We start from the raw sequence: 70,749 nt of genomic DNA, 5'->3' as shown, positions 1-70,749 counted from the left end.
TAATTTTGGATTAACAAACGTAATTTGAAAATTAGTAAGTAATTCTCTCGATTTTCTTAATCAAGTAAGCCCTGGAAGAACTCGAAAAATGAAAGATTAACACACGCAAAAAAGAAATTAAAAAATAAAATATGGTGCGAGGTGTATAAGTTTTTCATCATTTCTTTTTCAAATTTTTATTTCCGAATCCGAATAAGTAGACCCAAGCTAACGAACTAGTTTTTTTCTTAGAAAAATCCCCGAACAAATGCGCCTTAAAATAACATTTTGAAAACCGAGATTAACCCGTTTGACGATAATGTTTCATTTTCTTTTGGGCGAAGAAGTGGGCTAAGATTTACTTAGGGTGCGCATGAATACCATTCTGCGTCTTGGGACTATTTCCAATGAAATGATTTTTTTTTATTCTGTACCCGGAAACAATTTCGAGTATTTGAAGGCGTTTGATAAACCTGTCCAAAATTTCTATTCCTAGAGTAGAAAAGAACAAAATGCGTTTGGTAACTACACAAAATTTCTGTTCCCAAATAATATTTTAATAATATTTTAAATTGTTTAATTTTTTTCTTTTTATCCATTTTCTTCTTTGGCCATGGCCGGTCGCCGGCGACCGGCCACGCCCGAGGCGACGAGGCGTCACGGCTCTTGCCGGCCGGCAGCGGAGGCGAGGTCGCCTCGCCGGCGAGGTCGCCCGCCGCGAGGGCGAGGCGGACCCTCGCCGTCGCGGCCAACGCGAGGCTCGGCCTCGCTCGATCCGGGTGAGGCCGCCTCGCCCGGGCGAGGGCGACCCTCGCCTCCGCTGCGGCGGCGGCGAGGGCCGTGACGCCTCGCCGGCCTTCGGGCTTGGCCGTCGCCGGCCGGCCGGCCACGGGGAAGAACAACACCACAAAATAAGAAAAGAAAAAAAAGAAAAAAAATGATTCTCAAAATTGTGAGAAACAAGAAGCAACTTTTTTCTTCTTGTTTCTCTTCCAAAATGTTTCTCGGCACAAATTTTTTCAAAAATGTGCCAGAACAAAAAGTTTACAAACACATTTACGTTCCCAAACTATTTCTAGGAACAAAAGAACGAAATTTTATTATTTGGCACGTTACCAAACGGCCCTTATTCTTAGGCAATGAAGAGTATTTCAAGGCCAGAGGCGGACCTAAAGGGTGGGCCAACGAGTGTCATCGTCTCCTCTAACCGCTTCGTCTTTAGCACATAATTCCCGTACTTTTTCTAAAGTGTTTCATGAAATTTCTCGTAACATTTATTATCTCGAAAACTATGTATACTACTCATCTTTCTGCTCATGGACATCTTTTGTACTTCTTTTGCGATATATCTCGAAAACTATGTATACTACGATCAAATTCAATAAATAACCTCGCTTTTTAGAAATTTTATGTGCAACCGTTTGAAAAAAGAGGGGCCCCGTGATTCTTCCAAAGGCCCGACCAACTCAGCTAACTGATAAATGTCGTTTGGGTGCTTTTGCGCAACCCTCCTCTACCTTTTGCCACTATTGCAAATTTAACACGAATTTTCAAATGCTCCCAAGAAAAAAACGCATGACTTTTTACCATCGTTTTAACATTCAAATTCAACATGATCTTTTAAACGTCCTAAAAAAAGGCACAAATTTTTTGCCATTGTTTTAGCATCCGTTGGTATGCTGTTTGTTCTCGCCGTAATCTCCTCACGTGTTAGACAACGTTGCTCTTATTGTGTTGATTTTCAAAAGCAACGATGTGAACCCCTTCAATATCTATAGGAAGATATGCCTAAGATAGGGCAGAATTGTTCAGATTATAATTGATACATTTAATCAATCCGGGATTGTAACTGATTGATAGAATCAATCTATGATTAGAATCAATATATTCTTTCCTTTTGTTACTCACATTTTGTACTATATATTGAATATTGTAAATGGAGAATATACAAGCAGAAGTGCAAAGTATACAAGATTTTTATTCAGTTTCCTCTTCTTCAATTTGTGTTATGGTATCAGAGTAACTATTCCTGGCCTAGCTTCCACATATTTTTTATTGCCATCTAGATAATTTTGCACCTTCATTGTTGTGAGAAACACTAGCCTACAATACAAGGTTAGCACTCCGGCGTTGGAATCAATATTTGAACATCCTCAAGCAAAGGAAGTCAATTTTTTTTCTTACCAATACCATACCTAAAAACCACTCATTAGCTTATGAGGAATGGACTCCAGAGGAGACAACCCTGCGGGAAAATACATCAGTCCAAGAACCTACCTTGGACCCACTTGCTGAAGTCGTGAATCGGGAGCAACATGTCCAAGCCCAGCCAAATCAGGGGCAGCCCATCCCGGGTCAGCCCATTTTAGGCCAGCCCGCTGCGAGCTAGTACATCCAGTGGCTGCCTGTCCAGGTACCACCCAACCCATGATTCTATATGCCAGCACAAACCGCTCCATGGCCAGCAAATTAAGGCCACGGAGAACAACCCAACCCAATGGAGGCCCACCAACCATATTTGGGGCAAGCATAGCCACTGGGCCGAGATTTTTCCATGCGGGTCAAGCACCCGATCCTGGTACTTCGGGTTTGGGAGCAAATCCTTACTCAGTTCCCCAACCTGGGTTTCTACCATACCATATCGTTGTCGTCAATGGTTGCCTGGAGCCTAGCAAACCACTATACACATCGACGGCCGACGGGTCAGAGCTACAGCTCATTACCCAACATTTATCTGGCCTCGACAACTACTCAACTTGGTTGCAGGAGTTCCGGCGGCTACTGGTCACCAAGGATAAAAATGGATTTCTTGACGAGACTATTCCGATTCCATCCGACGAGCGTCTGACACAACATTTGAGAAAATGCAATCAACTTGTTTGAACGTGGATCGGAAATTGCATCACTCTCAAAGTCACGACCGGACTTCCCCCGAAGGAGGACTCAAGAAAAATGTGAGAAAATATCAAGAAAATGTATGGGAAACTCGATAGGGTCAGATTTTTTCACTAACTCAAGCACTCTCGAAGTTAAAACAAGGAAACATGACCATCGCCACATGTTTCAACAAACTCTCAACCCTCTCAAACGAACTAGAGGTGGCCAAGGAGAAACTTGAAGGGCAAGAATCAACTCTAGAGCAGTATCGGACCATAAAGAAGAGTGAAAAGGTAATGAGATTCCTCCTAATTTTGAACGAATTATACTTGTGTTTCGGTCCCAGATCTTGGCCATGAATCCCATGCCAATGCATGGCCGGATCTACTGGCTCGTCGTCTAGGAGGAGAGCCAATGCCTCGCCTCGTCGAGATACATCAAGGTCAAGGATGTGATTGTGCTTGCAGCTCAGGCAAACGCTCTATAGAAAGGAGCAATGGGCAGAGAACGGAGAGAGGTGAGGGGCGACACTAAGGTTTCTAGAGGAGGACTCGCGAGGCTTCAAGAAAGGTGAAATGGACAGCCCGAATGTGATGATGCGATAGGACAACTTGTGAGCAATTTTTTCATCATCTGGATCGGATAGCTCTCACGAAGCCATGGCGGGCCCCGTCTTCAAGCCATCCAATGGCTCATCTTCTACCATGTCATCAAAGAACAATGGGCAAAATTATAAAGGGAAAGGAAAATTATATTGCAATTATTGCCAACGTTTGCACCACACGATTGAAACTTGCTGGAAATTGCATGGCAAGCTCTGAGAAAAAGGAAAAAAGGAATTTTTGGTGGCTTATCAGGTCACTGGTCAAAACTGTCACGCCCTGGACCCCAACAGGCTCGCGACACCCCTTCAACGGTCGTATTGAACGCGACGTCCCAGACGCGCGCCACCCAAACGAAACACCCAACGATAAAGGCAAGCGGAGCGAATTTGAAACAACCTGCATAATAAAATATGACAAAGGGATAGCACAAGCACAAATCAACAAGTGCATGTTATAAACCGATATACTTACAACATTAAATCTAGGTTACTAGCTTCAAGGCCACATTTAACAAAAAGAGGGCGACGGTTGGGTGGCCTACTTCACTATACACAAAAGGGGGTATCCAAAGATGAACGGGCATCAAATGCCCAAGTACTCTGGTCTCCGGACCGCACGCGACGACTAACCGTCATTTCCAAAACCTGAAAATGTTTAACAACGGGAATGAGATAAATCTCAATAAGCATTCCCTAAATCCCGCATAGGCCAAAGCGTACCAGACGAGTTCGAATGCAATCTACCCGATTACATATATATAATTCACATAAATGGACTTACCTCGCCATCCAATCACATGCCCACACCGCACCTTAGTCAAATCATAATAATGCAATAATAGTCAATGAACACATCAAAATCATTCGAGCGCCATACACACGTTCGTTCATCCAATTCAACCCAAACACATTTCACATGCGCATCCATCAAACTTTCACACGACCCGGTCAACACCCCACAGTCGCCCTCCGATCAATCCGGCTCTGTCCCGGTCAACACCCCACAGGACCTTTCACAAACAAACTTTCACACGACCCGGTCAACACCCAGTGCCGCCCTCCGATCAATCCGGCTCGTCCCGGTCAACACCCCACGGGACCTTTCAAAAACAAACTTTCACACGACCGGTCAACACTCCACGTCGCCCTCCGATCAATCCGGCTCGTCCCGGTCAACACCCCACGGGACCTTTCACAAACAAACTTTCACACGACCCGGTCAACACCCCACAGTCGCCCTCCGATCAATCCGGCTCGTCCCGAGTCAACACCCCACGGACCTTTCACAAACAAACTTTCACACGACCCGGTCAACACCCCACAGTCCTTTCTCACAACCCGGTCAACACCCTCGGGGCGACCCTCCGATCGATCCGGCTTGGTCAAGTAAATACATACGCCACATAATTCAATCAATTACCATGTCAATCACATATTCAAATATCGTTATATTATGCTCAATCGTCACTCATTCTAGTCACATCAAGCCACAGTTCACATAATAGGCGTCAATCTAACCACGAACAAACAACACGAATCGTCGCCAAGCGGACGTTAAATCATACAAGAACATCCAATGAACTTAACATAATTTCCAGCATTAATGACCACCAATCCAGCCATGATTTCAACAATAAACCACCTCATTTCGGCCCACAATCCGACCCCTTCACTCGCCCCGAAATCCGCCACCAATTTAGCATCAACCGACACAAAAATCAGCATTAAACCGTCATAAAATCAGCACCAAACAGCCGCACAATTAGCCTCACTAACACGCCATTCCGATATAACATAGCTAATATTTCGTTCCATAGATTACCCAACATCGGCTCATCGAACCGCCATTCCTCGAGCCAAAAATCAATCATAAATCTCGCAATGACCAACCACTAAACAGTCAAGATTCCGCCCGCACATCGCTCCACTCGACTCATAAAACAACCTATCACGATCACCATTCGAAAATCGCCGCACCACCATCGAATCCTCCCCTCAATTCAGCCACAAATAAACAGCCAACAATCGCCAATCGAGCATTGAATCACACACAAACAACTAATAAACTCGACATAATTTTCCAGCTTTATGCGACCTTCAAACCAGCCATAAAATCAGCGATAAACCACCTCGATTCAGCCCATACTCCGGTCCATTCGTTCACCTCGAGCCAGCCCACAATTCAGCCACCAAGTCGCACTAAACGGCCATTAAATCAGCCCCGAACAGCCTTAATCAGCCGCCAATCTCACCCTAAACGACCCCTAAACAAGTCTAATAATACGCAAGGTCCTAGACAAGGTTTAGGGTGTCGCTACCTCGACTTGAGCAAGAAAACGAGGCCGGACAGCCGGGAAATCGTCTGGACAGCCGCAGCCGGCGATTGGCGAGGCTCGGCCACGGCCGGCGACAATGACGGCAAGGGAGCTCCGGGCTCGAGGCGGCTAATGGCTCGGCGATGGGGCGGCGAGCAGGGCCTCACCGGAATAGGCAAGAGCCCCGGCAGACGCGCAGCGACTCACTTGTAGGCGCGACAGCCTGGGTGGCCGGAACAGGGCGGGAAGGAGCTCGGGCGAACCAGGGGGAGGAGGAGGGAGAGAGAAGCAGGGCTGTGGTGGGGTGTGAACGGCGAGCCGACGCCGAGCGGCCCAAGCACGGTGGCTGGACGGCGGCGGCTATTTCGGCTGGCAAATGCATGAGCCGCGGATCTCGGCCCGTCTGGCCCTGCTAAGCACACCCCAAGGCCGTGCGAACAGGGGGAAGAAAAGGAAGAGGAGGGCGACGGCAATGACCCGGCCACGTGGGGACGAGCACCACGGCGCGAGCGACGGCGAGTTGGGCGTGAAGGGCAACACGGCGAGCCTGCCGCGGCGCGAGGAGGAGAAGGCGACGGTCTGGGCGGCGGGCCGACGGAGGGCGCGACGCGGCCGAGCTTGCCGCGTAGCGGCGATCGGTGGGGCGGCGTCGGGCGGAGGCGGAGGGCGGCCGAGCGGCGGCGCTGCGGAGACGGGAAGGAGTGCGGTGGACGGAGTCGGGGGGGAGAGTGACTGGTGTGACGGGCGGCCGACGGGATCTACAGGCGGGCCGATCGCGGCGCGGCGCCGCGAGCCGGGCGACAGCGACACGTGACGGCTAGGCGACGGGCGACCGGGCGGTGGTTGCGTCAGCGAGCGTAAGGGGAATGGAACCAGTCGGGCCGAAGACGAAGAAGGAAGAAGGAGAAAAGGAAGAAGAAAGAAGGAAAAGAAAAGAGAAAGAAGGAGAGAGGAGAGAGAGAGTGTCGGGGGGTTGGTCTGCATGGGCATGGGCAGATGGGACGCAAGCAGGGGGAAACGTGCGCGGTAAGTGGGCTGCGCAGAGGGGAGAGAGAGAGAGAGAGAGAGAGAGAGAGAGAGAGAGAGAGAGAGAGAGAGAGAGAGAGAGAGAGAAAAGGGGGAGAGGGCAGGCGCCCGAGGGGAGAGGAAAACGTGCGGGCAGGGGTGTTCGGCACGGCAGATAGAGAGAGAGGGGATAAATTTAAATGTTCAATCAAATAAATAATGCAATTCAACGGCTCATAATTAAAACCGACAACGTTCCGACGGTTCAAAATAAACCTCGAATATAATAAGGGACAAATGCCAAATTAATTAAACCAAACTATAACGAGAGAGGTCTACTAGCCCAAATTGTACCCGGGCCGAAAATTCACTTTTCCACTATTCCCGACAATCTCGACGCCCACAACAATATCGACACCGTCCAATTTATTTCGTCCCGAAACTCCCAAAATCGATCGCCAAGTTTAGGGTCTAAATAACGGCCAAATTCGATCGAGTGCGATTCTAGCGAAATCTCAATTTTAAAAACAATAACCGAGAGTGATCAGTTCCCGGGCGAGATTTTTACTATAAGCACACTGACGAATTTCACGTTTTATAAATCCCAAAAATGGGCCAAAATTCGGAATGTCACAAAAACACTGATAAGATTAATCAACCAATTATCCATGATCAATATCAGCAACTTATGCAGGCCTTGAAGAAATTGGATGCATCTGACAAAATAGGGAGTTTTTCGGATTATTGCCTGATGATTTCCATTTTACAATGATGCATGGATAATTGATTAAGGTGCTAATGACCACATTATCTGTGCTAAAAGTTTTTTCTCTAATATCTATAGCTTTTCCCGTTTTAGTACAACTTCCAAATGGAAATGTCACGTATATCATGATGACTAGCACAGTAAATCTTAACACCTTAATTACACTTTGGAACATCCTTTTTGTTTGAGACTTCCACTTTAATCTCATTTCCGTTTCTAGAGTTTGTGAGGAAAATTATTGTCGTGTCTTCTTCAATTATGTTGATTGTTTCTTTCAGGCTCTTTCGACTAGCAAATTGAGAGACTTGGGTAGTATCTCACAAGGGTTATACTTTTGGATAAGTTTTCCGAGCATTTTTTATTTATCTACTATTCGATTGAATAAACAATCATTGTGTGACGCTGCTACAAAATGATAAAATTTTCCTTTGTCATAGGTCATAGTGCTTCCTTTCCTTATCCACATTACTATATTTGTACTCTATCAAAGTAATCATGTGCACCTTTTCCAGCTAGAAATACTTGTGCTAACAATGTTTTCTCATTGATTCTTGCTAATGTTTGGGGACCACATCACACCCCATGTCGTGATGGCTCTCGATTTTTTCTTACGATTGTAAATGATTACTCCCGTCCCACATGGGTCTTTCTCATGCAATCAAAGAGTTGAGTTCTCTTTCATCTGAAAATGTTTTTTTCTCTATAAAGAAATCAGTTTGGGAAATCTATTCAACGCATTCGAACTGATGATGGAAGGGAATTCTTCAATAGTGAATGTACATCTTCCCATTGAATCCTACATGCGAGCTCATGCACTTATATCCCACAGCAAAATAGAATTGTTAAGCGAAAACATCGCCATCTCTTAGAAGTTGCACGTGCTCTTAAATTCTAAGCTTTTATTCATGAAACTTTTTAGGAAGATTGTGTGGTCATAGCAGCTTACCTGATCAATCACATGCCAACTCATATTCTTGATGGACGAACTCCATTTTAATTACTTTATGGGAAGAAACTAGAACTTTATCACCTGAGAGTCTTTGGTTGCTTATGCTACTTCACCATGGTGGACCCTCGGGACAAAATGGGTCCCCGCGCTCGTCGATGCGTAATCATGGGATATCGGAGTCTCCAAAAAGGATATCTTGTTTTTGAACCATCCAAGAGTGATTTCTTTGTGAGTAGGGAGCTAGGGATGTTATTTTCCATGAGAACATATTTCCTTTTCATGATGAAGTATCCTCATCTAAACATTTTGGCATGATGACAACTTCTCATCGATTCTTATCTGATGAGGAGTTATCTTGTGGTCAACCATATATTTTCGTTGCACCTCCTAAACATCCGGCACCGGCATCACCTCCAATGTCCGATGAGATTTCTACATCCACATCAGCATCGGACCATTCGATTTGAGCATCCTACCATGCCAACCGAAGAGATTTCCAATCTTTCTTCAATGGCGCCTCCTTCAACACCCATGACTACTGACGGGTCATCTTCTATGGCTCAGCATAATCCACCATGACGCTCTAGCCGACTTACTCATCCACCCACCTGGATTAAAGGTTATGTCTGTGCTGCTTTGAATTCATTAGGTACTCATTATCCTATTACCTTCTATATTTCCTTTCATCGGCTATCATAACAACATATGTGTTGTATTGGCCGCATATCCGAGGAACAAGAATCTTCTTGTTATAATTGTTGGAAATTTGTTAGGTAACATGAAAAAAATAGAAGAATTGAAAATCTATTGAAAAAGATGAAAAAATAATATCAATGTCTGAGGTGTGCTAGTTACCGTCCTTAAGGATAATTTTGCCCATCGGAGTACGAAATTTGGTGCATAAGACTCTAGTGACTATCCTCCCAAGATACAATAGACCTTCTTTTATATTCAACACTGAATATTAAATGGAACAGGAACAATGTTATGTGTATAACCCAGTAAAAAAAGAAAATAAGAAGGTAAGGAAATTCTCTTTTCTAAGTTGGTGTCTTCAAGAGTTTTGGTTTGAAATTTATATTCAAATGAAAGAAAGAGCCGTTAAAATCGTTGTTAATAGATGATCGTTATGTGGCCGTTACAAATGATGGAAGGTTTATAATGAAATAAAACATACGTTACAAAGCCGTTCCACCGCTGTTATAAAATGTTACAAAACCTTATTAGACAAAAAACCGTTACAACTTTATGACGGTAAAAAACGCGTTACAAAATTAATAACTTTTAATAATTCAAAACTTTTGAAATATCTAACAATCCTCACATATTTCAAAAGGTTTTGAAATGAAAACATAAAATAATGCTGGGTTATTGGAGCATAATGCATCGGAACTGGTGCTTGTTAAGCTATGAACCAGTCTTAAAAGAAATGAAATATAATTCACGAAATCATTGGTGAAGTTTGAAATTTCTATGAACCAAGAATTTCTTTTGTGAATCATAATTTTCACCGATCACATTACACCCCACAAGGTTTGTTGTTCAACGCAGTTTTGCACTAATAGACCATGTGCGTTTTTGGTTTATTCATAAGTGTTCTAGAGATTATCGCCAATAATTCTCATAGGAGCGGCCCCACTCCACACTTATATAGATGATTCCATCAAGTGTATTGTGCAGTTTAATACACCACCAATAATGGCTATGGAATTACATTAAGGGCTTAGCTCAGTCTCTTTTTCCTTGCAGTCTTGCACTATTCTCACCTTAGGAAGGACAGAAAATTTTAATAGTGCATCACATATCAACAAGTGTTGTTATTGCCCATATGAATCTAATTCATGGGATCGCCAATCACATAGGTTGGGTTACCATCACTGTTGATTTTCTTCAACTGGCTTGTCCCATTCCCCTCGATGTATAATAAATTACTCTGACTTTACATTATTAACGGACACTATTCCATCTTTAAGCAATTGCTATACCACATCACGTTTCGATTGGATGTGTCTTTTTTTTTACCATTGAAAGTTTCAATCTTTGCAATTGATATTGCCTCTTGGCAATCACAATGTCTAGACATAGAAGGTGTCGTTTCATTCCCAAAGAATCTCCTAAGAAGTTTTTCAACTATTCAACCTCATTTAAAATGTGAGTTTTTGAGAAGAATTTTTCTTTCCCAAGAACTTGAGCAATTCTCAAATCACCAATATAAATTTTTTCTTCTCCTTCCCCTACTAAAGTATAGGAGGATAAAGCATTATGTTTTCACATATTTGCCTAGTAGCAACTGAGTCTACCACTCATTGTTTCACGTTGGCCACAAAATTGGCTTGGGAAATAACCGCATCAATTGTGTCAGCGTATCATTTGCCAAATTCGCATGATTGTTTTTTCCCCCACAATTTTTGATTGGCTAATTTCCAAGCTACGGCATCTACACCAAGGGTGAATACATTTTTTATAGTGGAGTTTGTCTCATCTGAATTCAAGATCCAGTTAACGTCACTGTATCTTTCCAATACAGCGGGAAATCCACTATGTAATTGCCATCGTTTTATATTCACGTGGCTGTAAAATTACAATCTGAAGTTTATGATTGACCCTCATATCTTTCTTTTTGGTCCACACTTTTTGCTCATTCAATCTCACATTCACACACATAAAACAGCACACTCATTTCCTAGAGAACATTTTACATGAAAGCACATTTCACAAGTTATATATTCACATGTCAGTAGCATCAATTGCACATCACGCTAACATTTTCACGCTTTCCATCCGCAATTACATTCTGTTCACTCTCAACATTATAAACATGCATAATGAATCATAATTTGCAATTTAGCGTATTAACGCGAACACATACACAGTGAATACGCTAAACGACACTATGCAAAATACATGTAATTCTTCGCTTCGATATATGCTCCTAATTAATTAATTTATAGCAAAAACAATATATGGAGATCCCTACCACAAAGGCACAAACTTTGGGATAAGGACACTAGGAGTATCATAACTTTTGTACGGCGCTTACTTGAGTGTCATAACTTTTTTTTGGCTTACTTAAGTGCCACTTCCGGTAAAAAGTGATCACTTGAGTGCCATCAGCCATTTGGCAGCCGGAAAATCCGATGAGGACGCCGGTCGTCCTACGTGGCTTCACCGAAGCTGACGTGGACAATATTTTAATATATATTTTTAATTTTTCCTTTTTTTCCTTTTTTTTTTCATTGCCGGCGAGGGTCACTGATGACTTTCGTTGGTTGCGAAGGCCTCACCCAAATTGGGCGAGGGCCGCCTTGACCTCGGCTGCGAAGGCCCTGGGTGAGGTTGTCGCTAGATCTGGGCGGCCACGAGCGAAGTTGCCTCGCTAGATCTGGCGAGAGCCTTCGCCGCCTCGCTCGTGGCCACGAAGGCCTTGGGTGAGGCCATCGCGGCCTCGCCAGCGGCGAGCGAGGCTGCGAAGGCCGTCACCAGATCTGGGCGGCCGCGAGCGAGGCGGCCTCGCCAGATCTGGTGATGACCTTCGCCGCCTCACCCGCGATGGCCTCGCCAAGGGCCTTTGTGGCCACAAGCAAGGCGGCGAAGGCTCTCACTAGATCTAGCGAGGCCACCTCGCTCGCGGCTGCCCAAATCTAGCGACAGCCTTCGCGGCCTCGCCCACCGCCGGCGAGGCCGCGACGGCCTTGCCTAGGGCCTTCGCAGCCGAGGGTAAGGCAGCCTTCATCCAATCTAGGCGAGGTCTTCACAGCCGGCGAGGGTCGCCGGTGACCCTCGCCGACATTGAAAAAAAAAAAAGGGAAAAAAAGGAAAAGAAAAATTCAAAATAATTTAAAAAATAAAATAAAAAATATTTAAAAAATCCATGTTGGATGGAAAATTAATAAAAAAATCCACGTAGGATGGTTTGCCGGAAATGACACTCAAATAATCTTTTTTTTTTTTTTTCCGGAAGTGGCACTCAAGAGATCTTTTTTCGCCGGAAGTGGCACTTAAGTGAGCGAAAAAAAAGTTATGGCACTCAAGTGAGTGCCGTACGAAAGTTATGGCACTCCTAGTGTCTTTATCCCCACAAAATTTTCATTGAGATCTAGAGAAGATTGAATTACACAGATTAGGCACGTCTTGATTCATTGAAATAGCCTTCCGATATTCTTTAATAGCTTCTCTAAACCCATCTACAACATCTCAAAAAATTAAACTAGCATCCAGGAGTACAAGAAAAGAACCATGATCAATGTGGTCCTGAAAGTATATTCTTTTTTTATTTATTTATTAATATATAGATATCACCAAAAACGTCCTAACAATGCGTACTCAACGCAAAACATGTAACCGATTTAATTATGCAATAAAAAGTTGTTTCATAACTCTGTCGAAATTTATGTGTGGAAAAATCAATCATTGCATAAGTGACAATACACTTTTTAAACCATGAATTTCGAGGTTATTACAAAATATAAACTTCTTTAACTATTTTAAACATAGGTTAAGTAGGATTCTAATAAATTCAGGAATAGGCTCATGATAGTTTTGACAAGAAAACGTTTGGACTAAAACTTTGGTAATCATAAATATAAGGCGAACAATGTTTCAGAAAAACATTGTTCATGCAAAACTCTAAGCAGACTTTTATTCTTTAAGCAACGTCTAGTGATGACTGACAACAGAAAACATGGAAGATACATATATAGAGAATACCACAAAAGGCAGTATGCTATGCAATGATCAATATCTATTATGCTAATCCAGCCAGAAAGGTTATTAATGGCAATTCAGAGATATACCACTTTAGCAAGCACAGGCTGGGAGAATATGGCAACAATTATTCAATTAACTAATGATACACCCCAGTATTTGCCAATTCTGACTGACAAAGATCATCAATCAGTTATTCCCCTTTTGTTCTGTCAAGCGTAATTCCGTGTCATCAAGAATACAAGAATCTGCTTCCATTCCCGTCCCAGAGAAATTCTATATATATTTTTTTCGTGTTCTATTTTCATGAGCTTTTGTAATGAAAATACGGAACATTTATTTCCACATGGCATACACACGACAGTAAATGCAAAAGGCAACCACAAATAGAATTTACCACAACATTAACATAGCTTCAAATATTTTGCTGAGAAAAGCACCTACGTGGATGATGGATGGTGCTTCAGACTGATCTTAGCGGCCAATGCCTCTGCCAATAAAAAATCGACGGTAGGTGTAAACTGAAAATATACACATATAAGAATACTGAAAATCAAAAGAACAAAATGTTGGACTTAGCTTATTCGTTGGAGAAGAAATTCTGTAAATGAGATGAACTCATTCCCACAATCCTCGATAGGAGAATCAAATTGGTTGTCTTGAACTCAATTAAGCAAGACCTCGGAATTCGTCACCCACATGTCGTTGCTCAGCCTCACCTCCACCTCACATGGATTGACGTTCAGGCTCACCGCATCACTTCCCCAATTCTGATGTCACCAAATCATGTCGGAGCTCATGTCGTATTGCACAAGAGAAGCATTATCCTTAAGATTGTTGGCAATTTGTTAGGTAACATGAAAAAATAAGAAGAATTGAAAATCTATTGAAGAAGATGAAAAAATAATATCAATGTGTGAGGCATGCTAGTAACTGTCCTTAAGAATAATTCCGCCCCTTGGAGTACGAAATTTGATGCATAAGTTTCTAGCGGCTATCCTCCCAAAATACAACAGACCTTCTTCTATACTCTGCACTGAATATTAGGAGAGAAGAACACTAGAAGTACCAAAACTTATGCACGGTGCTCATTTAGTGTTAAAAATTTTCGCCGGCTCACTTAAGTATCAAATTGAAGGAAAAATGATAACTTAAGTGCCAACGATGAGAAATTCCGGCCAAATTAATACGTGGCTTTTATAATTAAAATTTTAATCTGAGTTGAAATTTTTTTTAAAAAAAAAAACAGTTTACGTGGCATTTCCATGTGTATATTTCGATTTTTTAAATATTTTTTCTGATTTTTTTTCTTTCTTTTCTTTTTTTCGTTTCTTTCTTCTTCTTCTTCTACTTTGGCCGGTGACTGGACACCGGCCATGGCCGGCCTCGCCCAGGCGAGGCGGCCTCGTTTGGGACGAGGCCGCCGTTGCCCGCCACAAGCGAGGCCCACCCTGGCGACGACGCGTGAGCCCCAGCGAAGGTCGGCTTCACCTCGCCTGGGCAAGGGCGAGCCCCAGCGAGGGCTCCCCTTGCCAGATCAGGCGAGACTAGCCCTTGCCCAGGCCACGGCGGCCTCGCTGAGGCTCGCCCTTGCCTAGGCGAGGGTCGGCCTTACCTCGCCAGGGCTCGCCCGCCCTCGCTAGGCAGGGCCTCGCCTGTGGCGGGTAACGGTGGCCAGCCATGGCCGGAGGCCAGTGTCCGGTCACCGGCCAAAGGTAGAAGAAGAAGAAAGAAAAGAAAAAAAAAGAAAAGAAGGACAAAAAGAAAAGAAGGAAATAAAGAAAAAAAATCAGAAAAAATATTTAAAAAATCGAAAAAATATTAAAATATTATTAAATATATTGTCCCCGTCAGTGCCGATGTGCCACATAGGACTGAGAAATTACTAAAATATGGCTACGTCAGATTTTCGGCGATCCAAATCGGAATTGACACTTAAGTGATTGTTTTTTTTTTTAAAAAGTGGCACTTAAGTGATCCGAAAAAATCTTTTGGCACTAAAGTGAGCGTCATACGTAAGTTTTGGCACTTCTAGTGTTCTTCTCTCGAATATTAAAAGGAATAGGAATAACGTTATGTGTATAACCCAGTAAAAAAAGAAAATAATAAGGTAAGGAAATTCTCTTTTCTAAGTTAGTGTCTTCAAGAGTTGTGGTTTGAAATTTATGTTCAAAAGAAAGAAAGAGCTGCTAAAATCGTTGTTAATAGATGACCATTATATGGCCGTTACAAATGATGGAGGGTTTATAATGAAATAAAACAGATGTTACCAAGCCATTACACGGCCGTTATCAAACGTTACAAAACCTTATTATATTAATAGCGGACAAAAAACCGTTACAATTTTATGACGGTAAAAAACCCGTTACAAAATTTATAACTTTTAATAATTCAAAACTATTGAAATATCCAACAATAATGTGGCAGTTACTGCCCAAGTTGGCAAATGGCTATGGAAGCAGAGTTGCTTGCCTTGATAGAACATCAAACGTGGGACATTGTACCACTATCCTCTCATCGCAAAATCGATTGGCTGCAAGTGGGTATAAAAGATTAAATATAAGGTAGATGGCTTCGTTGAGCGATACAAGGCTCGGTTAGTGGCTAAAGATTTCACGCAACGAGAAGGTTTTGATTATTGCGAGACCTTCTCTCTAGTGGCAAAGGACCTTACAGTTCGCTCCTTCTTAGCAATTGCCACCTTTCATAATTGGCCACTACATTAAATGGATATTCACAATGTCTTCCTCCATCGTGATTTTGACGAAGAAATTTATATGGATCTCTTGCAGGGTTTACGGAGATAGGGGGAGTCTAAGGTATGTTATCTCTATAAATCCCTTTTTGGTCTTAAACAGGTTTCTCGACAGTGGTACGCGAAGTTTACCAATGCATTTACAGGTGCATGATTTAAACAGTCCAAACATGATTACACTTTGTTTGCATGGACGAAAGGTATGCCATCCATCTATTTAACGATATATGTTGATGACATATGTATTATGGGAAGTGATCAATTTGCTGTTAATAATCTTAAAGAATACTTGCATTCCACTTTTCATATTAAAGACTTGAGATCACCCAAATATTTTCTTGGAATTGAGATTGCCTGATCAGAGCAAGGAATCTCTCTTAGCCAATTGAAATTATACTGAAAATTTTATTAGAAACAGGTCTATCAGGATGCAAACCAGCTATTACTCCCATCAAGCAGAATGCCAAATTGACCACAATTGATTATGACACGGATTTATTGTCTCTAGATAATGATCCATTACTCAAAGACCCGTCAAGCTATCAAAGACTCGTTAAGAAGCTTATCTACCTCACTATGACTAGATTGAATAAATGTTATGCAGTACAGACACCTAGTCAATTCATGCATAGTCCGAAACAAACCCATATGAATGCCGCTCAGAAGGTTGTGAAGTACTTGAAGAAATGCCCAGGACTAGGGATACTTCTTTCTCAAAGATGTAACATGGAGATGGCAGCTTACTGTGACACGAATTATGCTACTTGTCCTATGAGCCGAAGGTCTATCACTGGTTTCTGCATTAAACTTGGGGAATCGTCGCTTTGATGGAAGACAAAGAAGCAGTCCACTGTGTCCTTGTCATCATCTGAATTTGAGTATCGAGCCATGGCTAAAACTGTTTGTGAAATAGTATGGTTATAAGGCCTACTTCTGGACCGTGAGGTACAAGTTAAAGGATCGGCCCTGCTATTTTGTGACAACCATGCGGCACTAAAACTTGCGGCAAATCCCATAGTACATGAAAAAATGAAGCATATAGAAGTTGATTGCCACTTCACTCAAGATAAGATCCAAGAAGGGATAATCGAGACAAGAGGAATTGGAACCACAGAACAGCCTACATATCTCTTTACCGAACCCCTATGTCAAAGACAATATGCATATCTATTAAGTAAGCTGGGCGTCTTGAACATATATAAGCCACAAGCTTGGAGTGTTAGAATATATGCCTAAGATATGACAAATATATCCGGATTATAATCGGTACATTTAATCAATCCGGGATTGTAATTAATTGATATAATCAATCTACAATTAGAATCGATATAGTCTTTCCTTTTATGACTCACATTTTGTACTATATATTGAATTTTGTATATGGAGAATATACAAGCAGAAGTGCACAGAACCCAAGATTCATATTCGGTTTCCTCTCCTTCAATTTGTGTCACTTCTTCAATTTGTGTCGATATCACATCGTTTTAGCTCCTAAACCCCACCAAAGATCACTCTAAGCTCGAGTTAACTCTGTGCTCAGCTCAAACTTAACCTCAAAATCAATTTTAAGAGTCTTTGCCCATGCAAATAAAAGCATTAGTCTGCTTCATATGTGCATGGCAATTTGTGAAAAAATTTGAGTACCGACAAGTCAGAACTCGAATTCATTTCATACTTGAGCAGCACCTTCACTAAATGAGAATAGACTTGAGTCCAAATATTTAATAATACCCTTCCCGCAACTTCCAAAATTCAATGTCAAATGGGATACAAAGAAATCGAAATTTAGCTCCGATGCGATGCCGTGATCGAATGTTCACTCCAAAAGTTTGAATTATTAGGCGGAGAAGAGTTGCGTGTGTATAACAACTTAGACAAACTTCAAAGACAAACGACTCCTGATCATTTAACTGGAATTCTCTTTCACGTTGATGACTTTTCTCTCCATGATGAGAACCTTTCGAGGGTGGTTTTCTTTAGCAAGGAAGGAATCTATTTCAAAATAAAGGAAAAGGAGAAGAAAAAAAGAGACCTTCGTGGGATAAAATGTTCACTTTCTCTCCAAAAACAATATTTTGAATTCCCTATTGCCTTCCTCGAAGACGTTGAAGCCATGTCCTTTTATATATATAAGGAAAATCTATTTAGATACTACTGCTTATATCATAAACATTGAATCATCTTTCAAAATTATGTCTTACAATCGCGTACAAATTATCGGCGAATATGCCAGGTTGGGACGGAATCCTATCACAAGGTCTTATAACTTACCGTGTGCTCGACCAATCGCAACGTTCACGAATCGAGTTCTTGTCGACATCTTTCTCATTTTATTCGATGAGTGAAAAAACAACCTGAAAATGGTAATGACTAATGAGGTTTAGGTCCACGTTTGGTGTTTTGGCCAGGTTTAGCTCACCAAGGACGGGTGTTTTCACCTGTGCAGGCTATGCCTTATTTTTATGACCTGACAGCCGATTTACCTACACATCCCCCCGTCCCTCCCCATGTTGTTTTTCTTTCGGGAGACTTCTAGAGTAACCCCATATGTTAACGTTCCGAGATTCGGATGGAACCTTTTACTGAGTTACTTGAGGTCCGAGCTTGCCCTAACGTGCATGTGAGAAAAAGAAGAGATTGACAGAAAGAGAAGGCGTGTTCAAGTGCAAGTGCAACCAGCTTTGACAGTAGGTTTTGACTCGCATGTATCTAGTAATCAGCAAAGCAACTGTGGGTCCTCTTTCTCCTGAAATATATGTGAAGACAAACATTTTTCCCGCCCGCCCGACGCAAATGAAAGTTTTTCTCCTCTTTTCCATGAAATTAAATCGCATCAAAGATTCTGTTTTTGAACAAAAGTGAAATGAGCTTTACTTTTGAATTATAGCATTTTTTTTTCCCACAAGATTAAGGCGAAAAAGAAGAAAATAAATATATATTTTTTCCACCGTGATTGTCGTTATCATTGAATAGTTTCAAGATAAGACTACCTTGATCTGAGAACCCTTCTTTCTTACCTTGGTTTATTTTCTCTGTTTTATATCTACTTTTGTTCCCAAAGTGTGTAAGACCACCCTTTTTGACCTAATGGATTGGTAAATGCCAATGAATTGTGACCCCTCAGTTTGGCCCACATGTCCAATGATATGATTTTTTGTCCAATTTTATTACAATCTTTTGAACCTTATCTTATGGGTAACGAGGTAACACTCTTCAAGAACCATGTCCTAAAGTTAAAGTCACGCTGTCATTATCTGCTGATGATCAATGTGCACTCGGTGGGAAAAGAAGAGAAAAGGGTCATTTTTCCGATAAAGAACGTCAAGCCCTTAACTTTATCCAACCTAAGAATTCACTTTACTATACAAATTCGGCGGCCATCTCTGTACATCACACATGTAGAATGTTAGGTAAACCTTTTTGTTTACCTATAAAAGCTCAAAACCCATGGAGGAATCCCCCACAAGGTCCAAAGATTGATCCTCAGTTTGAAAAACGTGGAGAGGGAGGGAGAGATGGTTTCGGAGTCTGAGAACGAGGATCCTCGAAGATCTACTCCGAAACTCTCCTTATTGTCGCTCCCGAACCACCGGCGTGACCCCTCGGACATGCCCGACCCACCGCTCCAAACCTCGATTTCGATACCGTTTGAGTGGGAGGAAGTGCCGGGCAAGCCTAAACGGCCCAATGACTGGTCCAAGCCCCGTGTGATCGCGAGCCCACCGTGTCTTGAGCCGCCTCCAAGGCTGTGGGACGAGGACAAGTTTACCAATACGCCCTCCCCGACAAGCGTGCTCGATGGGCCTTGCATGGGTCGGCGCTCGGCTCAGACGTTCTCGTTCAGGAAGATAGGAGGGTCTTTCAGGAGCCCGGAGAAAAGGGGAAAGAGAGAGGCGAAGGAGAGGGTGTCGATTTTTGGGTCAATGAGATGGGGAATTCTAAGGGAGAAAGTAGACGCTGTTGAGGGTATTTCTGAGTTTTCATCTTCATTCCGTGGAGCTAGGAGTGGTGGCGACGGCGACGGGGACGGCAATGGCGGGGATTGTTATTCACATGCCGACACAAGGAGGAGGAGAGGGGGCTTCATAGGTCGATCTCAATCAAAGTCACATTTGTGGGTAAGCAAAATTAATTTGTTTAGTTTTATTAAAAGAATTAATTATTTTTATCATATGCTCTTTCACTTTGGTTAAATTTGTTTCTACTCATTTAATTTATTGATCTATCTTTTATATTCTGCCTCTAACTCGAGGTTAGAACCATTAGCACATCTGCACAGCAGATGGAGTGCAATATGCAATGGGGAAACTCGAAAAGGAAGCAGAAGTGTAAAGGGAGTGATAAGATCTTGTTCTATATATGTTGTTGAAAATATGTTCTGTCCTGCGCTTTTGAGGTGCAAAGTCTATGTTATGTTGCGCCTAAGAGAAGATCATGAACTCACGCATGTCCTCAACTTAAGGCACAAAATTTTAGTCGTTTCACAACTATGTTTATTACACTCTTACTATGGTAGGAGAAAAAAATTGTTGATTTTCATCTTTATAAAATTTTATGGGACATTGCCAACTTATAAGCTTTTAAATCAGCACAAGGTTTACTAGTCAAATTTTTTTGAAATTCTCCTCACACTTTGAAATTCGGCATATATTCAAAGAAAAAAATGACCAATATGATAAATGAGAGAACAAGAAAAATCGAAGTCGGACCCACGACATTTACGAATCAACGGGCTTAAAATTTTTAGGTTTTACAAGCACGTGGATTGACATTGAAATACTCTAGACTAGTAATATCTTTTTTGATAAATCTATCTATTATCTAATTCATACAACTTTCTTCTTCTATTAAGTCCCGTCACGAGTTACATATTTCTTTAAGATGATTGTTTATTGCCTCGAAAGCATTTAATCTAAGCATGTATTTACGCAGTTGTACTTTTTTTTTTGGCGCAGGCAACACTCTGTGAAAACTTTAAGCAGGTGGTTCCATGGAGGCGGAAGCAAGAGACTTACGAGAAAGTGTAAAATGTCAAACCATTCTCATCTTTCCGCTCAACCGGATTGGGATGGTCATCTTTTCGTGGCAACGCTTTGTTCTTTCTAGACCATCAGGGAACTTGTATAGATATAAATTCTTATGTTACAATATGGGATGGTTGAAAGATAAGTAGTGAATCTTTCTTTCTTTTCTTTATGCCCAAAATTAACAATCATTGCAATTTACAAATATTGCAAATATCAACCGAAGATATATGACTATTCAGCCACATCCCGATTGAAAGACATGATTAACCGAGCAACATTACCGCAATATTGCATGTCCGTTATTGTCTCATTCGTATTGGTGTCTTGCGTATTAACTTCTAATTATAAGTTATACCCCGCTCTCTCTCTCTTTCTTTACCATTTTTGGCCCGCTGATGTGAATTGGACGTGAATCAGAAGCGCATAGGAAGGTTACATCTCTCTCTAGTATGAGCACATGAGTGCTGCATCCAATCGGAAAAATTGTCCAAAAAATCCTAAATCTATCGCACTTTTGCTAATTCAATTCTAAACTTTTCAATTTTGATAATTGAGTCCTAAACCTTTACAAGTTTTGCCAATTGAGTCCATTCGGCCAATTTTGGCTAGAAACTGCTGACGTAATTGCCAGCCATCCTACATGGCACGACTGGCGTTGACGTGGACAGTTTTTAATAATATTTTTATATTTTTAATATTAATATTAATATTATTATTATTAATTTTTCCTTTTTTTCTTTTTTTCTCTTTTCTATTTTTTTTGTTATCCCCTTTTTCCCTCCGTCGGCCATTGAACTGCCGGCCACCATTGGACCTCATGGATGGCCAGCGACCTCCGCTGGCCTCAGGTGAGGGTCGACCTTGCTTGGTCGGGCGAGGGCCACCCTTGTCTAAGTTGGCAATGGCCGCCCTCGCATGGAGCTGACAACCTCCGCCGGCCATCAACGAGGCCCGACGGTGGCTGGCAGAGGGAAAAAGGGAAAAAGAAAAAAGAAAAAAGAAAATAAAGGAAAAAAAGAAAAAATAAATAAATAATTCAAAATACTATTAAAGATTTTCACGTCAGCGCTGGCTGTGCCATGCAGGATGGTTGGAGTTCACATCTGAGATTTTCGGCCAAAGTTGGCTGGATGGACTAAATTGGCAAAACGTGAAAATGTTTATGACTCAATTTGCAAAATTGAAAAGTTTAAGACTGAATTGGCAAAAGTGCAATAGATTTAGGATTTTTTTGGACAATTTAGAATCGGGTAGCTCATGGGTGGCCTAATATTCAAAATTTCTGGCACTCTGAGGTAAGTTTCACCAAGTCTCGCCTCCTTTTAGATTCCTTCGCGGGTTTTCTTTTGCAGGGTTTCACTAAATTAGTGGAAATGGTTGTTTGATGACATGTTTTGAAGCGGGATTTCGTGTTGGCCCTTTGACGTAAAGTGGACAGAAGTGAAAGGGGAGATTGAGCATCTTTTCCTCTAATTTCGAAGCTTGGATAGAGTGGGGTAGTCACTCAACTTATGGTCCTATGTGTTACTAAAATGATTAGGGCATGTTTAACTCTAAAAAATGTGTTTAGGTCGAAGCAATCGTTAGATGTGTGATCCGAAATTGTGGAGGCAAGATTAGCAACCTTCGAGCTTTTTGAATGGGGTGCTAGGAAAGAGTTGGTTCTTGCTATCCAGATTCATCCTCGCTCTTTGGGCTCTAGACAAGTGAAATTTCTTAGTTTAAAGCAAGGTTGGTCACCTTAATAGCCTGTACAAGTGAATGGCGTAAGAATATGTTATGTTCCAAATCATTCGGACGATGTGCCATGGCAATTTTGTCGTGGCTTTTATTTGGTTTCAAGGTATGATGTATTCAGATTTAGTTCTTGGAATGGTTTAACAAGAATGAAATAAGTTGGGGTTTATTATTCTTGTGTTCTGATATGCGCGAGTTGATTCCAAGTGACCTGTTTATCTATTTCCCTCAGTTGGCTTTCAAATAATGTAACAAAAATTAGAAAATAATTAGTTCCTATAACTGTAACTACCCGGTCCTGCGAAGGATAGGAGTGCAGCTCCGCCTCGAGGATGGCAAATGGGGTAGGAATGAACCGAATCCCACATCGTCTGGGAAAGGCGAAGTGTTGTTCTGTATAAGGTGGAAAATTACCAAAACAGTCATGAACCTATTGCAATTGTACTAATTCAGTTCTAAATCTTTTGCATTTGTGCCAATTCAATCCATTTGACCAATTTTAACCTAGTGACGCTAACGTGGCAATTTTAAAAAAAAAAAATTTAGAATTTTTTTTCCTTCTTTATTTATATTTTCCTTTCCTTCTTCCCTCTGGCCGGTACCTAGCTGGCCACTAGTGAGGCTCGCCCTTGCCGGCACTAGCGAGGGCAAGCCTTGTCGTCGCGAGCGAGGTCGAGATCGTCCAGCCATGGCAAGGCTCGCCCTCGCCGTCGCTAGGCGAGCTCGACCTCGCCCAAATCTGGCGAGCCTCGCCATGGATGTGGGCGAGGTCAAGCTCGCCTAGATCTGGCTAGCCTCACCATGGCTGTGGGTGAGGTCGAGCTCGCCCAGCGACACCTTGCCCACATCCATGGCGAGGCTCGCCAGATCTGTGCAAGGTCGAGCTTGCCTAGCCATGGTGAGCTAGAGCTCACCTAGCGTCGGTGAGGCTTGCCCTCACTAGTACCTGCGAAGGAGAGCCTCACTAGTGCTCGCTGTGACTGGTCGCCGGATAGACCAGAGGGAAGAAGGAAAGGAAAAAAAAAAGAGAAAGGAAAAAAATAAAAATAAAATTGAAAAAAAAATATTTAAAAATTGCCACGTCAGTGTCGCCTGGAAGGCCGGCGCCGGTCGACATCCACGTTAGTGCCGGCTAGCCAAAATTAGCCGAATGGACTGAATTGGAACAAATATAAAAGGTTTATGATTAAATTGACAAAAAAAAATTAGGACTGAATTCAATAGGTTTATGACTGTTTTGGTAATTTTCTTTATGTGAGGTATAGAACTGGTCTTAACTACCAACGAGGCCTTTTCTAGGCTCAAAACTGTGAGGGCTGCGGCTCAAAGCAAACAATATCGTTAGAAAGTGGGGCTAGAGTTTGGCCCTTACAATAATCGTGTTATATGGAAGTAGTTGCAATATCTTATATAATGCATGAATTGCTTTATCTTAATTATAACATAATCGATGTTTTAATATGTTTTCGAGCCATAAAACGTAAAAGCATGATGTTGTTTTATGTTCAAAAAAATTGTAGGACTATTCAAGTGCCAAAGTGAATTAGCACACCTAACCGTCGTAATGTGTACGATTTTGTTGAGTATGTAGCTCTAAATCAAATCTTGCCTTTTGATCTACGATTTTCTATTGATCCAAATTTCCCCATGCAGAATGTAATCCCTTTCCTATAATTGTGACTTTTAATTCATTTGTGCCATTATAAAGGTCATATATTTTTATGGTTCCTTCAAACATTTGAGATATAAAAATTAAATAAAAGCCACTGAAATGCTTAAAAAGCATGAAGTGTTCTCAATATAATCTATTACACAGTACCAACGTATTATAACCAGCTTTAAATGGTGTACTATATAAATTATTATTTGTAAATTCAGTATCTATGATATAACTTCATGATTATTCTAACACAAGTATTAAATTGTTATGTTATCACTAGATTATTTAATTAATCATTGCCCTTATTCTAGTTGTGAAGGCAGTTGCCTCGTTTTGGAATACGGAACGTTTGAAAGTCTTACGTAATTAGACAAATTAAATTTAATAATTATGAAAATTTAATCTCAATATTTTTAATTCCACCTTATAGTTCATAAATTAATTTAACTATACCACAAAAATTTATTTAATCATGCCATGGCCCTAGCGTCACTCTCCGCTTCAATCTCCCGTAGCTCCTCTCGACGGTTTCTCCGCATGCATCGCTCAGCTAAGCAGAGAAGCCGAGGAAGGGTAGCCATTTCCCTCCGTCGCATTGCTCAATTCTCTCTATTTTAGATAAGGAAAAATGAAACTAGGACATTAACATGTACATCATTATTTGATGATGCGAATAATTATATCCTGATTTGAGATGGATATCTTACACAGTTAATCAGCGTGTAACTCTAATTTTTTTGGTCCATCTTTAAGTTTAACTGATTGGTGGCAGATTTCATTAACTTGAATTAATGGAAGGACCACATTGAATATTCTTCATATAGTTTAGGGTTAGATTGAATATTGAAATATAGTTCAGGAAATACATTGAACAAATTAAAAGCTTAGGGATAACAGTGCACATTAGATTAAAGTTGATAGACTATTGTTCAATCTTTACTTAGCCAAGTTACTATGAAGAGATAAAATTGCAACTTCAAAACAGTTTCAAGAACAAGGTCTTTCTATAGTCCCGTTAGAGAAAAAGCACGATTGGAACTCCCATAATTAATCGTAACCTTTTTTCCACCTTCGCAATGTACCTATTACATAGCATTTTGCAACTTTTTTTTAAAGGACGTAATTTTTCTTTTGTCGTTGTAAGTTATGTGGATCCTAAGTTTGCGAATTTCCACCAAAAAAATATTAATTTATTTATGCTAATAGTAAAATTCTTTTTATTATTGTTGGGAAATTACTAGGAAAATTACCAAAAAAAACATATGCATATTGCAATTGTGCTGATTCAATTTTAAACTTTTTTTTTACCAATTGAGTCCTTAATCTTTTGCATTTATGCCAATTCAGTTCATCAGGTCAATTTTGGCTGGAAATTGCTGACATGGCACCAAACGTCCTATGTGGCGCTGCCGGTGTTAACGTGGACACTTTTCAAATATATTTTAATAATCTTTTGAAATTATTTATTTATTGTTTATTTTAATTTCTTTTTCTTTTTCTTTTCTTCCTTTGCAGCTAGAGGAAGAAGGGAAGAAAATAAAAAGAGAAAGAAAAGAAAAAAAAAGAGAAAGAAAAGAAAAGAAAAATCGAAAAAATATTAAAATATTATTAAAAGTTATTTAAGTCAGCACTAGCCATGTTACATAGGACGGCGTTCATGTTAGCGATTTTTAGTCAAAATTGGCCGAATGAACTGAATCGACACAAATACAAAAGATTTATGATTCAATTAGAAAAAAAGATAGTTTTCAACTGATTAGTACATTTGCAATAGATTTAGGACTTTTCTGGTAATTCTGTCGAAAATTACCTAATGGATCATAAAGTTTCCTTTGGCGTACACAATTGTCCTCATTAATAGTAATATATCTATAACATATCCTTTTGTAACTTTTCTTTAAAGGGAGTAATTTACCTTCAGTGGTTATAACTTTTGGATCCTATGGTTTGTAATTTTCCGCAAGAATAATTTACTTAAGTTAATAGTAACTTTCTTCTGTGCTATTGATAGACAAATATCTAATTAATTGTAACTTTCCTTTACACTTCGTAAAGTTTTGCAACTTGGGTATTAGTAAGTTTCTTTACTCATTGTAACTTTTATTAATCAAATGTAAGTTTAATCACTCTCGCGGTTATACTTTCCTTTAACGACAGTATGTTACTATAGAAAACCGATTTTACAAAGCAAATCTGACGGACCCCGTTTTTCTTTTCCTTTTATGCAACGATCCACGTTGATTATGGGAATGGTCCCATTGAAACACTTGCGAGATGGTAGAAATTCCCTTCAAGAACTAAAACGCAAACCTAGAACGACCAGAACCGCAGGATTTGAAGAGCAAAACTAGGTAGACCTTAGAGAAAATATTTTGTCTCCAACTCTGATATAAGTAACAACGAGCGCAAATATAGCTTATTCTAAAAGAATACTTAAGTTCGATTCCACGAGAGAAGCGGATCTAAGGAGCAATCACATCGAGAAGTTATTGCATAGTTTATAGACAATGTAGACTAATATCATTTCAATCATTAGTTATAAGCGTCCAATTGTGGGGCTCACATGATTAATGGTTGAGTTGTATTTAGATTACATGATATATAGACCATACAATATTTTCTTTTTCAATGTCTTTAGCTGCTCGTGGTTTTCAAGAAGTCACTTTGAAAAAACAACTGTGCTTAGATTTGTCAGTCGAACAAGTATTAGGAGATGAGCATACGAGGCAAATATTCTATCTAAACGAGAAAGGACTCTTGCCATTATCGTGATGATGAAGTATGAGTTCAAAAGGAGACGCAGACAAAAACAACAAAAAACAAGAAGCTAGGTTGATTCGAATAATCGGCGGCAAAACTTATAATGTCTTCTTTGGAAGTGGCCTCAACATTAAAGAAAACATATGAATATCACAGTTCACCACCTATACATAAAGCAAATCAACTAATTGGATCTCTAATCACCAAAGTGAGTCTGAACTAGCAGAATAAAAACGAAAAGGATCGATGGCCACGCTCCAGAGAGCTGCGGTAGTTATTTTAATCGTTCTTCTGTACGTTCTCGATGTTGTGAGAGCTGATCTAGACACGACCCTGATATACTCATTGTGCAATGGAAATTCCTATAATCCCGGTGATGATTTCGGGTCTGTCTGCAATACGGCTCTGGACAATGTATGTACAGACACACAGAGGTATGGTTATGATTTCTATGCGACAACTACGCACCTCGGTACGATATGTTACGCCCACGGAGCTTGCAATCGGGCGCTCTCAGGTGGGGATTGCACTTCTTGCTTGGATTCGGCTAGAAATGAGTTGTCTCTCGTTTGTAACATGAGAATCGGGGGACAAGTGCAGCTCCAAGATTGTAGAATTAGGTATGAGAATTATTCTTTCACCGAGTGATTGTTTTCTTGCCACCTTGAAAAATCAAGTACTGGGTATGGACCTATTGAATCCGTATGCTTACTTGCGTCTGTACTGATTGAGTCTGCTTAAAGTACATTTCATGATATATGTTTTTAAATGGATGGGCTAACGGACTTCTAAGCCATTGTGCCTCCTCTAGCCATTTAGCCTCTCTCTTGCACTCTCTCGTTGCCGTTCTCGGCGGCAACTCCATCGCCATTGAGATCTCGACTTCATCATCGAGTCTTGAGGCCACGGAGGAGCCGTCCCTCTAAATCTGGCTATTAAAATAGCAACACCTATAAGGAACAAGAAATTTATATGTATACCACCCAAATTGGATATCTACGAAGCAAAGTAGCTAAGAAAAAGAATATAAAGAGATGGCTACTACATTCTTGGGAGTTATTGCAGTGATTGAACTTGGTTGTTCCATGTTTGCGTCGATGCTCAGGTCATCCGGACCTTACTGCGATCGATCCATCGTGCAATGAACAATCTTACAAGATGAACAATGATTTCAGTCACAGTCTTGATGCGGCTTTCCATGATGTGATTAGTTCAACGCCAGACTCTAGTTATAACTACTAGACATCCTTAGCGACCAACAGCGCATGCTACTCCCATGGAGCTTGTAATGGAAAGCTTTCACGATGGGAGTGCACCATTTGCCTGGAAAGCGATGGAGCGGTGATTGACGATTTCTGAAAGATGATAATCGGGTCGGAATTGCAGATGCTAGTTTGTAGAATAAGTTATGAGTAGTATTTTATGAAATAATAGTCAATTATCTTGTCATTGTCATCAAATTAGGTTTGGTCTTTCCATTAGTAGGAAGTACATCTCGTGCAGCTTTAAATGACTTAATAATCCTGATAAACTCATGAACCACTCTCTGTTTGTGGTGGTGTGGGTTAGATTACAATGCATTGAAATAATATGCATTCGTGCATCATAATGAAGATAGATCAATTTTTTTAGATTGAGTCAATCAGAGGTCGTTGATTTTTTTCTAGCTGAGCTCCTGTTTCAGTTAGCTAACATAAGGTTTCAATCATCATTGGCCATTCTACGTGGCACACTGCCACATCAACGATTTCTGGCGAAAATTGATTAGAAGGACCACATTGGAATTTTGCACAAAAATTTAGAACTAAATTGGAGCATCTGTACAATAGGTTTAAGACTAATTGAATAATTTTCCCCGAATTTTTATTTGTTATACCATCAGCTCTAGCTACATGGGCTAAATGGAACCATGAATATGAAAAACGATTATTGTTCTCCCTATTTTACAGTCAATCGAGTTTACTAACCTGCGAATCTTGTTGGTTCTCCCGTTCAGTACTCAGCAATGACCATCATACGTACCTTTCTTATGCAATGAATGAACCTTAGATCCTCTCGTTTCCCCGATAAAAGGGGCCAGGACCCTAGCGATGCACCGACCATCCTCGGTGAAGGTCGCAACGCGTATTTGCATAAGGTGGCAACGTCCTCTCAAGCCCTCCCATCTTTGTGGTTAGGTGCATGTATGAATATTTTTCTCTTTGCTTTTTTATTCTTGTTATTTTAGTGTTGCATCAATTTTACGTGTCAAATATAGAATGTCTCGAGGAGAAAGACCAACAAAAGGAACTTATAAAACTAGTTCGAACTCTTGAATGGTTATGAGGCTAAAAGGACTAACTTTCACTTGATGTGGTTGTCTATTACTCAATTCGAGAATTAGGAGCAGTACATTATCGTATATAAAATAGAGAGTTTAAGAAAAACATTCAATATAGAAAGGACCAAAGAAGAAGCTCAAGAGTGGCGCACCACGAAGAGAACTTGGCAATGAAACTAGACAAATGCGATCGCCAACCTTGACTAAATCAAACAACGCGACCAGGCAGGCGAGTCAACTTGAATACTTCATTTCCTAAATTGAAATTGAATTGGAAGAATTTTCGAATATCGAAAACCCTAATTGTGAGGCACTTGGCTCGACGACATTCGAAGTTGAATCAGTAGTTGAATAGGCAAATTTAGAATACCACTGCATGATAGAAGCCATAGAGAGTCTTTCTCTAAGTAAATTCTAGTCTTGGTGTACAAACCAAGAGGTCTTGTCTCCTAAAAAACGTAACAATAGTCGATGATAAGGAAAGAAAACATTTCATTTAGAGCTGCCATATAAGCAACTTGACGATATAAGTAATAATGAGGTTCTTGTTACCCTCTCGGTACTCGTACTTCGAGACATTATCAGCGTTAAATCAAATCAAAATAAATCACATCCATTGAACGTAAATTTTTTTATAAGTTTTTGTGAGTACTGTGATGTTACATAGGAGTAACAATTAAACATACGCGACCACAACAGGTTAGAGAACCATCGAAGCTCCCTTAGAAATAATAATTGATTGAAGGGCTTGATTGCAAAAATGTGAAAGTTAGAGTACTCCATTGAAAGAAAACAAGCGAGAGATAATTGTTTCACGATTGTTATTTTTTTGTTGGGTTTATACCACGAAAAACTCCAAACTAGTACACTTGTGACAATTTTACCCTAAACTAATTTTTTGATCATCAAAATTCCCAAACTGGTACACCTGTGACAAATTTATCCTTAGTTTATTTTCATTAAATTTTATTGTCAAATTCCTTTGTTAAATGACACGCGATAGTTGACTAATGTGTCAATTTTATATTTTACCCTCCGCCCAATTTGTGATTGTTTGTGATATTAATCCAATTTAACGGAAACTAACGAAGAGTAAATTTATCACAAATGTATCAGTTTGGAGATTTTTAGTGGCAAAAATATTAATTTGAGATAAAATTATCATAGATATATTAATTTCGGAGTTTTCGTGGTATTAACTTTTTTTTTTTTTACTCTGTTTCCTCCCTCGCTGGCCTTACACGTGGCAGTTCCCCAATCAATCCAAAGTACCCTCCTCCTTCTTCGCTTTTACCTAGGGTTTCTCGTTGGTTGTCGGAATCGGGTTCATTACTACAAGTGCGGTCCCTTTTGCTTCGTTGTCCCGCTCTTCTTTGAATTGAGTCCCAGGACCGCTCCAGCTTAGCAGCAATTCGACTGTCGAGTGGGGTGCTTCTGGTGCGTGTGTTTTCGTCTTGAGGGACTCCAGAAATGAGATGACCGCGTCTCGGAGTTTCACTGCCATGAAGGTCGCGCGCGTGTCGGAATTCAGACCGCGGGTATGAAGATTTTTGGCTTTAAGACAAGTGGGCTTGTGTGGAATTGTCGAGATAGCGTCGGCAATTTGTGTGTTGGTCTGCATTTTGAGCCGTTCCTTAACTGCATAAATACTGGGCTTATATCGTATCTTTGCAGCCAAAGTTTTGGAATTGGATAGAGCAAATAGTTACCTGGATGGGTTTCTCAACAATAAAAAAATACTTGGGAATGAGAGTTAAAAATGGAAACTTTCGTGTGCATGTTTCACAGCGGGGGAATATAGGTGGTTTGCGTCGGTGTTGCGTATCTCCGTTAGAATTTGTCATATGGGGGTGAAGATTGCGGTGAAGAGAGAACGGACTTGTTGAAATTGATGAGATAACTAAATTGTTGGTTTGATATTCTTTCTGTTAGCGGCATTAGCACTGGACTGGCAGAGCCGAATTCAGAATTGCATCAAACTAGTAGTTACTGACATCTTTGACGCGTCTTTCAATGCTAGTACTTCCTTAGTTAGCTTCCTTTGATGCTTGCATGTTTAAATCGAATTACAGTTGAAGGCAATGTGCATTTGTGTAGGAAAGAACCTATTTGCTCGACATGTTGGAGATCATAGTTTCAACATTTGTTAGATGTACATGCTGGTGGGTCATGGGTCATGTCTCATGACACCTAGCCACTTCTAATCTTTGTTTGCCAGATTCTCATCTTAGTTATCTTTTCTCCGCACTCCAGTGACTTCTTTTTTCTTGGGGTGCCATTGCTGCTTGAGGAATTTGAGCTTCTATGTTCTGATAGTAAACATGATTAATCGCAATATTTTATAATTTTGACTATCATAGATGGTGCATTGTTGCAGCTTCACTTGATTGGACGTACATTTTAACTACTGATTATGCAGTGTAAGGTTCCTGAAGCAGTGTACATTGAAAAATCCAATGGACATTAGCTGTCATCTGTAGTTTCGTAGGCTATCTAATCATTATTCAAGAATACTTATGTACTTTAGCAAACCTTTACAATGAGTCACAAGTATATTAAGTTAACTGAGCACCATCAAGCATTCTAAACAGATGTTGAGGTCTGCATCCTAGCTTGGTGTGCTGGAGTTGAACCCCAGCAATGAACCAAAATGGGGTATAATTAAACAGTCGTTAAGGTCTACCTCCTAGCTTGATATGCAGACTTCTGTTTGACCCTTCCCAAGTCACTTGTCTGCTTTTAAAGCACCACATAGGCTCATAGCATTTTCAATTATTGATCTGGCTGAGTCGTACACTATATTATAGTACCATTAAGCCATGATAGCTAGTTGTTGATTTTCTGTATACATTCATGTATCATGGTGGAGAGCATCAAGTTTTAACCTTTTAACACCTTCTTTGTACACAATAAGTTCTGTTTGGCATAGCCAAAGTGTTAAACCTGCTTATTTGAAGCTAATCCCAATTTGGTGCTGAGATTTGTTCGCAGGCTGATATATGTCATATTTAATCCTGAAATGACTGAGCATGATTTATCTTTTAGTCTAACTGCACTGCAGAAGACCATGGTATATGAATTTGTGCATTTTAGTGCCTTTTTGTAGTGCGCAAGGTTATTCTGGATTATTAGGTTATTGAAAGTCAGCTTTGAGAAATTCTTGTCTCTCATCAGTGGATATCTCTTTAAATTTTGATTACTGTGTTGTAACTGGTAATTCACACCACACGTTTTCTGGATTCTATTGTGCAGCTGGCGTGACAAAGCCACGATGTTCGAGCACCATCACTAGAAGAAAGCCAAGACTAAGAATCATCCATATAAACACAAATGTCGGATTCTCTCCACAGCCAAACTGCCGGGAGCGGTTGTTATTCCGATCATGCGATCAATGTTGGAACTACCGAGGGTAGTATTGCGACTGGGATAGGTTTTTGCATCTTTAGAGTGCCTCAATGCCTGTTCGAGAGCAATCAGAGTGCGTTCCAGCCTAACATGGTCCCCATCGGCCCCTACCACCACGGAAAGCCGCAGTTTCAAAAGATTCAAGAGCACAAGCGGCGATTCTCCATCGATCTGATCAATCGAGCCAACCAAGGAAGGGACAAGCTAAGGCACTTCGCTGAGGCTTTAAAACCAATGGAAGAGAAGATAAGAAACTGTTATTCCGAGGCCTTAGCTTTCGACAGCGATGAGCTCATTGGGATGATGGTACTGGATGGTTGCTTCATCATTGAACTGTTCTGCAAGTCCTACGGTAAATTGGCAGGCCACACCGATCCAGGGTATGACCCCTTACTGACCCAGCCCTGGGTGTTGCCTTTCCTCATGCGGGATCTTGCCAAACTTGAGAACCAGATTCCTTGGTTCGTTCTTAAAGCTCTGTTCGATCTGACGGTGGGGTCCTGGAATGAGAGCCATCCTTCTCTATCCAAGCTCGCCTTAAGTTGCTTCAACCGCACGTTTCACAGACCAGACGCAGACGCCGTCTTGACAAAGTACTCCGATTGGGAAGGAGAACATCTGCTTAATTTCCTCCGTTTGACTATCAACCCGGATTCTCCAGAAACAAAACAAAGACCAAACAAACACCTTCACCTGATCCAGCCCGCGACTAAGCTCCACCTGGCAGGAATTAAGTTCAAGCGGACCCATTGTGAAAGCTTCATGGACATCAAATTCAGCAATGGTGTCCTGGAAATTCCAGGACTTCGATTCGATGACATCCTGAGTTCTCTCTTCCTCAATTTCATTGCATTTGAGCAGTGCCACAGGGGCTCCTCCAAGCATGTCACAGCTTATGCCACTTTCATGGCTTGCCTCCTTAACACACCGGCAGATGTCGGGTTCCTGTGTGACCGCATGATCATCGAGAAATATTTTGGCACATATCAGCAAATTGCCCATTTCTTCAGCAACATCGGGAAAGATGTTGTGTTCGACATCCGCAGGAACTATTTATCTCAGGTGTTCCAGGATGTGAATGCGTACAGCGAGAAGGACTGGCGAGTGCGTTGGGCCGGCTTCAAGAACACCTACTTCAGCACGCGGTGGTCTCTCATATCAGCTGTAGCAGCATTCATACTTCTTGTTCTCATGACAATTAAGTCTTTCTTTGCTGTGTATGCTTATTATCGACCTCCTTCATGATTTCCATCATTAGTAATGTTAACCCTGTATATTCATTTTGAACAATATGTTTAAGGGGTGAAACTCTTACTGCATATAATTCTTAGAGTTTATGAGACTAGAATGAGTTGCAGCTCAATGAATGACTCAGTGCTTATTGTCCATCTCACCTTTACACTTTGAAATGCGCTTCTGTATTTTCCGGATGCAGTCATCACAATGCAGTCTGGTCCTAAGAACCAGGGTGCTCGATCTCTAGAGCACCCACCCATGCACAGTTAAACTTTTCTCAATCACCAAATAGTAATAATGATAATAGCAGTACTTTTCTCATGAGAAAATTCTTAGAATCTTTGGAAATAAGTAGGAGAGTAACAATGATTAAACAAGTCCTTCTAAGGATATGCTTGATTTCATCTAGTCGTAAGAATATTACCTCTTTCTCATTCTTCTTCTGGTTGTGTGGGCTCTCTTTTGCATACTGTATCTCGTTGCTGCCACCCTGGGGAGAGGCAGGACGCCACATACGTGTTGGTCTTTTCTCCCCATTTTTTTCTTTTAAGTTCCCTTTGTTGACACCTAAATTTTTTGCCCAAAAATCATTTTCGAAAAATTGGAACTTGTTTTTCCACAAAAATATTTTGGAATTATTCTACTAAAAAAAAAAACGGAAGAGCAAGGGCCAAGGATTCGAGTGTAGCTAGCTGAGACCTGAGGGATCAAATTGCAAATGAACCAGCAAATTGGGGCCAAAATGCAATTTCCAAAAGTTGGGGGACCAAATCGCAAAATTTGTAAAATTCGCCCCCAAGCACTTAAATCATCATTTTTAACCCTAATCAAGCTTGAAATTGAAAACGGGCAAGGTAAAATTGATCAGATCAAGCCAAAAGGACTAAATTGGCTCAAATCGGGCATCCTCGAGCAAGAAAATGGCTAATTTTGAGGGACTTTCCTGCAAAATTGGGCATGGAAAATTGCAGATTCTGATTATCATCTTAAACTAATATACTTCAACTTGCAAAATGATCAAAAATTCCGACCAAATTAATGGATTAAAGCACTTAAATCAGCTTCCAAAAACCGGTCCACGATTTGGTCTCAATTCGAGGCTGCTGAGTAGCCAAATTTGTGGCCCCACCATATCCTACTCAGCCAGCCGATCAGCGTGAACTCTGGCCGAGGTGTGAGACCATCATTAGGAGTGCAAATGGACAAAAATTTGCCAGGGATAAGCTGCTGAAGACACGTGATAATCTCAGTCAAACCTGCTCACTCAACAGCTGCAAATTATGATGATTTTGGAGTCAGAAAGTTGGTGAAGAGACTCAGTTTGCAGGCTTGGTAAGTGGGCAATCACGGGCTAAAAATCGGGTTGGATTCGATGGATAGGATCTCTGAAGCACGTTCTTTTGGGGGATAAAAATAAAGGGATGAGACAAGAGGAAGGGAGTGGACGGTCGTTCCAAAAACTCACCCTCAGACGCAACTCAAAAAAAACAAACCCAGAAAAGTTCCAGACTGACTTTTGGAGAGGAAAGTGAGATTTTCGTGAACTTCGAGCAAAAATTAGCGAAAACCTTCAACTAGAGAGTGGAACTACATTCAAAGAGCTTTCCAACCATAGGTCGCACGCCCCAAATGGATGTCGGGAAGCCACCCAAAATCCCCTCGAAAAGCAGCCCATTCTCGGGTCAAGAGAGACCCAGAAATCTTGAGTGTTGAAGTCAGACGGTTACTGGTGAGGGAAAGTGGGAGTTTTTGAGAGACATGAGGAATATATGAGGATACCTGTGACTTGAAAATTAAACTAGAATACATCTAGTTTGGGTTAGTGTCAAATTAGTCAGAAAAGGAGGTCGTTGATTCTGGTTTTGGAGACCAACAAAAACCTTCGTTGTCAGTTCCTTCTTTGCAGATCTCATTTTCCAGTTTGAAGAAGCCTAGTTCCCCGCGCCCTTGGAAGACAGGTTTTTGGTTCCCTCGGCCAAGGGATACTTCAAAGAGAAACTAGGAAGCAAGGTGAGTATCCTACACGTATTTTTGTTCAATTTTGAATATGTTTTAGTTATGAAAAAATCAAGAGAAAACCAGCCCAGAGAACTGATTTCTGAGGCTGGCTGGAATTTTTCTAAGTGTTAGAGCTCCTTCATGAGCCCTAAATGTTTGACTTGCTACTCCTCTTTGCATGCGTTTTCTACCTTCGTGAGCTTGATGAATGTTATATGGGTGTACAAATTAGGCTGAGATCCACTTGGTTTGGTCTTTGAAGCCCCGTGTGAACCATGAGATCGCTTGCAACTTGAGTCAAAAGCCAAGCTAACCCACATTGATTCATGGCTAGTCATTATGAACCATGCATGTATGCTTCTTGGGGGGGGGTTGTTTCGACGTGTTCGCTTGATCATTCTCCATGATGTTTGCTTCATTTAAAAGTAGATGTTACGTATATTCTCTCAGATGAAGTGATGTTTCCCATAGATCTTGCACGTGATGAGTGTCGGGGCTTAAACCTGGGCATGCAACAGGTTTGCTTGACCTGGGTTTAAACCCAAATTTGCAACAGCAGCCCGAACCCACATATTGGAGGCCGATTCCAACTTGATTCTCGTGCGTTTTAGGTTGTGATTTCTAGCTAATCTTGTTCTTTGCATGTGATAATATAACCTTGATACTTTGGTTCCACTTGATATTACACACGGAGTAAGATTGAAGGCCACGAATATGGCTCGAGGAAGCCATTTGGGGCATTTTAATGCACACCAAATGCTCGACGAAATGCCCAAACCAAGTTTCGATCTTGAAACGGTTGATTTGAGCCCGGTTCTCGTAATATTCATATTCTGAGTTGTTTCATGTTCACGTAAACCGAGCATAGGCCGGTTTAGGGAATTATTATTTTTTTAAATAAAAAAATTTAAAAAAAAAAATAGAAAAATTTCGAAAATCCAAAAATTGGAAATTGGGTTTCAGAATTGCTTTTCTCTCCCTTTTTGTGTGATTAGCGTATGTTTGATTGCTCCTCGCTTGATTCGCACGCTTTGAATTATATGTTTAATTTAAACTCGCATGTGGTTGATTATGCATGTTAGGTTCATGTAGTGATTGTTGCTTCCCTTAGCTTGGTTAGGAATGAATTTTTTAAACTCCCAGTTAGTGTGAACACGTTAGGTGGTGAATTGAGCAAGATTAGGTACCGAAAGGGCACTAGTTGGTCAATTAGTGTAATCAAGTCCCCGTACCCATTGAATCTCTGGTTCGTAGAAGTAAAGCATTTCTCCCCTGCTTTGCTTGGGTGTCTAATCGACCCACCAAAAATTGATTAGTGGCGACTCCTAGGTGAAATTGATTTCCATGTTAATAACTTTAACTTAAGTCACGAATTGGTATGAGCTTGGGAGAGCTCGAGCTAGGTTTAACTTAGTAATCCATTAGCCTAACCCCTTAGGCGGCGGGGCCGGTTTAGGGAGGTCGCGACAGCTTGGCGACTCCGCTGGGGACTTGAGGACTTAGGCCTAGCATAGCTTGATTGCTGGTTAACTAACATGATCTTATGGCAGGGCATTGTAAAGGCTAAGGTAAGTCCACTAACGTTGTGTTAAATGGTTTTGTAGGTTGGGAGTTATAAGGGGTGGAGTGATTGTTGACGTGTTTGTTTTGTAGGTTGGTGTAAGGGTGTATGTGTATGTGAATGAAATTAGAAGTGTTGTTTTGATATCAACTGTTGTGCATGCTTTTACTTGCTTTAGCACTACACTTCAAATGCACAACCTGCGATCTAAAACCCCGATCGCCTTAGGAAACTCATAAGAGGTGCCAAAAGTGTGGAAACCGTGCGGGGAAGGACCCATGGCTATCCCCTTTTGGTCCCGCTCATCTTCGAATAAGTGATAAAGAGGACTGTCCGACGCAAGTACGGAGTGGGGAAAACTCTTTTGATCTATTTGGGATGGGGACCGTAAGCCTTTAGAATCCCACCTTTTAGTGAACCTCACAGGTGCATATGCGTGTCTTTGTGTTTTAAAAAAAAAAAAAAAACGATCATCACCCGTTGTAAGTATGATTTCTCTCATTATTAGTTCACTTTGAATTGAAATTTTGTTTTCGTAAAATCCATGGAAATCAATTGAATGCCCAACATGATTTAGACCCATAATAAGAAAGTTCCTACATGCGACATAGGCCAATATTTCTCATCTGACCCCATAAAACTATTGGCTTGTCGGAATTTTCAATTGTGGGTCTAAGATCAAGTTTTGTCACTAAATTTTTCAAAGTCAACGTTGCAATTTGAGATGTCGAATTGAAATTATATTGGATGTTTGAATATTTCAAAATTGAAATTTTTTCAAGAGTAGATTCACATTTTAATAGGTGAAATTTTCAAAATTAAAGTCACAAATTTGTAGGAGAATTTCTCGAACTTAAATGATTGGAACTATTTTGGCTTGCAAAATCCAAATGGGCGTTTGATTGATAAACCATGGAATGATCTCTCAATGATACTTTCTCTTACAAGTGAAACGGTGGCAAAACACTTAACCCTCGTTAACGGGGATTCGGGGGCAAAGTATTTTTTACCTCGCTTTCACTATAAGAGACGGCCTCAATGAGAGATCAATTTTTTCATTTCCATACTGACATTGTCTTCCTTTTGCAGGTTATACATGATGGTCACTCCTTAAAATTCTCATGCTTGGGCACGCCAAGAAGTGGACTTAGAAGTTAGGACGAGATTTGTTTATTGTACTCTTCTATGCAAGAGTTTCTTATACTTTGTCATCGTCTTTATTCTTAGTAGGAATCATGTTTTGCGTTTTGGGTTTTGATCGCGAACCCAATCGAATGTTCTTGTAAATCTTGCAACTCAAATTCAAGTTCATAAGCAGTTTTTTGCTGGGGTCCAAGTGGAGATACCGCAAGCTATCCATATGGGTTGAATTTTCATGGAAGCGCCAGAGAAGCATTCTAGGATGGTAAATTGTGATCGTTCCAATGAAATCAATTTATTCCAAAACTGATTTGTTCATACATTTTCTCACGAGCAGGTGACAATGGACAATTTCGAAAATTGGTGGTTATCTCCCTTAGAAGACAGAAATTAAATCATCGCCAACTGTCGTGGCAATTACTCCCTTAGAAGACAGAAATCAAATGCTTCACTTCCTAGTAGAACGATGTCTTCCTTCATTGTCACCAAAATCAATGCCTCGAGGAAGAGATTCGCCCAAATGGCAAAGCAAGAGATTGAGTTGTATAGAGAAAAGGTCGGGTGGTCACACCGTCTCGTGGGGACCTTCTTCTTCTTCTTCTGTAGCCATTGGTTTAGCCAATCTTTTGAATTCCTGGCTATTGGCTTCTAATTTTTTGGGGAAGGCATTCAAGCATTCGTATGTTCTAGCCACAAAGCTCGTTGGATTCAGGCAATTAATGTTTACTTGTTATGCTCCTCTCAAGGTCACTATAGAGGAGAGCGAACATTACTTGCAAACTGATTTTTGTAAAACGACTCCTTGCAATCTGTCGGAGCATTCTGTTTTGAGATATGTCCTTGTTTGCGACCCTCGATGTTGGACTCAAGTTATCAACCTTGTACATAAAGGGAAACCATGGCAGGCATACGATGCGAAAAATGACCAGTTCAATTCAAGAACCTCCAACAATAAATGAAGGGTTGGAGCTTGCTCATACGCATGATCCCATGGGGTGTCAGTCATTATCTCGAGAAATGCACAAGGTTTTCAGTATGACCAATTCAAGAGCCTTGAGAATGTTGCTAGAGGCCATGTCTCTATCGATTAACATCATTAAGTGGAAAGTTGACCAAGGCGAGAAGCATTGTTATTCAGTCTGTTTTTATGGGATCAATTCGGAAATGGTTGGAATACCTCTTCCAATGTTCTCGGCATTTGAGTGACAATCTATTTAGTCACTTAAAGTTGGGAAGGTGGCTTGATGATGGATATGATGGAAAGAGAAGATGATGAATGGAGCAAATCACCTGAGGGGTAGCAACCACCGACGAGGAAGCATGATGAAATGAAGTCTATTGGTTCAACACAAAATCAAGAAATGTGCTGGACCACAACGACAAAACTTTCGACTAAGAAAATACAATGAGGCGTAACCATCCACGTCAGCATAAAAGGAGTTGTATCGTTCCTAAGTTAGTTCAACTGAGAGTGGAAATGACTGGTGCCATCTCTCGTTTTGCAGGTGAAATAATGTGATGAGGCAACACACATTGAAGGGGGTGATAAACAGGGCAGGTCACTCAAAGGGCAATAATCCTCACCCATGATGCATGATAAAGAGGAGTCATTCGATTCAACACAAAAAGGGTGTATCGTTCCTAAATTAGTCCAATTCAATTTTGGGATTGAACTAACGTGTCTCCTCTCTTATAGACAAAGGCACACATTGACCGTGGAGGCGACACCTCCTACCAAGGAAACATGCAATAGATGGGGCAAAGCATCCAAGGGACAATGCCCTTAAATATCGAAATAATGCTGAAAAATCAAGGCGAAGAAAGCGGATGAAGGGAGCTCCCAAACATACAAGGAAGCAAATTCAAATGAAGGGAGTTGTCAAACACCCAAGAAGGCGAATTCAAATGAAGGGTAAATTGTATCGTTTCCAATTGTCCATTTTAATACAATTTTTGATATAATTCTCTTTTCCTTTGATAGGAAGCATCAAAGACCTGAAGGACAAATGCAAACGAGGGGTAATGTTGTATCGTTCCCAAATTTTTAATCCTTAAAGTGTCTTTAACTAACACATTCTTTCCAATTCTTTACAGGGTTACCAAGTCGCCATGCCGCAGGTAAGTACCCTTCTTCCAAAATTCAAATGAAAATCAAATGAAAATTTTCTTCATGAAAAAATGGGGGAGTTTATGATGTATTTGAGAAAAGAGCACAAAAGTAGAATTGTGAAAGCAAACTTTTCACGAAAATTTTGAATATCGTCTTTGTCCAAAAATCGCCTTGATGCTTGGCGGATCATTCATTTTGAATCAAAATTCCCTGTGGAGATTAATTAATCCGTGATGATCTCAACAAAATGAAAGGGAGATGTTAATTATGCCAAGTGAGAAACACTTAAGATAAGGAAAGGCAAACCATTCTCAAACACGTCCTGTAAACACTTTGACAGGAGCGAAAAAGAGAAACTCGTGTTGTTTAAGGACGAGAGATTCATTCGCGAATAGTATACAGATCGAAATGAAAAGAGGCATTTCCTTCTTATATCCTATACACTACAGGTGATCATAGTTAAGCCCATTTGAGCCTTTAAATGTGAAGAATTCTCAAAATACCCCTGTCAAGAACCACCCCACAATTGGGGCAAATTTGGAGATTTTGGTTAACATCATTTGGTGAAAAGATGAAAAAGATTTCTTTGCTCTCACTGGTATCAATCTTTTTGTGGTAACTTCAGGTGAATCCTTGTGGAAGCTCGAAACATCCCAAAATGAAGAAGAGCATTCATTTCTCTACCCAAACACTCATACCCTTTGTTTAGCCAAGTTGAGCCTGAATATTCATTTCTAAAGCCCAAGTGGTGATTATCTCCCTATACCGGGACAAAGCATGTGATTTATCAAGACAATGGATACTCGTGAGACAATGTGAAAAACATCTCGAAAGTCCTAAAAGCTCAGAAAAAAAATGAAAAGTCAAATGAAAACTAGGGGGCATGAAAAAGCAGTGTGCCTAGTAAAAGCAAGGCCAATGCCCATTTTTTTAAAAAAAAAAAGAGAGAAAAAGTAGCATCAAGAAAAGAATCCTTTTGTGAGGGAAAAGTGTCAAAAGCAAAATGCATGCATGAAAAGAAAATCATTGCAAATGCAAAAGTCATTAGAGAAAAGAGCAAAGCTCTTGTATTGAAATGATTAGTCAATGGACTTTCGAGACAAATTGGATTTCAAAAGGCAAGTGTCCTCGAAAAGATTGGATGATATGGTAATGATGCCATGGTGATCACCAACTTTTAAATCCCTTTTGAAAATTTCTGAGCCTTTTGAGCCTTTACCCAAACCAATGTTATAACCTTCTCCAAAGTCTCTTCGGATTGGGATGGTTTAAGCAGAAATTTGGATTCCCAAACAAGCTATCGCTTGAAGAAGTGGGGGCAAAGTTATCTTATCTCATCTTAAGGTTTCTTGACTTGTAAACCTGATGGAGATGCTGATTGAAAATTATTTCATTCCTTAGCCGATAATGCTTATCCATTGTTGAAACCGTGACCAAATCTACATTACGGTCCTTTGAAAGACCTCTTAGATTGGTCAACGTGTACTTATTGCGAATGATTCTCAAAACCTTCGACAGTGGTCATGTGAGGTATACTGAGTGATCAGACCATTTCCCACATTAATGGATGGGATCAAACAGCCTTCTTGAGAGTTGTGAGAAGCCCTTTCCGACTATGGAGCTCTTGTTTGGCATGTTTAACAAGCCCTTTTCACGAGTTAAGATCATTTTGACAAAAGATTTTCTCCTAAGGGAATTTGATGATTAATGACATTCCTCAAGCCTAATGACAATCTTGTGATATTGAATGATATTGACTGTTTTCCAAACAATTGAATTTAGTTTGATTCACTCATGCAATCAACACTTTCTCCGTGAATGCATTCTTTTGATAGTGTCATTCATGACATTCGAATAACATCGATCTCGCCTGGTATGCTTTCCCTATCAGAGCACCTGTTATAACATATTTCGTTAGATGTGCAATGGCCATTTCGGAAACTTTTTGCTTGATATATTTACAGTCCAGAATTTTTGCACGGTGAGCTTTTGCAGCCCGGAGCACCTTATCGACTTGGCGAGCTTTTGCAGCCCAGAGCCTTTTTTCCTTGCTCGGCGAGCTTTCGCAGCCCAGAGCACCCCATCGACCTGGCGAGCTTTCGCAGCCCAGAGTCTTTTTCCTTGCCTGGCAAGCTTTCGTAGCCCGGAGCACCCCATCGACCTGGCGAGCTTTCGCAGCCCAGAGTTTGTCTTTTTCCCTGCCCGGTGAGCTTTCGCAGCCCAAAGCACCCCATCAACCTGGCGAGCTTTCGTAGCCCGGAGTCTTTTTCCTCAACCTGGCGAGCTTTCGTAGCCCAGAGTTTATTTCTTTATATGGTGAGACTTTATTTAGCCAAAAATCCGTTCTTACACGGTATGGCTTTGTTTTCGATCAAAGTCCGTTCTTACACGGCACAACCTCTTCATGTAGCCACAAATCCGTTCTTACACGGTATGGCTTTGTTTTCGATCAAAGTCCGTTCTTACACGGCACTACCTCTTCATGTAGCCAAAAGTCCGTTCTTACACGGTATGGCGTCCTTTGTTGTTCATAGGGTTTTAGTCCCTAGGCAAAATCATAGACGTTTATAGGGTTTTAGTCCCTAGGCGCTCCTTCAAGGTGTTGTTCCTATTGCCGTTCATAGGGTTTTAGCCCCTAGGCGGGATCTTAGCTGTTCACAGGGTTTTAGTCCCAAAGCTAAATCTTCAACGTTCATAGGGTTTTAGCCCCTAGGCATTCCTTCAAGCTGTTGTTCCTATTGCCGTTCATAGGGTTTTAGCCATTAGGCGGAATCTTCGACGTTCATAGGGTTTTAGTCGCTAGGCGTTCCTTCAAGGTGTTGTTCCTATTACCATTCATAGGGTTTTAGTCCCTAGGCGGGATCTTAGCTGCTCATAGGATTTTAATCCCTAGGCGGAATTTTCGACGTTTACAGGGTTTTAGTCCCTAAATGTCAATCCAGAGTCTTTTTCTTGGCACGGTGAGCTTTTGCAGCCTGGAGCACCCATTCGACCTGGCGAGCTTTCGCAGCCCAGAGTTTTTTTCTTTGCACGGTGGGCTTTTGCAGCCCAGAGCACCCAATTGATCTGGCGAGCTTTCGCAGCCCAGAGTCTTTTTCTTTGCACAGTGAGCTTTTGCAGCCCGGAGCACCCCTTCGACCTGGCGAGCTTTCGCAGCCCAGAGTCTTTTTCTTTGCACGGTGAGCTTTTGCAGCCCAGAGCACCCAATTGATCTGGCGAGCTTTCGCAGCCCAGAGTCTTTTTCTTTGCACAGTGAGCTTTTGTAGCCCGGAGCACCCCTTCGACCTGGCGAGCTTTCGCAGCCCAGAGTCTTTTTCTTTGCACGGTAGGCTTTTGCAGCCCGGAGCACCCCTCCGACCTGGCGAGCTTTCGCAGCCCAGAGTCTTTTTCTTTGCACGGTGAGCTTTTGCAGCCCGGAGCACCCAATCGATCCGGCGAGCTTTCGCAGCCCAAAGTCTTTTTCCTTGCACGGTGAGCTTTTACGATTCGGAGCACCCCATTGACCTGGTGAGCTTTCGCAGCCTAGAGTGTTTTTCCTTGCACGGTGAGCTTTTGCAGCCCGGAGTTTCCTTTATATCTCTTGTGAACATCAGGTAAGTATGTTTACTCTCTTTAAAAATAAAAAAAAGGAGAAGAAGAGAAGAGAAGAAAAAAAAAATGAGGCCTTCACAAGTATGTCCCTGAGCCATGCTCCTTATGTCAAATCCTTTATGAGAAACTTAGGCACCTCAAGTCCTTCGTGAGAAACTTAGGCACAATCTATCAAATCCTTGGGTGAGGAACCCGAGTGCTCATTCACTGAATCTTTTCAAGCCTCGCTGGCAAAGAGCCTTTGAGCAATCCGATCCAACCTACAGGTATGTAAACCCAGGTACGCATCAAAGGTTTGTGGTCCAACCTTAAACCACGCTTCAAAGGTTTGTGGTCCAATCTTAAACCACGCTTCCAAGGTTTGTGGTCCAACCTTAAATCACGCTTCAAATGTTTGTGGTCCTACCTTAAATCACGCATCAAAGGTTTTGTGGTCCAACCTTAAATCACGCTTCAAAGGTTTGTGGTCCAACCTTAAACCACGCTTCCAAGGTTTGTGGTCCAACCTTAAACCACGCTTCAAAGGTTTGTGGTTCCACCTTAAACCACGATTTCCAAAAGTTTGTGGTCCAACTTTAAACCACACTTTATTCATCTTATTTTATTTTACTTATTTTATTCTCATCTTATTTTTGTTTTATTTTATTTTATTTTATTTTATTTTTTTCTCGTGCGTAAAGCCAACTTTCGCTTGCCTTCCGCTGACAAATTTAGGTGTCTTTTGTCTTTGAAGGGAACCTCTTCGAGCTCCCCTTCAAAGAGGGGCAGCTGTTGACACCTAAATTTTTTTGCCCAAAAATCATTTTCGAAAAATTGGAACTTGTTTTTCCACAAAAATATTTTGGAATTATTCTACTAAAAAAAAAAACGGAAGAGCAAGGGCCAAGGATTCGAGTGTAGCTAGCCAAGACCTGAGGGATCAAATTGCAAATGAACCAGCAAATTGGGGCCAAAATGCAATTTCCAAAAGTTGGGGGACCAAATCGCAAAATTTGTAAAATTCGCCCCCAAGCCCTTAAATCATCATTTTTAACCCTAATCAAGCTTGAAATTGAAAACGGGCAAGGTAAAATTGATCAGATCAAGCCAAAAGGACTAAATTGGCTCAAATCGGGCATCCTCGAGCAAGAAAATGGCTAATTTTGAGGGACTTTCCTGCAAAATTGGGCATGGAAAATTGCAGATTCTGATTATCATCTTAAACTAATATACTTCAACTTGCAAAATGATCAAAAATTCCGACCAAATTAATGGATTAAAGCACTTAAATCAGCTTCCAAAAACCGGTCCACGATTTGGTCTCAATTCGAGGCTGCTGAGTAGCCAAATTTGTGGCCCCACCATATCCTACTCAGCCAGCCGATCAGCGTGAACTCTGGCCGAGGTGTGAGACCATCATTAGGAGTGCAAATGGACAAAAATTTGCCAGGGATAAGCTGCTGAAGACACGTGATAATCTCAGTCAAACCTGCTCACTCAACAGCTGCAAATTATGATGATTTTGGAGTAAGAAAGTTGGTGAAGAGACTCAGTTTGCAGGCTTGGTAAGTGGGCAATCACGGGCTAAAAATCGGGTTGGATTCGATGGATAGGATCTCTGAAGCACGTTATTTTGGGGGATAAAAATAAAGGGATGAGACAAGAGGAAGGGAGTGGACGGTCGTTCCAAAAACTCACCCTCAGACGCAACTAAAAAAAAACAAACCCAGAAAAGTTCCAGACTGACTTTTGGAGAGGAAAGTGAGATTTTCGTGAACTTCGAGAAAAAATTAGCGAAAACCTTCAACTAGAGAGTGGAACTACATTCAAAGAGCTTTCCAACCATAGGTCGCACGCCCCAAATGGATGTCGGGAAGCCACCCAAAATCCCCTCGAAAAGCAGCCCATTCTCGGGTCAAGAGAGACCCAGAAATCTTCTGAGTGTTGAAGTCAGACGGTTACTGGTGAGGGAAAGTGGGAGTTTTTGAGAGACATGAGGAATATATGAGGATACCTGTGACTTGAAAATTAAACTAGAATACATCTAGTTTGGGTTAGTGTCAAATTAGTCAGAAAAGGAGGTCGTTGATTCTGGTTTTGGAGACCAACAAAAACCTTCGTTGTCAGTTCCTTCTTTGCAGATCTCATTTTCCAGTTTGAAGAAGCCTAGTTCCCCGCGCCCTTGGAAGACAGGTTTTTGGTTCCCTCGGCCAAGGGATACTTCAAAGAGAAACTAGGAAGCAAGGTGAGTATCCTACATGTATTTTTGTTCAATTTTGAATATGTTTTAGTTATGAAAAAATCAAGAGAAAACCAGCCCAGAGAACTGATTTCTGAGGCTGGAATTTTTCTAAGTGTTAGAGCTCCTTCATGAGCCCTAAATGTTTGACTTGCTACTCCTCTTTGCATGCGTTTTCTACCTTCGTGAGCTTGATGAATGTTATATGGGTGTACAAATTAGGCTGAGATCCACTTGGTTTGGTCTTTGAAGCCCCGTGTGAACCATGAGATCGCTTGCAACTTGAGTCAAAAGCCAAGCTAACCCACATTGATTCATGGCTAGTCATTATGAACCATGCATGTATGCTTCTTGGGGGGGTTGTTTCGACGTGTTCGCTTGATCATTCTCCATGATGTTTGCTTCATTTAAAAGTAGATGTTACGTATATTCTCTCAGATGAAGTGATGTTTCCCATAGATCTTGCACGTGATGAGTGTCGGGGCTTAAACCTGGGCATGCAACAGGTTTGCTTGACCTGGGTTTAAACCCAAATTTGCAAAAGCAGCCCGAACCCACATATTGGAGGCCGATTCCAACTTGATTCTCGTGCGTTTTAGGTTGTGATTTCTAGTTAATCTTGTTCTTTGCATGTGATAATATAACCTTGATACTTTGGTTCCACTTGATATTACACACGGAGTAAGATTGAAGGCCACGAATATGGCTCGAGGAAGCCATTTGGGGCATTTTAATGCACACCAAATGCTCGACGAAATGCCCAAACCAAGTTTCGATCTTGAAACGGTTGATTTGAGCCCGGTTCTCGTAATATTCATATTCTGAGTTGTTTCATGTTCACGTAAACCGAACATAGGCCGATTTAGGGAATTATTATTTTTTTAAATAAAAAAATTTAAAAAAAAAAAATAGAAAAATTTCGAAAATCCAAAAATTGGAAATTGGGTTTCAGAATTGCTTTTCTCTCCCTTTTTGTGTGATTAGCGTATGTTTGATTGCTCCTCGCTTGATTCGCACGCTTTGAATTGTATGTTTAATTTAAACTCGCATGTGGTTGATTATGCATGTTAGGTTCATGTAGTGATTGTTGCTTCCCTTAGCTTGGTTAGGAATGAATTTTTTAAACTCCCAGTTAGTGTGAACACGTTAGGTGGTGAATTGAGCAAGATTAGGTACCGAAAGGGCACTAGTTGGTCAATTAGTGTAATCAAGTCCCCGTACCCATTGAATCTCCGGTTCGAGAAGTAAAGCATTTCTCCCTGCTTTGCTTGGGTGTCTAATCGACCCACCAAAAACTGATTAGTGGCGACTCCTAGGTGAAATTGATTTCCATGTTAATAACTTTAACTTAAGTCGCGAATTGGTATGAGCTTGGGAGAGCTCGAGCTAGGTTTAACTTAGTAATCCATTAGCCTAACCCCTTAGGCGGCGGGGCCGGTTTAGGGAGGTCGCGACACCCTTTTTCTCCTGTGATGACTGGTGATTTCCTTGGAATACTGTCGATGTAGATGTCCCTCGTGCTTGGTGGAAGCTCAAAGAATTTTGGTCGGTTTTGGTTTTACATTGGAAGATCTAGGCTTCTAAACAAATGTTCACTATACATTTGAGCAACTTTTGGTAATTCCTTTCCTGTTAAATGGTTGCTGGTTAGCCGGGCAGGAAGACCAGCTGGCCATATTTCTCGATCTTGTGCTCTTGCTGCTCCTGGAACCTCTCTTGTAACTTTACTGGGTCCCATTTTAAAGCTTCAACTCCTGCTGATTTCTCTGGAACATTTTCAACCTCAACGTCTTTAGTACTGATGAGCAGAGCCAATTAATAGGAGGACAGCTCAAAGAATTTTTGTTGGTTTTGGTTTTACATTGGACGATCTAGGTTTCTAAACGAATGTTCACTATACATTTGAGCAACTTTTGTTAATTCCTTTCCTGTTAAATGGTTGCTGGTTAGCCGGGCAGGAGAGACAAGTTGGTCATATTTCTCGATCTTGTGCTCTTGCTGCTCCTGGAACCTCTCTTGTAACTTTACTGGTCCCATTTTAAAGCCTCAACTCCTGCTGATTTCTTTGGAACATTTTCAACCTCAACGTCTTTAGTACTGATGAGCAGAGCCAATTAATACGAGGAAAGCTAGTGCGAGATTTTGAGAGTCCATGTTTTCATGTGAATTGCAAAATGGGTCATGCCATGAAAAGATGGGTATTGTTTGTTGGCGTTATACTCTTTACTTAGCTGAAACAAACAGCTTTCTTTCAGGAACTTCAGCCCAAGCCTTTAGTAGTAGCCTCAACTTAGTGATAATATGGATTCTTGCAATTGCTATTATTGTGACTTTCGTGAAAAGATGAACATATGCACACAAATATGTCAATTATTTGTGTTTTCACTTAATTCCAAGAACAGTTCAGGTCAAAGCTTTTCTGGGGGACAGTTTGGAGAAGCAACTTCTCTGCTTTGGCCTTTATAGGTTGAGGACTTGAAGTTTTATTTAATATTAACTAGGAGCTCCTACCTATATAGATAACTGAAGATTCAGTACACCAAAAGAAAGAAAGAGCATAACAACTTAGGCAGCTCCTTGTGATTCTTACCATGGCTGCTTTTAGGCTGGGAAGGGGAGAGTAGCCGATCATACTTCTTATGTTTTTGTTCCAGGTCCTCTCTTCTGCTTTTTCTTTGTCCACAGTCCCAACAAATGCTGATTTCTTGGAGATATCGTCAACATTCAAGTCCTTAGTAACCGGTTGCTCAAATCCAAGAGCAGCATAAGATGTGCTCTTAAGAATTAAAATTCGAGTCTCGGGTTTACACAGGACTTCCACTACAACTGATAAATGTTTTAAAATACATTGGGTAGCTTGTATTTTACTCTTTTGTCCAATGAGTTTTGTCTGCTAAATTTTTTTCTTTAGTGTAAATTAGGCCCTCAGCAGGTTCTCTTTCATCCTCAGAAGAACAATATAGATGACAAAAAATATGTGCAGGAATAGCAGTTAGACTTTTAGCTTGTAGACTGACTTCTTAATAAGTGAGTCTAGGACAAAATTGTGAGTTGAGACCTAAAAGTTTTAGAATAGTTTCAAGGGGGAGTGGATGTTTGCGAGTGTTTCTCTGCTATAGCTTTAGCTTTTTTAGGGTGCTTTTTGGCTTTTGGAAGATATTGCAGCTTAGGAAGCAAAAGCTTTCGGAGTTCTGGAAGCAACTCAGAAGCCACACACTCGCGCTCCAGGGAGCACCTGCGTGCTTTTAAAGCTTTTGGGCTGTGGTTGGTCTTAGACTGCCAAATTACAAACGCTCACCATTTGTCGCATGTTGTTTTCTATATGCAGAGACAGCAAAACTGTAGCACCAGAGGCTAGAAGAAACTATTACAATCCCAGGTAAGCTCTTAAAGAGCTAGGTACTTTCATTTAGAAGAGAACTTATCTTTTATTTTTCTTATTTGCACTTGCTAAACAAGAGAGGCTGATAATGTTTACTTGATATATATACTTTCGCATAGTTGCTGAATATATGCATGGCTATTGGAGAATCTAACGCAGTGGGACTATGAGCCTGTTGAGATCAAGGAAACTTACTGACTCAGCAGATTAGCAGCAAACATTTTGTGGCGAACAATTATTTTACCTTCGTTTCCAGTAGTGACCTTCTCTACTTTGCTAACTCCACCTCTATCCCTTGAAAAAATGCGGAATTTCTTTCTTTTCTTCTTGACGCTGGATCTGGGGGCGTTCCCTTTTCCTGTTTTGCCAGTTAGTTGCTGCCAAAACAAGAAGGAAGGTATATCCGTCGATTAAAAGATTGTTTCTCACATTAGTTAATGAAGAGATCTTCCTTCTTATGCACATGTTCACCTTATTATATGGAATTTCATTTCTTTCCTTGTCTTGTGATTCTCATTAAGTTTGATCTGAGATCAGGTGGATTTTAGCTTAGTTGCCTAGTTTGTATTGAATTCCCAACAAATATGAGAGCAAAAGCAGAAAAATTTTGCCTCATCTGCTTGTCTGTTACCGGTGCAGACGGGAGCACTCTCATCCATGCCAAAATGAAACTCTATGTAACGTATGACCATGTATATGCATTACAAAATCCAACAACGTACCGGTAATGGATGTAAAATATGTTGCCGTCTATGAAGTTTGGCGACAATGAGAGAAAAGGAAGAGAACAAAAAGAAGAACAGAAGAGTTCGAGATGTGAAGATTTTGCTATTCACCAGATTGGCCTCGCAAGAGAGTTGGAGTAGATGGCAGAGATCAGCCTATGTCGCGAGTTTCGGGAGAGTAATTTGAAGTTAGTTGTGAGTTTCTTCGTCGTCAAGGATATACAAGATGTGTTGGGTTAAGTAGACTTTAGAGGTTTGTTTAGTGTATTGTGGTGGGCGAAGACCTTTGGAGTAGAGACTAGAATGAAACGACAAAGATCACACGACTCTTCCGCCCCTTTGAACAGTCGTAACCGATGATATGCATAAGGAACACTTTAGGATCATAGAATAATGTTAGAATACTAAGATTAGCAATGCTAAATTATCTTTCAAAATGATGTGGCAAGCAGTTAGTACTAATGTAACAATTCATGTGAGCCCACTGTCTTCATATTTCTTTTTTGGGCGTCTACTCGATCTAGTGTATCTCTAGTAGAACGAAAAATATTTCACCAATAGTGCTAAAACTTTGATATGCGTAAAATTCGATCTACAGAATCGAGGGCTGTTCTATATGTAGGACTTAATCATGCAGGCATTGTTTTTTTACATTACCATTCGAAAACTGTTCGTTATTTTTCACAAACTAAACAAGTAACTGTGTTCGAGGTCAGCTTTAGGGGCTCTCTCTCTCATGACTAGTAGCTTTCAATCGCTCAACAAAGTCGATGTTTATTTAGGTAGACTTATCAAGTCAATGGATTTGCCTCGTTTGGGTCTCATATCTTCATCCTAAAAGGTCGTGGAGTTAACTTTGTGAATAGTGGCATTGCTACTTAGATCATTGATCCGGGCCCATTGTTGGGAAAAATTGCGTTGGCTGTTCTTGACAATTTCTCGTAATCAAGATATAAAAGAAAGATTAGTAGTTAGGGTTTGTCTAAAAACCAAGTTTAGCAATGACCTTTTGTGACTTTACTTACATCTAATGTTCGGAAGATGATATTTTGAAACCGTCATATGTCCTAAAATATATTAAAGCGTTGACGAAGATACACGTCGAAATCATGCATGCAAGTTCATATATTCCTTGGTTATTTGTATATTCTATTATTAAGTTTTGTCATCAATGATTGGGCTTTTGACTCGTTCTTGTCAAAAAGTGGGGTGAACTAAGGCAATCGATATGCAAACTTGGGATTTCTCTGTCTTTGAGTAGCTAAGGTTCCTCGATTTGTGGTGAGTGCCAAGTCATTTGTTTATATCTAGCGTACACGAGGAAGATGCTACCATTCAAGCACAAGATCCACTTTATCTAGATCAAACCTTGATCATTCAGTCGATCCTATCTCAGAAATCTGCAGTATCTTGCTGAAGTTAAAACAAGAATCAGATGGAAGTAATTTGGTGCTCATTCCGTCAGTTTACACTTACCAATATACTGAGGACATTCGGTAACTTTGGAGATGAGATTAGGCGGAGGAAGTCTTACTGGACACAAAATCAAAAACACAGAAAATAATGTCTATTTTCAGATCTTGCATTCAATTAAAGTTTCAGTATTGTGAAGCCATCGAAATCTTAATACATTGAAACCTAACCGGAGAAATTCATGAGTTTGCATCTTTCTGTTACTGCCAAACTTCCACTTTGCATGCATCTCCTCTTCCCAAAGAAGAGAGTTCTGATATAGACAGAACTGAATTGAAGAAAAAGGAAGATATCTGAATATGGTAAAAGAAAACGGTGACGAACTAGCTACAGGATATATAAGATCCACACTTGCAAAACAGAACAATCGAAAAAAATGCATGCCAACAACCAGAATCGTTTGAAGAACTGTGGTACCGAAAAAGTCACATCTCTGTCGCGACCCTCCTACTTTCGGGGCGTCAGGAAAGATTTAGAGGTATTTCTTATAAGACAGTCCAAGTTGGTGTCCCAAAAGACGGCTAGAACACATCATCTAGTGGTGATCCAAATCCGTCCATAATTTATAAGTGTGAGCTAGAACCCAATCGAGATGCGAGAATGTCATCCCGATTCCTAAGCAACCAAAAATTTATAGGAACGGGGACTTGATTACGCTAATATTTCTATTAGAGCCTTTTTGGTACCTAACTAGTTGGTTGTTTTCCAAAGTGTTCATGCAAACTTGATTTACCATTTTCCACCCTAAAGGTCTCAAAGCCGCTAGGTGATCAAGTAAGTGTTTTCGTTGTATTTTAATTATGATTCTAATCTAATACTAATCCTAGTCTAGGAAAACAATCTTATTGAAAGGCATTGCAGTAAGTAAACAATCAAGTATTGAAAGCATCTATATACTTGCGAAAATGTAAAACCCGATACAAAATCGGAAAAATAATATTACATAGCTTTGTTATCAAACCTCGAGACATGATCCTCCAAAGCTTGCTATTCGAAACTAAGGCAAGACTAAATCTAATGAATTGATTAAAATGAAGCCTAGGCTAGACTATTCTAATTATTTATTAAAATGTGAGGTTAAGTCTAATCGGGTTTTATAAGCAATAACCTATGCTAATTAACCTCTAAATGTCTAAACTAGCATAATTAAGACTACACTAATCTAAACTATAACAAAAGCTTAAGACCGGCATAGACATCGGTCTACTACCACCAACCCTTCGTTCGGCCGCCACCTCCATGGATATTGCCTTCAACAACCGCCCTGTGGGTGTTCTTTTGTCATCCAATCATTCATTCAAATATTCACAACGCGCATTCAAGTAATGCAAACAATTAGCAACATTCAATTTGCCTCGGGATCGGCTTTGAAATTAATCATGCAATTCGATTAACCCAAACCACGGCCGAATCCATTGAGGGTTTATTGTATAAGATTAATGATAATTAGCCCCCACCTGTGTTTACATAGCAACGGGCAAACATCATTAATTCCAAATTACTTCTAATCATCTCCATTAACCTACCTGCGGATACACACATTGCGAGCCTAAATCATTCATCTAGAAATCACATGCATAGCCTAACTAAGCATGCATTTAGACCAAATGACCTTGAACACATGACTCTTTTTGATGAGAAATGGGTGCCGTCATGATAAGGGATCCCTTGAATTTTAATTTTGTAGGACTTGTCAAAGAAAAATCCAGTATCAACAATCTCCCTTCCGATGTTATTTCTCAAGTATCGAGTGTCTTCCACAAGAAGTAGACCAACGTCTTGCAACTTCAATGTAAAACATCCCTTGCACCATATCCATTCCAAATCTTCTACCTTCTTGTCCCTTTTCACATATAAATGCACAATGCCTTCATGAGTAATCTCTCATGAATAATCTCTCTATTTCCTCACCCTTTATTGACCCACATATACCCTTATGCTTTGGATCTTCATAATATTTGTCAAACGCCCAAGATCAAAGCCTTCACATTTGAACTCCACAATCGTGACACGCAGGTATATAATAATAAGATAGCTCTTATATAAAATAATCCCCTTCATTTCTCTTCTTATCCTCTTTACCTTCTTTGGTACTATCATATCCTCCATCATGGAGAGAATTTATCCTCTTTCGCATCCTTAACTATTAGAGATAGTTAGAGATTCATCTAGAATAATGTCTTCTGTTAAATATATTTGATTATTCTGGTGATTATCCATAATTCTCTATTAATTATCTGAAACTCTCAAGATTGCACATATATTGCACGATTGTGCATATATCTCAATATCTCTTAAGATTGCACATATATTGCATGTATATTGCACATATATTGCACGTACTTATATATTGTCGAGAAAATGCTGATTAGCTCCTAGTTACACAGACCATAATTGCATAGATTGTTCTTGACAATCTCTCTTAATCAAGATTATAAAAAGAAAGATTAGTAGTTAGGGTTTGTATAAAAACAAAGCTTAGAGGTAAGTTACATCACCCACTTAGATAAAGTGGCGACATCAATGCACTTGTAAAGGGAAAATAGTATTGGATCATTCATGATGAAAGTCCTTATATGCATCAAGTAATTGGCAACAAAATAAGCCCGACAAAATAATGAGGTTCTAAAGACCACTTTACCTTTTTACACCTCTAAAAGACCACTTTACACTTTTTATACCTCTAACAACACTCAACATAGTTTTTAGGACTAAGAAGATGCATCTATCATGTAACGATTGTTTATTTATCAAATACTCAAGATCAAATCCTTCCGTCTAACTCACACAATCGCTGTAGGGGGTATATAATAAGAAGATGTACCCTATTCATAATAATCTCCTTCTTCCTTGTTCTGTACACAATTCCTATCCGTTCTCCCAGGCTTGCAAGTTCGCAACTTCAGTCTTCTCAAGATTTTGCTTCTCATGCTTTCGCACATCTGGCTGTCCTTCCTTTTTCCTCGAGGCATTGCCAGTTGTGTTTGCAGTGTGCCTAACACCTGGTGGACCAAAACCAAATAAAACTGTCCACTCGAACAGAGTCCTTCAGACAAGCCGGTTCATTGGATCCGGAAAGAATCAACGATGAGCTATTTTATTCCAAGTCATGTCCGGCAGTGACTTAAGCCGTGTCCTCCAGGAATGGATAATCGGAGTACCAAACACAAACGCACGGGGAGGGGAGGGTAGGGAAGGGGGTGCGGAAATTCATGGTTGCCATTGCGTCGATTTGTTTTAGTGGGTTATCCAAAGATAGGATGATCTTGTGAATTTTGGCTTGAAGGATATTCATTTCCTCTTCGAGTATAATTCCACATGGGATGTCAAAGGCGAACTCTTCGAGATTCCATACTGGTGGTACTTGCTGAAGTATCCCAAATTGTCTAATAACCCCAGACTGCATCATTTGGTTCCACTGGCATTCTCTTGATTAGCTTAAAAGCTTCTTCCAATCTTCCAGCCCTCCCTAATAAATCAACCAAGCAGCCATAATGCTTGACCCTAACTAGTAAGTTACATTTATCCATTTTTGAGAAGATTTCCAAGCCTTCATCCACAAAACCACCATGAGCACATGCCGATAATACAATGAGAAATGTTACTTCGTCAAGTAAGCAATAAATAAATTGCAAAATTAGGAGAATGACGTACCTTAGAGCAACGCAAGTATCTGCATTGTTAGTAGAAAATCACACAGACCCTATGGAAGCTCCATACAGATTTCTTCATCCAAATCCCCATGTAGAAATGCATTATGGACATCCATTTGATGTAATTGCCAGATTACTAACTATTGTGAATGTTTTGAATTTGTGTCAAAGTTTGAATATGATATAATTCTATATTATTTGATCTTGCAATCGGAACGAATGTTAGGATGGGATGTTCTCTAAAGTCTAAACCTTTTGATTTCAAAAAAAACAAAAAAAGGAAATGAGGAAAGTTAATGAAAAGGAAGAAGACATGGGAGATCAATTGAAATTTAGAAGGCGTTTATTACCCCATCAGCGCAATTAATCCTTTAGCACTTCACAAAAGATGCGAATACTCCACATACACTTTCTCCAAGGTCAAGACCGACCCAGTCAGCAACATAATTGAAAACAATTGTTGCTCTAGTAATGCATCTTGGAGCCAGGGCTTAGACATAGATTAAAGTACATTGGTTTTCACTTTACCAATTTCATATTTGTGTCCATTGCACATTTTGCGGTTTAGGGTTCTCGTAAGAGATTGAGATTGACACATGATGATACTCAGGTCTATCCTTGCCCAAAAGGGTCTGCAAGGCACTGATCAGATTGTTTTGAAAAAGCCTGAGTACCTTAAAAGGCACGACTACAAAGTAACATCTTCATTAGAACGAAAAAGGGGCATCTAACTTCAAGCCAAATAAAACTTGTAGCGCAAGAAGATTGTAACAAAATCAAGTGTCAACAATCTCTCTTATAGAGTTATTTCTCAAGTATCATATCCTCCATCATGGAGAGAATACTTTTTATCCTCCATCGCATCCTTAATTGTTAGAGATAATTAGAGATTCATTTAGGATAATTTCTTCTATTAAATAAATTTGATTATCCTGTTGATTATCCGTAACTCCTGAGATTGCACGTATATTGCACGATTGTGCATATCTCTCAATATCTCTCAAGATTGTACATATATTGCACGAATATTGCACGTACTTATATATTATTGGGAAAATGTTGATTAGCTCCTAGTTGCATAGACCATAATTGCATAGATTGTTCTTGACAATTTCTCTTAATCAATATTATAAAAAGAAAGATTAGTATTTAGGGTTTGTATATAAACCAAGCTTACCGGTAAGTTACATTGTCCACATAAGACCTACCTCAATGGTCATCGTCTTAAATCATCATACATAATCATTATATTCACATATTTCACACTTATATGGCCATACATAAACCTCCGAAATCATTCAATGAATTTCTACAATTTTTCTGATCAAATATGTGCTAGGTACTTATTTACCGAAATTTCACAGTTGTTTCGACAATTGTATAATCAAACCTTAGCCATCACTGATCTTAATTCACGTAACGCCACCAATTAGCTATGAGAAATTTCGAGATGTCACACTAGCTGTGCATAGAAACCATGAGAGGTGGAATCGTAGAAGTAAATAGCAAATTGGGTTAAGAGATTCCTTGCCTACGGCTTGTCATCCACGAGAGAAGGGAGTGCTGCAAATGCTGACGCTAGTTTTTACAGAGTTATTTATAAGTAGTATTCTATGAAAGAAGAGTCAAATGTCTAGCCATTGTCGGAAAATTAGTTTGGTCTTCCTATCGTAGGAAGTATATCACGAGCAGCTTTTTTTGATAAACTCATGAACCTCGGGGGTTGGATTACAATGCATTGAAATCATATGAAATCATGCATCATAATGAAGGTAAATCCATTTCTTTAGATTGAGTTAATCAGAAGTCGTTGATTTCCTTCCATCTGAGGTCCTGTTTAAGTTAGCTATGCTAACACTCTCTTTTACGTTTTCAATTACGAAATTGATCAGCTATTCTAGTTCTTCTGTAATATATAAGTGCTGCTTTAAAGGGAAATTGTCCAATTACTCCTAAACTTATTATACGAATGACAATTCAAACCTAAACTTTTCAATTTTGTCAATTTAATCATAAACTTTTGCGCAAAATTTCAATATAATTCTTATGGCCAATATTTGTCGAGAATCGCCAATGTGGCAGTTCGGTCATTGTTGGCCATCTTACGTGGCACACTGCTACGTCAACGATTTTTCAACGAAAATTAGACAGACGGACCACATTGAAAATGGAGGTGAAGCAAAGGAGAGAGTGGCCGAGAGGGAGAGTGAGCGGCGAGAGACAGAGAGAGGGAGAGAAAATAGAGAGTTGGCTTTCTGGTGTCTTGAAAAATGAAAGAGAGAGGGGCCAATGATGTTTCATCATTGCAATTTGAAGTGTGTTAAGCAAGCTCCTTGCTTGCATGAAATATGATTGGTTATTTTAGGTGGCCATGATAACTAATTCAAACCCAATTTCTCTAATATTGCAAGCCCAAAATTGTTTTTTGCATGGCCGGCCACATATGGGGTTTATAGGGCACAAACTTGTGTCCTAACATGTCCACATAAGACCTACCTCAGTGGCCATTATCCCAAATCATCGTACATAATCACTATATTCACATATTTTATACTTATATGGCCGTACATGAATCTCCGAAATCATTTAATGAATTTCCACAATATTTCGGGTCAAATATGTGCCAGGTACTTATTTACCTAAATTTCACAGTTGTTTCGATAATTGTATAATCAAGCCTTAGCCATCACTGATCTCAATTCACGTAATGTCACTAATCAGTTATGCGAAATTTTGGAATGTCACGCTAGCTGTACAAAGAAACCATGAGAGGTGGAATCGTAGAAGTAAATAGCAAAATGGGTTAAGAGATCCCTCGCCTGCGGCTTGGCATCCATGGGAGAAGGGAGTGCTGCAAATGTTGACGTTAGTTTTTGCAGAATTAGTTATGAGTAGTATTATGTGAAAGAAAAGTCAAATGTCTAGGCATTGTCAGTAAATTAGTTTGGTCTTCCTATTATTGAAAGTATATCATGAGCAGCTTTTTCTGATAAACCCGTGAACCTCAGCGGTTGGATTACGATGTATTGAAATCATATGAAACCGTGCATCATAATGAAGGTAAATCTATTTCTTTAGATTGAGTTAATCAGAGCTCATTGATTTCCTTCCATCTGAGGTCCTGTTTTAGTTAGCTAAGCTAACACTCTCTTTTATGTTTTCAATTATGAAATTGATCAGCTACGCTAACTCTTCAGTAATATGTAAGTGCCGTTTTAAGGGGAAATTGTCCAATTACTCTTGAACTTATTATACGGATACCAACTCAAACGTAAACTTTTCAATTTCGCCAATTGAGTCATAAATCTTTGCGTGAAATTCCAATATAGTTCTTATGGTCAATATTTGTTGGGAATCGCCAATGTGGCAGTTCGGTCATCGTTGGCCATCTTACGTGGCACACTGCTACGTCAACGATTTTTCAACGAAAATTAGATAGATTGACCACATTGGACATGGAGGTGAAGCACGGGAGAGAGGGTGGCCGAGAGGAAGAGTGAGCGGCGAGAGAGAGAAAGAGGGAGAGAAAATAGAGAGTTGGCTTTGTGGTGTCTTGAAAAATGAAAGAGAGAGGGGCCAATGATGTTTCATCATTGTAATTTGAAGTGTGTTAAGCAAGCTCCTTGCTTGCATGAAATATGATTGGTTATTTTAGGTGGCCATGATAACTAATTCAAACCCAATTTCTCTAATATTGCAAGCCCAAAATTGTTCCTTCCATGGCCGGCCACACATGGGGTTCATAGGGCACAAACTTGTGTCCTAACATGTCCACATAAGACCTACCTCAGTGGCCATTGTCCCAAATCATCATACATAATCACTATATTCACATATTTCATACTTATATGGCCGTACATGAATCTTCGAAATCATTTAATGAATTTCCACAAAATTACGGATCAAATATGTGCTAGGTACTTATTTACCGAAATTTCATAGTTGTTTCGATAATTGTATAATCAAGCCTTAGCCATCACTAATCTCAATTCACGTAATGTCACTAATCAGTTATGCGAAATTTCGGAATGTCACGCTAGCTGTGCAAAGAAACCATGAGAGGTGGAATCGTAGAAGTAAATAGCAAAATGGGTTCAGAGATCCCTCGCCTACGGCTTGGCATCCACGGGAGAAGGGAGTGCTGCAAATGCTGACGTTAGTTTTTGCAGAGTTAGTTATGAGTAGTATTCTGTGAAGGAAGAGTCAAATGTCTAGGCATTGTCAGTAAATTAGTTTGGTCTTTCTATTATTGGAAGTATATCACGAGCAGCTTTTTCTGATAAACCCATGAACCACGGCGGTTGGATTACGATGTATTGAAATCATATGAAACCGTGCATCATAATGAAGGTAAATCCATTTCTTTAGATTGAGTTAATCAGAGGTCGTTGATTTCCTTCCATCTGAGGTCCTGTTTTAGTTAGCTAAGCTAACACTTTCTTTTATGTTTTCAATTATGAAATTGATCAGTTACGCTAGCTCTTTTGTAATATATAAGTGCTGTTTTAAGGGGAAATTGTCCAATTACTCCTAAACTTATTATATGGATGCCAACTCAAACCTAAACTTTTCAATTTCGTCAATTGAGTCATAAATCTTTGCACGAAATTCCAATATAGTTCTTATGATTAATATTTGTCGGGTATCGCCAATGTGGCAGTTCGGTCATCGTTGGCCATCTTACGTGGCACACTGCTACGTCAACGATTTTTCAACGAATTAGATAGACGGACCACATTGGAAATGGAGTTGAAGCATGGGAGAGAGGGTGGCCGAGAGGGAGAGTGAGCGGCGAGAGAGAGAGAGGGAGAGAGAAAATGTAGAGTTGGCTTCGTGGTGTCTTGAAAAATGAAAGAGAGAGGGGCTAATGATGTTTCATCATTGCAATTTGAAGTGTGTTAAGCAAGCTCATTGCTTGCATGAAATATGATTGTTTATTTTAGATGGCCATGATAACTAATTCAAACCTAATTTCACTAATATTGCATGCCCAAAATTGCTCCTTGCATGGCCGGCCACACATAGGGTTCATAAGGCACAAACTTGTGTCCTAACATGTCCACATAGGACCTACCTCAGTGACCATTATCCCAAATCATCATACATAATCACTATATTCACATATTTCACACTTATATGGTCGTACATAAACATCCGAAATCATTCAATAAATTTCCACAATTTTTCGGATAAAAAATGTGCCAAGTACTTATTTACCTAAATTTCATAGTTATTTCGATAATTGTATAATCAAACCTTGGCCATCACTGATCTCAATTCATGTAACACGACCAATCAGTTATGCGAAATTTCTCGATATCACACTAGCTATGCATAGAAATCACGAGTGATGGAATCGTAGAAGTAAATAGCAAAATGGGTTCAGAGATTCCTCGCCTGCGGCTTAGCATCCACGGGAGAAGGGAGTACTGCAAATGCTGACGTTAATTTTTGTAGAGTTAGTTATGAGTAGTATTCTATGAAAGAAGAGTCAAATATCTAGGCGTTGTCAGTAAATTAGTTTGGTCTTCCTATTGTTGGAAGTATATCACAAGTAGCTTTTCTGATAAACTCATGAACCTCAGGGATTGGACTACAATGTATTGAAATAATTTGAAACCGTGCATCATAATGAAGGTAAGTCCATTTCTTTAGATTGAGTCAATCAAAGGTCGTTGATTTCCTTCCATCTGAGGTTCTGTTTTAGTTAGCTAAGCTAACACTCTTTTTTATATTTTCAATTACGAAATTGATCAGCTACGCTAGCTCTTCTGTAATATATAAGTGCTGTTTTATGGGGAAATTGTCCAATTACTCTTGAACTTATCATATGGATGCTAATTCAAACCTAAACTTTTCAATTTCGCCAATTGAGTCATAAATCTTTGCGCGAAATTCCAATATAGTTCTTATGATCAATATTCGTCGAGAATCGCCAATGTGGCGATTCGGTCATCGTTGATCATCTTACGTGGCACACTATTACGTCAACGAAAGAAATGGACGTGAAGCACGGGAGAGAGGGTGGCCAAGAGGGAGCGTGAGCGGCGAGAGAGAAAGGGAAAGAAAACAGAGAGTTGGCTTTGTGGTGTCTTGAAAAATGAAAGAGAATGGGGCAATGATGTCTCATCATTGCAATTTGAAGTGTGTTAAGCAAGCTCCTTGCTTGCATGAAATATTATTGGTCATCTTAGATGGCCATAATGACTAATTCAAACCCAATTTCTCTCATTTTGCATGCCCCAAATTGCTCTTTGCATGGCCGGCCACACATGGAGTTCATAGGGCACAAACTTGTGTCTTAACAAGTCCGTATAAGACCTACCTCAGTGGCCATTGTCCCAAATCATTATACATAATCAGTATATTCACATATTTCACATTTATATGGCCGTACATAAACCTCCAAAATCATTCAATGAATTTCCACAATTTTCCTGATCAAATATGTGTTAGGTACTTTTTTACCGAAATTTCATAGTTGTTTCAACAATTGTATAATCAAACCTTAGCCATCACTGATCTCAATTAACGTAACGCCACTAATTAGTTATGCAAATTTTTGGGATGTCACGCTAGCTGTGCAAAAAAATCATGAGAGGTGGAATTGTAGAAGTAAATAGCAAAATGGGTTCAGAGATTCCTCGCTTGCGGCTTGGCATCCACGGGAGAAGGGAGTGCTGGAAATACTGAAGCTAGTTTTTGCAGAGATAGTTATGAGTAGTATTCTGTGAAAGAAGAGTTAAATGCCTAGGCATTATCAGTAAATTAGTTTGGTTTTTCTATTGTTTGAAGTATATCACGAGCAGCTTTTTTTTAAAAACCTTGAACCTCAGGGGTTGGATTACAATGTATTGAAATCATATAAAACCGTGCATCATAATGAAGGTAAATCCATTTCTTTAGATTGAGTCAATCAAAGGTCGTTGATTTTCTTCCATTTGAGGTCCTGTTTCCGCTAGATAAGCTAACACTTTTTTTTATGTTTTCAATTACGAAATTGATCAGCTACGCTAGCTCTTCTGTAATATATAAGTGCTGTTTTATGGGAAAATTGTCCAATTACTCCTCAATTTATTATACGAATGCCAATTCAAAAAACTTTTCAATTTCACCAATTGAGTCATAAATCTTTGCGCGAAATTCTAAAATAGTTCTTATGGCCAATATTCGTCGGGAATCGCCAATGTGGTGGTTCGGTCATCGTTGGCTATTTTACGTGGCACAATGCTACGTCAATGATTTTTCAATAAAAATTAGACAGACAGGCCACATTAGAAATGGAGGTGAAGCACGGGAGAGAGGGTGGCCTAGAGGGAGAGTGAGTGGCGAGAGAGAGAGAGAGAGGGGAGAGAGAAAATAGAGAGTTGGTTTTGTGGTGTCTTGAAAAATGAAAGAGAGTTGGGCCAATGATGTCTCATTATTGCAATTTGAAGTGTGTTAAGCAAGTTTCTTGCTTGCATGAAATATGATTAGTCATCTTAGATGGCCATGATAACTAATTCAAACCCAATTTCTCTAATTTTGCATGCCCTAAATTGCTCATTGCATGGCCAGCGACACATGGGCTTCATAGGGCACAAACTTGTGTCCTAATGTGTCCAATTTAAGTGTACAACATGATCATATAAGACCTACCTCAGTGGCCATTGTCCTAAATCATCATACATAATCACTATATTCACATATTTCACACTTGTATGGCCATATATAAACCTCCGAAATCATTCAATGAATTTTCACAATTTTTCAGATCAAGTATGTGCCAGGTACTTATTTACCGAAATTTCATAGTTGTTTCGATAATTGTATAATCAAACCTTAGCCATTACTGATCTCAATTCACGTAACGCCACTAATAAGTTATGCGAAATTTAGGGATGTCACGCTAGCTGTGCAAAGAAACCGTGAGAGGTGAAATCGTAGAAGTAAATTGCAAAATAGGTTCAGAGATTCCTCGCCTGCAGCTTGGCATCCACGAGAAAAAGGGAGTACTGCAAATGCTGACCCTAGTTTTTGCAGAGTTAGTTATGAGTAGTATTCTGTGAAAGAAAAGTTAAATGTCTAGGCATTATCAGTAAATTAGTTTGGTTTTCCTATTGTTGGAAGTACATCACAAGCAACTTTTTTTGAAAAACCGTGAACCTCATGGGTCGGATTACAATGTATTGAAATTATATGAAACCGTGCATCATAATGAAGGTAAATCCATTTCTTTAGATTGAGTCAATCAGAGTCAGAGGTCGTTGATTTCCTTCCATCTGAGGTCCTATTTTAGTGAGCTAAGCTAACACTCTTTTTTATGTTTTCAATTACGAAATTGATCAGCTACGCTAGTTCTTTTGTAATATGTAAGCGCTGGTTTAAGGGGAAATTGTCCAATTACTCATAAACTTATTATACGGATGCCAATTCAAATCTAAACGTTTCAATTTCGCCAATTGAGTCATAAACCTTTACGCGAAATTCCAATATAGTTCTTATAGCCAATATTTGTTGAGAATCGCCAATGTGGTGGTTCGGTCATCGTTGGCCATCTTACGTGGCACACTACTATGTCAACGATTTTTCAATGAAAATTAGACAGATGGACCACATTGGAATTTGTGTAAAGGTTTAGAATTAAATTGGGGCATCCTAACAATGGATTTAAGACTGATGAAATAATTTTACCCTAATTGTTATTTGTTATATGGTTAATACCACAAAAAACCCCAAACTGATATACCTGTGACAATTTTTCCCCAAATTATTTTTTTGACTACCAAAAACCGTACATTGATACACCCATGATAATTTTACCCTAAACTAATTTTTTGACCACAAAAAATCTCAAATTGATACACCTGTGATAAATTTACCCTCCGTTAGTTTATGTTAAATTTTACTGTCAAATTGCTAAGTTTAATGACACGTGGTAATTGACAGGTATACTGGTTTGGGGTTTTGATCCTCTGTTTGTCATAAGTTTACCAATTTGTGATTTTTCATAATATTAATCCAATTTAATGGACAATAAAATAGGGTAAATTTATCACAAATGTATAAATTTGGGGTTTTTAGTAATCAAAAAATTAGTTCGGAGTAAAATTGTTGTAGGTGTACCAATTTGAAATTTTTGGTGGTCAAAAAATTAGTTCGAGATAAAATTATCACAAGTGTACCAGTTTGGGATTTTTAGTGGTCAAAAAAATAGTCCGGAGTAAATTTATCATAGATATACTAGTTTGGAGTTTTTTTGTGATAAAAAATATTGTTCGGGATAAAATTATCACAGGTGTACCAGTTTGGGATTTTTCGTGGTATTAACCGTTTGTTATACCATCAACTCCAGCTACATATAGCCACGAGTATGATAAACTCTTATTCTTCTCGCTAGTTTACAATCAATCGAGTTTCACTAACCTTAGAATCTTGTCGGGTCACCCGTGTTGTATTAATGATGGGTTAATGGGTTAACGAATGTGAGCAAAAACAAGATACATCTTTTCAATTCATGTATATCTTGGATTCGTATATCTACTTAATTCATGTATCTCTCGAGTTCATGTATCTCTTGAATTTGTGTATTTATTTAATTCACGTATCTCTCGAGTTCATGTATCTCTTGGATTCTTGTATTTGTTTAATTTTTAGTTCATGGGATAAGAATACTAAGAGTGACATAACTTTCATAAGGTGTTCACTTGAGTGTCATAACTTTTTTTTCGCTCACTTGAGTGCTACAAATTTGAAAAAATGATCACTTAAGTGTCATTGGCAATTTGCCTCATCGGAAAATCCGACGTGGACATCGGTTGTCCTACGTGGCATTGCCGCGCTGATATGGATAATTAATTAAAAAAATTCAACAATAAAAAAAATCCACGTCGAGATGGAAAATTAATAAAAAAAATCCACGTAGGACAATTTGCTAGGAATGGCACTTAAATGATCGATTTTACTTCGATGTGGCACTTAAGTGAGCACCGTACGAAAGTTATGGCATTCCTACTGTCCTTATTCAAACCATTTTTATTTATAAGCAAAAAGGTTAGGGAGGGCTAATCAATGCAATTCTTTTGAACTTTACCATAAGGTTCCCACGTAGACAAATGCCTTGTATTAATTAATTCTTTATAAAACATATTAATAGAAGTAGGTGCCATATTTATAAAACTAGGTACTTCTCATGAATGAGGCCCATTACATAGAAAATCCAAAATATTTTAAATTTAATTTTCAACAAAGATCAAAATTAAAATATCATCAAAACAATTATTATGTACTAATACATAAGTAGTATTAATTATAAATTATATCATTCGACTCTCCTTTTTCTCAACCACCGTATAACCCTTGATTCTAGAAACCCATCATACTCTCTCATTATTTTACTCGCATCAACTCAAATATAATTAAGTAGGTTAGGTTTAACATTTAAATGAGTAATTATGTGAAAAGGATAAACGCACAAAGGCCTTTTTCCAACGATTTTTTGACTTTCGACGCCCCTAATTACCTTAAACTAATCATAATATTTCTTGCAGGTCCATATATCGTTTCTGTATATTTCTTGCAGGTCCATGTATCGTTTCTAACTCAAGATACACGTATCGTTTCTGTATATTTCTTGCAGGTCCATGTATCGTTTCTAACTCAAGATACACGTATCGTTTCTGTATATGAATTCTAAAACTCCATTTTTCATTCCAAGAATCATAAAAAAATACCTACATCTCTTCTCTTTAATTTAATCTAAGTATGCTAGTTTCAAGAAGTGTCAACAGAGTCATGTTTGCATAGTGCTAATTCAAATGGGTTCGAGGTATTGTATCTTGAGAGGTATAGTTCGTGAAGTTTCTTAGCACCGTTGATAGGAACTAATCGCCTTAAAGAAATTTGGATAGCCATACCTCACCTCCTATTTATTTTGTTATCACTTTCTTGGATTTATTGTTTTTCTGATTACAACAGAAAATCGAGATGGTTGATAACAATCAAGTACCTAATGATGTTCGAAATATTTCTGGAGACATTCATATGGTCGTTTCGACCAGTGAGGTTCAAACTTCGTGGCCTGGTGTTGTGGCAGCAAATGCTGCGAGCCTTCGGGCTAAAACCATCTATGGTGGTACTAGTGCAACTCGTTTGACTGATATACCCAGAACTATTCTTCAAAACAGTATAGGCCAAATGGCTTATGGTTCAATTTTTGGGGGATGGAATAGGCTTTGCCTAGTTTAATGTTACTACCTCCGGTAACACCAAATGAGAAATCGGAGAAATTCACTGGTGTGGGCTTAAGATAATGAGAGATTGACTGTTGTGGTGGTATCCGAGGTACCCTTGGTATCGAACAATACTGATTGGTGGTTGAACACAGGTGCCACAAATCACATTTGTATAGATAAACACATGTTCTCATCTTACGAGAAAGTTAATGAAGATGAGATTATTTATATGGCTAACTCTGCATCAGCAAAAGTTGCCAGCAGAGGAAAGGTGATCATAAAGTTCACCTCTGGCAAATATGTCATATTACAAAATATGCTGCATGTACCGAAGATCCGGAAGAATCTCATTTCTGGCCCCATACTTGTCAAGAAGGGTTTCAAATTTGTATTTGAATCTGACAAGTTTGTACTTTCCAAATGGGGATGTATGTGGAGAAAAGGGTATTTGTATAATGATATGTTCAACGCCAATGTGTATGTCATTGGTGTAAACTCTAAATTCTTGTACCCAAAGACTATTAATAAAGAAAAGTCTTCAATTTATACCATTGTGTCTCTTTATCTATGACATGATAGATTAGGATATGTAAACTATGATATAATGAAGAAAATAGCAAACTTGGGCTAATTCCAAGGTTTGAGTTGGATGCCTGTTACAAGTGTGAGACTTGTGTTGAGGCTAAGTTTGCTAAGAAATTTTTCACATCGATTGAAAGAACAAGTGAACCTTTATAGCTAATTCATAGTGATCTATGTGATTTAAAGTTTGTGCAAAGTAGAGGTAGAAAGAAGTACTTCATCACTTTTGTCGATGATTGTACTCGATTTTGCTATGTTTATTTATAACTAGCAAACATGAGGCTATGAGCATGTTTATCAAGTATAAAAATGAGGTCAATAACCAATTTGATAGATGAATCAAAATGCTTAGGTCGGACAAAGGAGGATAATACAATTCTTCCAATTTAAAAGAGTTATGTGCTAGTTTGGGGATAATTCTCCAAACAACTACACTACACTGTATACTCCGCAGCAAAATGGAGTTGTTGAACGGAAGAATAGAACTCTAAAGGAGATGGTTAACGCCATGCTCTTAAGTTCGGGTTAACCTAAAAACTTGCAAAGGGAGGCAGTTGTAACTGCAAACTACATTTTAAATAAAGTGCCCCACAAGAAGACAGGTAAAACTCTAGATAAATTATGTAATGGAAGATTGCCATTTTACAATTTTTTGAAAGTGTAGGGGTGCCTAGCCAAGATGGCAATTTCTCTTCCTAAACAAACTCGGTTGAGACCTAAAATGGTGGATTTCATATTCATCAAAATAGCAATGCATATAGATTTTTGGTTCACAAATCTAAACATGTGGAAATACATGCCAATATTATCCTAGAATCAAGGGATGTTGAATTGTAACAGCCCGAATTTCGACGTAATTCCGGGATCAATAAAATTGACAATATTTCGCATTTCATTTTAGTAAGTCTCGCCCAGAGCTGATCACTCTCGGGATACTAACCAATGGGGTATGTGTGACATCCTGAAAAATTAGTCCATTTGGGATTTATGAAATATTGGAACTGATCATTCCTGGGAATGCTAACCATTAGGGAAAGGCTAATAGGGGAATTAAATTCGCGCGACTAAAGAAAATTCGATCGTGAATGGATTTCGACCATTAAATCGCGGAAGTGATATTTTGAGCCACTGTTGGCCGATCCAAGGATAGTTAGGGGTCAGTTCGCCACTGTCCTAATAGTGAATCGCGGGTGATTCCGTTGGACCACGAAACGACTTGACGAATGATTCTGAAATTATACCGAACGATCGTACCCCTCGGATCAAATGATTGATCTTCGCGATTTTAATGACAACCGAGGTCGTCACGCACCGAACGGACTTGCACGTGACTCGATTTAGTATCAGTCATGAGTCGATTTCGCGAATTTCCCCAACAAGCCGTCCGTTAGCTCGAGAAACGCTCGAGTTGCGTTTAATAGAATTTAATTATGGAATTTTACCCAAATTGGACACCGGAAAATTAGGAAGTCACGACGGAACGTCAGGACGACGTTGCACGTGTCACGAATGAATTTTTGGTGCACTCAATTCCTTCAGAAAAATTCGATTTGGACAAGAAACGGAGGAAGTGACCATTTTACCCTTGAGAATTAATAAAGGGTTAGTTGTGTGAGAGAAGGGCATTTTGGTAAATTGCCAAAAAGTTGGTCAAAATTGATTTTTAAGCCCTTGACCCCCCCTTTCTCTCTCTCCTCTCTCTCTTCTTCCTCCTTCCTCATCGTGAAATTCCCCCTTTTTGGCCGTAAACCCCCCCCCCCACCGTGGATCCATTTTCTCTCTCTCTCTCTCTCTCTCTCTCTCTCTCTCTCTCTCTCTCTCTCTCTCTCTCCCTTTGCCGTTGTCGCCGCGCCATCACCGCCGTCGGTCACGCCCGCCGGATCGCCGCTGCTCCACCGCCGCCAGTACGTTTTGGGATACCAGTGCACGCGGAGTATGATGTGGCAGAGTTTTCGGTAGGTTTCAGAAGGGTAACATTTTTGGAAGTTAGTATGCCAGGTCGTCTGTTTTTGTTCTTACTTTCGAAGGTTTTAGGAATGTGTGTACTGGTAAACTAAGGTTTGTTCTATTGTAAATATGGTGGAATAAGTTTGATCGAGTACTGGAAATGTTGATTCTCCCAATTCTCCCCAGTTTAATTTTGTCCGGGTATTTATGGTTTCCGTGTGCGCAATTAAATCTCTGACGTTAGGATGAGGTCGGAGATAATTCCTGGGTTGTCGCACAAATCGACCAGAGGAGGATGTCGTGAGCTCGATAGGGTTCGGGGCGTGACAGTATGGCTAACTAGGAAACGGTATGTGGACCAGGGACTCGACAGTGAACGGGACACCGATCTCGAGATACGATGAGTGAATATTTTGGGCCAACGTGGGCCGATCTTAGGAAAGGCGATGGATTTGGTTTGGCCAAAGCCAACGATGTACAATCGGATCGCAGGTGATTCTGCAAGACCGAAAGTGCACGTGGCCAACCAGTCTTGAACCTTGTCGCGACCTAAAATTCCTCTCAGGCTAATGGATTATTAAGACTAAGCCTAACTCGGGCCCTCCCAAACCCTACCAATTCGCAACTTAGGGTTTAAGTTTTTAACATGCAAAAGCTTTCATGCTTGGAGTCGCCACTAATCTATTTATGGTAGGTCGATTAGAAACCTAAATAAAACATAGGGAGATATGTTTTATTCCTACGAACCAGAGATTCTAAGCCCGGGGACTTGATTACGCTAGATCTGGTCTAATGCCCTTTCGGTACCTTTTCTTTTCAAAAATGTTTTGGCAGGCAGTTTGGATCCATTTCAACTTAGTTACTAACATGTGAGGTGTTCATGCGAGTGCGCAAACCACCAATTTAACACCCAGAAAGCATTAAATAAATTGCAAGTTTGGAAGAATTACTTACCTGGAAGCAACGTAAGCATCTGCATTGTTAGCTAGAAAATCACATTGACACCTTAATATGATTTCTAATTAACAAGCAATTCACTCAATTTCTTTTTTTTGGA

The 70,749-nt window shown here is 39.9% G+C and overlaps 2 protein-coding genes and 1 pseudogene across 2 annotated transcripts; 2 read left to right on the top strand and 1 right to left on the bottom strand.

Annotated features, from left to right (window-relative positions):
- The first annotated feature begins 19,404 nt into the window (after nucleotides 1–19,404).
- Nucleotides 19,405–21,144, top strand: LOC115678854 (uncharacterized protein At4g00950-like). Its single transcript, XM_030602324.2, has 2 exons — nucleotides 19,405–20,072; nucleotides 20,910–21,144. Exons 1-2 carry the CDS (start codon nucleotides 19,470–19,472, stop codon nucleotides 20,979–20,981), a joined length of 675 nt encoding a protein of 224 aa, XP_030458184.2. The 5' UTR covers nucleotides 19,405–19,469; the 3' UTR covers nucleotides 20,982–21,144.
- A 9,660-nt stretch (nucleotides 21,145–30,804) lies between these two features.
- LOC115678861 (UPF0481 protein At3g47200-like) lies at nucleotides 30,805–34,237 on the top strand. Its single transcript, XM_056319105.1, has 2 exons — nucleotides 30,805–30,996; nucleotides 32,711–34,237. Exon 2 carries the CDS (start codon nucleotides 32,789–32,791, stop codon nucleotides 34,106–34,108), a length of 1,320 nt encoding a protein of 439 aa, XP_056175080.1. The 5' UTR covers nucleotides 30,805–30,996; nucleotides 32,711–32,788; the 3' UTR covers nucleotides 34,109–34,237.
- On the bottom strand, nucleotides 34,235–51,115 carry LOC115680780 (uncharacterized; annotated as a pseudogene).
- Nucleotides 51,116–70,749: the final 19,634 nt, after the last annotated feature.

Source organism: Syzygium oleosum, unplaced genomic scaffold (genome assembly GCF_021117445.2).
Source record: "Syzygium oleosum isolate NSW1041296 unplaced genomic scaffold, Sole_v2.1 Sole_v2.01, whole genome shotgun sequence".
In the NCBI taxonomy this organism is placed as follows: Eukaryota; Viridiplantae; Streptophyta; class Magnoliopsida; order Myrtales; family Myrtaceae; genus Syzygium; species Syzygium oleosum.
The sequence above is the reverse complement of the archived record's forward strand: the minus strand, read 5'-3'. Positions and strand labels throughout refer to the sequence as shown.

What these genes read in the sequence shown, in the direction of transcription:
- LOC115678854 (XM_030602324.2), top strand. Translation starts at nt 19,470, where the DNA reads ATGGTTTCGGAGTCTGAGAACGAGGATCCTCGAAGATCTACTCCGAAA. An exon ending in AATCAAAGTCACATTTGTGG is followed by an intron (nt 20,073 to 20,909) that starts GTAAGCAAAATT and finishes TTTTTGGCGCAG; the next exon opens with GCAACACTCTGTGAAAACTT.
- LOC115678861 (XM_056319105.1), top strand. Translation starts at nt 32,789, where the DNA reads ATGTCGGATTCTCTCCACAGCCAAACTGCCGGGAGCGGTTGTTATTCC.